The sequence below is a fragment of the Triticum dicoccoides genome, chromosome 6B, assembly GCF_002162155.2.
Source record: "Triticum dicoccoides isolate Atlit2015 ecotype Zavitan chromosome 6B, WEW_v2.0, whole genome shotgun sequence".
In the NCBI taxonomy this organism is placed as follows: domain Eukaryota; kingdom Viridiplantae; phylum Streptophyta; class Magnoliopsida; order Poales; family Poaceae; genus Triticum; species Triticum dicoccoides.
Genome location: NC_041391.1, coordinates 375,933,251 through 376,005,339, shown reverse-complemented (window position 1 = coordinate 376,005,339; position 72,089 = coordinate 375,933,251).

Sequence of the window (72,089 nt, the reverse complement as noted above, 5' to 3'; positions counted from 1 at the left end):
CCTAGGTTAGGGCCGCTGATAAGAGTAAAACCTTACTCCTGCTTTGGTGGATTGGATTGAGGAACACGACGACACGCATTGCTCAAACCCGGCAATAGGTGGCCTCGAGGGAGCTGCTACGCAAGTACAAGTGTGAGAGGGTCTGAATCCTTCTCTAGGTTGCCTTGGACCTCCTTTTATAGCCCAAGGGGTAACCAAAGTGGCAAAACAGACAAACATCATCTTGCGACTAGATAGCCAACGGTGCTATCATACCTTACTTTGGCTCATAGAACAAAATGCCATAAATGCTACCTTAGGTGTCGTGCGGGGCTAGCCAGCTTCTGCTTATCATCTTGTAACACTCTTAGATGGGTGTCAAATGGGTGTGATCTGTCTTCCAGCGGTCCGCCACGTACTTAGTGAGAGCCACTTAGCTGCCTGGGGGTTTGACACCGCATCGATAAGTGACTGGCGTCGTGATGCGGTGGGGCGGTGTGTCGCGGGAAACCATGGGCACCTATGGGGCTGAGAGCCCCATTTGGTTCGGCGGGGGGATGGTCACGTTGCACAAAGAACAGAGAAGCGTCACACAGCGCCCCAGGGATCACACAGGTAATTTTACCGAGGTTCGGGCCACCGTGAGGAGTAAAACCCTACTCCTGTTTGGTAGATTGATGGTGGAAAAGGTGGTGGTTGAGGCAACGCACTTTTCCCGGAAGCTTTGCCTCGGGAGAAGAGGCTACGTGCGTACGGGTACGTGAGGGCCTGAGCTTGGAAACCTCATGGACCCGAACCCTTTTTACGTTTGCCATGGGCCTCCTTTTATAGATCAAGGGGTTACCACAGTGGCAAATCAGTCTTTGTGTACTGATTAGATAGGAAACAGTGCTATCATACCAAACTCTGCAGGCTGATAGGGCACACTAAATGCACTGCTTAGTGTCACATCATAGCGTGCCCGTTAGCCCTTGTCGGGCTAGCTTGCCAGCTTGGCATCTTCTCTCTTAACACGTCCCAGGAAGGGTGTCATATGGAGGTGTTGCTGTAGGAAGTGGCTGCCATGTGGAGAAAGTGGCCACTTAGTCAGCTTGGTTCTTGACACCACACTGACCTATGACTTGTGTTGCTCATGAGGTGGAGCAGTGGTGCACTTGCCTCTACAAGTCTCGGGAGGGCCTGCCAGGACGATCTAGAAGTATGCTTCTCGTGCAAGACTCAACCTCGCTAGGCTGGTTCTTTCCTTAGCATTATCTTGCTTCCTTGGCTCGTCTTTGTCTTCTTGATCTGTACTTGAGTCTTCCAAAGGAGTTGATCCTCCTTGCTTGGACTGACCTTGGTGTTGTAAACTTGCTTTTGAGCCTATGCACAGTCTGGGCAACAAACCCAGGGTTTCTTGCACCGAGAGGAGCCCCCGGGCCCGGCACGAAGGCGTCGCTAGGCGTCATCGGGGTAGGCCATAACCAGTGCACCGGCAGGAGCGTGGAGGGCGGCTCCACTCTTTGGGACCTCCTTTGCTTCTCACTTGACTTGAATTGGGGATCAGTTTCCAGTCTTCCCGCGCGTCCCGTAACGCCAATCTTGGTGGGACCATCATTGTAATGGCCCGTGAATGACTTTAACGCACGGGTGGGTAACCGCCAATTCCCTCTTCCCACCACACCCTTATCCTCAGCCACGTATGCCGCATGCATTGATTGGAGTAGGTAATGGGGGCGCGTGGTGCGGAAGAGCATCAATGCAAGGACCCACCCTTCTGGGATTGGTGGAGGAGGGCGATGATTACACATCGGAGAATCAGCCCCCAGCCCCAACTCGCCTATAAAATGGAGGAGCGGGGAGGAAGGGAGGCATTCATCCCCGCCCCTTTCTTCCTTCATCTTCTACTTTCTCTCTAGGATGCTGAAGTGGAGAGCCTGGGGCTAGGCCCTTGGCCTTAGCTTGGGGTTGACGATGCTAAGTAGCTGTGCTGATTCTTTGGGAGTGAGTCTGGCCCGGGTCCAAGGCATAGGGCTTGGGATCAATAGAAATCCTAGTACAGCCCCTCTCCTTGGAACTGAGGTTGATGTCAATGAGGAGGGCACCTTCCTGCCCGCCAAGGTGGGGAGCGGCGCACTGTGGGAGTATTAGCTGCTGCGGTCCTTCGCCGTATCCCTGGGGGAAGTGCCGGACCGAGAGGTCGGCACTTCCCTGGAGCGGTGTTGATGAAGATGAAGCCAGGGAAGATGGAGAAGGCAGGAGGCAGGCCATCAGGTCGGAGTATGATCGCACTGACCCGTTCGTGTCGTACTGGCATCCTACCACCTCGTCTTTCCGTCTCGCCCTTTCCTCTCCCTGCACCATCATCACCATCCTCCCGGTAGCCGGGGATTGGGTCGCTCTCTTGGTGGCTTTGCCTCCTCCAGTGGTCCTCCAGCCGAGCCCCGACGGTCCTCCTTGTCGGTGCCTGTGTTGGGGCTTCTAACTGGCCCTGAAGGTGGTGACCAGGGCACCGCCGGGCTGCTCCTTCCGCATCCCCTTCTTGGCAGCCTCGCCACTCCCGCTTGGGCACTTCTCCTGTACCCTTCTCTTCCCACCGCAGTACCATGGGTAAGAGGAACAGGGAGAGGAGTTTACGGGGTACTTATCTTTTTTCAATCTTAATCCGGTAGGCATTTGCCAAATTTTAGTTTAAATAATGTAATCTGTCGGTTTGTACTTGTTTGATCTGCATATCAATGAAAAGGATGAACCTTGCTGGGGACTCGTGCATGTGTATGTCCATGCAGAGGTGTGATGCCTCTATATTTTCAGATAAACGAGCTCCCCCGGCAGGCTGTCTTGCCGGCATGCTTTGTTTTGTGGCCGGGTAGTAGGCCTACCGGGCACAAATCATATAGAGGGACCACCCCTCTTCCGTGCCTTATCCATCAAAGGCCACTGAGAGCCTTTTGTTTATCACTTGACAGCCTTGTCTTGTAATTATAAGTAGCTAGTTGTTTTATTTCTGTTTTCTTCTGGCTTATCTCAAGCCTTTTGTAATGCTAGACCTTTTTTCTCCTGAGTAATATAAAAATTGAAGTGGGGCTTTTCCCTACTGTGTATAGTCAAAAAAAATCAAAGGCCACTATGACCACCCTGACCGAAGCAGCGTTCGAGTCGAAGGGCGGGAGCACCTAAGTTTCAAAGGGTAGCAGGGTTTTCTTATGATCAAGCCTTTACTTACAGAACATGTATGGATAAGAGGATGAACTTATCTATTTGGCTTGCCGGAGACCGCAGCGATGGCTTGTCTTCTCATCTCCTCTTGGGGACTAAGTCCACGGCAGGAGCCTGTAGTTTATGCATACGAATATGATGCCAAATGTGATCTTATCTACATGAATATGCAATGCTAATGATATGCTTATGCATGCATGCATTTGTCAGGGGCCCCCAGCGCTTCATTTATTTCTCTGTTCCTTAGGGTCTGCGCCTTGCTTTGTACAAGGGGTTACATACAACTGAGGCAAGGCTTGTACAAAAGGGTGGTTGCTGGGCAGGGCCCGATAGCCGCGCCTTATGGGTAGAACTTGTGGAGATGCTCAATATTCCATGAATTTTGAAATTGAATGGTACCAGTCTCTAGATGGACTGCGCCAGGTCTGGTGACTCGTACTACCCGGTAAGGGCCTTCCCACTATGGTGACAACTTGTTTGCACCTTGGTGGACTGAACGCGCCTAAGGAAAAGGTCACCTTCCTCAAAACACCAGGCATGAACCCTGCGACTATGATAGCGGCGCACGGCTTGCTGGTAGCGTATAGCACGCATAGCAGCCCGGAGACGGTTCTCCTCGAGAAGCACAGCGTCGTCACGCCGATGTTGTTCCTGCGCTACTTCATCATAGGCAAGTACTCGAGGTGACCCGTAAATGAGTTCCATGGGGATAACTGTTCTTCCCCATAGACTAGGGAGAAGGGAGTCTGCCCAGTAGCCCAGTTTGGTATCGTTCTAAGGGACCAAAGGACCACCAGCAGCTCATCGATCCATCACGTGTCGCACTTCAGCAGTTTATCAAATGTTCTTGTCTTGAGGCGCCACAGCACTTCAGCATTCGCCCTCTCAGCTTGTACATTGGTTTTGGGATGTGCAATAGAGGCAAATGAGATCTTGCTTTCGAGTGCATGAACATATTGGATGAAATGTGCAGCTCGTGAATTGGGTGCCATTGTCAGTGATGATCCGAGCAGGAACTCTAAAGCGGCACACCAAATCTTTCAAGAACTTGATAGCTGACTGGGCAGTCACCTTCCTCATGGCAGCTACTTCTGGCCACTTTGTAAACTTGTCGATTGCAACAAACAAGAATTAGAATACCCCGACAGCTCAGGGGAAAGGTCCGACGATATCGAGCCCAGACTGAAAACAACCATGACAAAGGGATTGTCTAAAGTGCTTGGGCTGGCAAATGGATGTTCTTGAATGAAACTGACAGTCTTCACACTTGGTAACTAGCCCAAACGCGTCTTGGAGGGCTGTAGACCAATAGAATCCTTGCCGGAATGCTTTCCCATCTAAAGCCCTTGATCCAATGTGGGAGCTGCACCTGCCTTGGTGTATTTCTACCAGCAGTTCATTTCCCTCTTCCCTCTTCCCTCGGCCTCCTTCTGTGCAGAGTGACATTGACAAACTGGTACATACTGGCCCTCCGGGCTACTCTTTCTGCTTCTTCTTGCTCACCCAGAAGTTCTCCGGTTGGAGGTAATGGATCATGTGCCTTGCCCAAGTGGGAGCCCGATGATCGGCAACAAGGACTAGCGGCACCTCCTCATTCATGGGGGTGCATCCCTCGACCGCGAGGACCAGTGGTCCAGCAGGTGGGTGCAACCAGGCAAGCGAAAGGGAGTTATCTCCAGCAGGGTCCCTGCTAGGAGCCCTGGGAGGCTCTACCGGGAGTAGCTTACCGGAGTACAATTTCCTCCTCTTTAGGGCCATTGTTGTCAGGGATACAGAGGGTTAAGTAAGATGGAGAACAAAAGTTCCTGGTTCCACAGGAGGCTTCTGCGGAGGACATTTCGATAGGTGATCAGCTATGCTGTTTTCCATAGGGGGTACGTGCTCTGTTTGGAACCCATCAAAGTGCTCCTCTAAACTTCTTACTTCCTCAATGTATGCCTCCATCAATGGACTTTGGTAATCCTTGCTGACTTGCCTCACCACAAGCTGGGAGTCTCCTCAAATGATCAGCTTCTTGATTCCCAATTCTGTTGCAATCCTCAGCCCGGCAACGAGCCCTTAATACTCTGCTATATTGTTGGTTGCCTCCTCCCGGAAAGTGCATCTCGACAACGTACCTCAAGTGCTCTCTAGTGGGAGCAACGAGAAGCGCGCCAGCTCCTGCACCTTGCGAGGAGAAGGCACCATCAAAATACATGATCCATTCTTTGGGCGATTCCTTGCCGGGGATAACTGTCTCCAGCACTTCCTCATCAAGGGTTGGCGTCCATTCTGCAATAAACTCTGCTCGTGCCCTGCTCTGAACTATTGATGTGTTCTCAAACCTTTGGCCAAAGCTGGAGAACTCCAATGCCCATTCCACTATTCTGCCGGTAGCCTCTGGGTTCCGGAGTATCCTTTGCAACGGAAAGTGTGTGACAACCGTGATTCCATGGGCTTAGAAGTAGTGGCACAGTTTCCTTGAGGCCATGATGAGGCTAAAAATCAACTTTTGCATGCCAGAATACCTGGATCTAGCCCCCTGTAACAGGGAACTGATGAAGTATACTGGGCACTGCACCACTTTCTTCCTTGCCACGTACTTGGGGTTGTCTCCTCTGCCGTGCTTCTCTTTGTCCTGATCTGTATCTGATCTTGCCGGGCTGTTATCTCTTTCCTCCCATGCCGGGATATCTGCTGAGGTTGTTGTGTCCTCTACTTCCCGCTGTGCCACTAACACGACGGTGATCACTTGATTAGTTGCTGCTAGATATAGTAGCAATGGCTCTTCTGGTTTGGGTGCAACCAACGTGGGAACATAAGATAAGTAGGTCTTCAGTTCTTGTAATGTTGCATATGCTTCGGGGGTCCACTTCATAGGCCCTGCCTTCTTCAAAATTCTGAAGAATGGCAAGGCACGCTCGGCAGACTTGGAGATGAATCTGCTAAGCGCGGCAATGCATCCCATCAAACGCCTCACATCCTTAACCGATAACCATCACTACCTTGATCTTGCGCTTGAGATTGTGCTTTCGGCCTATTTTCTTCGGGGTCAACACGTCATCTTCCTCAGAATCAACCTTGGCTCTAGCCTCCTCCCAGGGAAGTATCCTCCCCTCCTCAACAAGTGCACACTGGTCCATCAAGACGTACAAGTCTTTGATGGTCTTGGCCTGCTCGATATTCAACTCAGCCCGCACCCTGCAGTTGCAAACATTTGCATGGAGTGAAGCGATCACAGTAGCAAGGTGCATATCGGGGATGTTATGGTTCACGGGGCTGAACCTCTGAACATACTTAGAAGGGCGCCATCCTTCTACGGCATCAAGTGGGGGTCATTGGGCTGCCCCATAGGCTCATGGCCCCCGATGTACGGTCCAATGAACACATGACGGTAGCCCGACCAAGAAGAATTAGAGCCCTCCGGCAAGTTCATCCGCGAAGATCTCACGTTGTGCTTGAGCGCCAATGGAAAATAGTTGGCGGGAACATTGTAGTCTCTACCACCAGCAGCTTCACTTTGATGGTATAAATTCCGAGAAACTCGGATAGATTGAGCTTGTCGTCATACTTCTTCGCCATGTCAGGCCTAAAATTCCAGGAAGAGGGCCACTGAACTTGCTGCAGCTCGCGGGTAAACGCTGCGTAGCCCACATTGTAGGGCGGGCACCCAAGGAACCCTGGCATAGGCTCGTTCACAACTGGCCCTTCTCGTGCGTCGGACTAATGGCGTGCGTCCCGACAACGCTCAATGGTAGTTCGAGAATCTTGAACATGCCGGTTGTTGATGACCTAACGTTGATTTCGGTGGCAATTCTGGTGGCCTTGTGGATCAGACAGCACCATAGACATATCATCATGGGCCTCGACCCACTTGCTCTGTTGTACGTGCCAGGGAGGGGACAACATCATTGGTGCACCACCCACGATGCGCTCACCAGCCCCTCATACTGGCGCCGTTTGCTGCAACTGAGAGGGCCCTGCCACCCGCGTCCCATTGTAGTTGGCAAAGCCCACAAGGCTCTAGATGGTGGCACTCCACTCATCCATCTTCTCAAGAGCCGGAGGAAAGTTCAGAAGTAGCTTCCTTGTGCTAGTGCCTCTGCTGGCCATGTGGGCATGAATGGGTGCAAGAACTAAAAAGTGGTCGACTTCTGTACGACCCAGAAGGAGTTCCATCTCTATCTTCTTGCCACAGTCGATGCTCGCCAGCGGTTTGACGCGGCGGCAGGCCATGCACACCATGAGAACGGTGCACATGCTCCTTGCCTGGCAGTTGGCCAGGGTCAACGTCGTTGTGGGAAGCGACTATTGTCCATTTTCCAATGGCCTCGGCACGTGCCCTACAACTCTATTGCTCTTGAACCCCGCATTGTCGTACTTGGTCGTAGCCATGGCAACCCCATGGGCCGCAACACAACCTCTCGACGTACCGACGTGCGGGTCTTGGCTTCCGGTAGAGTGATTAGGACTCTTGTCGCCGGAAGGGTATGGAGAGTGCTCACCGCTGGCCCTGCTACGTCTTGAGCTTGCGTTGGTTTTCCTTGAAGAGGAAAGGGTGATGCATCAATAGTAGCGTAAGTATTTCCCTCAGTTTTTGAGAACCAAGGTATCAATCTAGTAGGAGGCTCCTCAGAAGTCCCACGCACCTACACAAACAAACAAAGAACTCGCAACCAACGCAATAAAGGGGTTGTCAATCCCTTCGCGGCGAAAGTGAGATCTGATAGAGATAGTATGATAAGATAAATATATTTTTGGTATTTTATGATATAGATTGGAAAAGTAAAGATGCAAATAAAAGTATACTGAAAGCTTATATGATAAAAGATAGACCTGGGGGCCATAGGTTTCACTAGTGGCTTCAGCATAAGTATTACGGTGGGTGAACAAATTACTGTCGAGCAATTGATAGAAAAACGAATAATTATGAGATTATCTAGGCATGATCATGTATATAGGCATCACGTCCGTGACAAGTAGACTGACTCCTACCTGCATCTACTACTATTACTCCACACATCGACCGCTATCCAGCATGCATCTAGAGTATTAAGTTCATAAGAACAGAGTGACGCATTAAGAAAGATGACATGATGTAGAGGGATAAACTCATGCAATATGATATAAACCCCATCTTTTTATCCTCGATGGCAACAATACAATACGTGCCTTGCTGCCCCTACTGTCACTGGGAAAGGACACCGCAAGATTGAACCCAAAGCTAAGCACTTCTCCCAGTGCAAGAAAGATTAATCTAGTAGGCCAAACCAAACTGATAATTCGAAGAGACTTGCAAAGATAACTTAATCAGACATAAAAGAATTCAGAGGAGATTCAAATATTTCTCATAGATAAACTTGATCATAAACCCACAATTCTTAGGATCTCGGCAAACACACCGCAAAAAGAGTTACATCGAATAGATCTCCAAGAAGATCGAGGAGAACATGGTATTGAGATCCAAAAAGAGAGAAGAAGCCATCTAGCTAATAACTATGGACTCGAAGGTCTATGGTAAACTACTCACAACTCATCAGAGGGGCTATGGTGTTGATGTAGAAGCCCTCCATGGTCGATTCCCTCTCCGATGGAGCACCGACGAAGGCTCCAAGATGGGATCTCACGGATACAGAAAGTTACTGTGCTGGAAATAGTTTTTCGTGGTCGCCATTGATGTTCTTGGGGTACATGGGTATATATAGGAGGAAGAAGTAGGTCGGTGGACGCCTGAGGGGCCCACGAGATTGGGGGCGCGCCTAGTAGTGGTGGGCGCGCCCTTCACCCTCGTGGACGCCTCGACTGCTTCTTGACTTGCACTCCAAGTCCTCTGGATCACGTTCGTTCCAAAAATCATACTCCCGAAGGTTTCATTCCATTTGGACTCCGTTTGATATTCATTTTCTTCGAAACACTAAAATAGGCAACGATAACAACAATACGGGCTGGGTCTCCGGTTAGTAGCTTAGTCCCAAAAATGATATAAATGTGTAAAGTAAAGCCCATAAACGTCCAAAACGGGTAATATAATAGCATGGAATAATCAAAAATTATAGATACGTTGGAGACGTATCAGGCCCCTCCCGTCAGAGGCGTCTAGGCCGACAGTTTGGAGGCGGACGATGCCCCCACCGCCGCGCTCTTCTTCTTTGGTGCCATGGATGAAGTAGACGGCAAAACTTGCACGAAGACAACTGGAGTAGATCTGCACAAGCGACCCCCCTGCCTGGCGCGCCAAAGATGTCGGGGTACGGTGATCTATGGGGCTAGCGTGGCCCCTTTGCAGTTTGGCTGGGGAGATCGATGAGCACAGAGAGCAAATACAAGAGTACACACGCAAGGCTTTTCCCAGGTTTGGGCCATCGCGGGGGCATAAAATCCTACTCCTGCTTGTTTGGTGGATTGACATGGGGCTCAAGTTAGAAACGCAGCTTGCCAGAAATGATACGAGCAAGGACCAACTACTGTGTAAGAGTTAGCAAAGTGTCGATTCATTCCTAGGTAGCCATGGGCCTCCTTTATATACAAAAAGGGCTCACCGCAGTGGCAATACATCTGAAGAATAGTGGCCTCGATGCTATCCAACCTAATCCTGCCGGACTAGGACAAGGGCATTTAATGCAATGTGAGCTGATAGCAATCCTTTGGCAAAAGACATCTCTCCTTCTATGTTGTCAGCCTGGATGAGCCTATCTTATTGAGACGTCCGCAAGACTTGTGTCAATAATGGTGATCTGTACGTGACGTGCTGACACACGTCCTGATGATTCTCCCCATGTCGCTCACATGTTCGACACCTAATCATGACAAGCCATCAGCTGGTCGATGATGTGGAGCTATCAAGAGGAGGGAAGGGGGAAACTTCCTGACAAGGAGCTTGTTGGGTCATGTCTTGCATGTGCAGAACTTGCCAGCAACTAGAATCCTGACCTTCAGTACTAACTTAGTACTTCTCGATGACCTGCCGGGAGGTCTTCTTCATGGTCTTGTATGTTGCATCTTGAGTCTTGGCTTGAGTTCTCCTCCCGCAAGCCCTTGTCGTCCGGAGGGCTGTAACTGCCTATGCACAAGTCTCCGGGGTACTAAGCGACCCCTAAATTTTGTACATAGAGGCCATCATCGACCCGTACTACAAAGACATGAAGGGTTCCTACAATAAGAACGAGCGTGCCTGGCACTCGGCCTGGATGGAGAAACTCGAGGAAGCTCATGTCATCTACGTGGCCAAGGAGGCGTACACGATCTACAAGATGTATAGGCGGATCGTTGGCATGAAGTGCTTCGTTCTTCCCCAAAATGGCCAGGGATCCGGCCAAAAGTAGAGCAATGGCAAGCGTCATCACCACAAGAAGTAGATGATTAGATGATCGTTTCTCCTAGTTTAGCATGCATGTAACTATTTACTTTGGTGTGTGAAACTGTTGTGTGTGTAGTCACTTATGTAATTGGATGCTTAATTTGGTTGTGCAATCATATTCTTATAAGTATATATGTTGTTGTTCTGTAGACAGAGTGTAGATTTTGTGCGGACAAAGCAAATCACATCGCACACGGACTAAACTAGGGAATCTGTCGGTGATTATTTCATAAATAGCTAACAAATGTATTCCAACAAGTGTTTGCTTGCAACACACACAACTTCTTAGAAGGAATCACGTACATTATTATCGGTCTTCCCACACAATTCTGATTAATGTCCTATTTGCGGTGTATCACACTCATCATGTTAAGTTGAATCATTTATGTTGTTTTGGCTCATCACAATAGTTCACCCGGGTGAACTATATGTCGTCTAACGCACACACCTTGATTTGGCTGGCCGTTTCTGTTGTGTTGGATAATCACAGATAGTTCATCCGAGTGAACTGTATGCCGTATATTGCACATACCTTAATCTGGCCAAACACTTCTGTTGTGTTGGCTAATCGCAAATAGTTCACCCGAGTGAACTGTATGGTGTATATCGCACATACCTTGATCTGGCTGACCATTTTTGTTGTTCTGGATCATCAAAACAGTTCGTGTGGATCAAATATATGCCACGTATCGCACAAACAACTCTAATCTAAATCATGCATGATGTCTCCATGATCGCACAAAGTTTGTCTTATTGGTGACAATTTTATTACGACACTGTCTGAGATACATGCATCGCACACAATTTCATCGAGTGGTCTCTGATTCATGTGTCACATTAGCAGCATCTTGCAGTAATGAAGGTATTGCAATCTGGTTTTTATTGTGCTACTCTCCTCAAAGATGCATGTAAGTTTGTCCTTTCTTGTGATGAATGTCAAACAATTGCTAATATTGGTAGACATCAAGTAATGCCTATGAATCATTCACTTGTTATTGAACCATTTGATGTTTGGGTTTTGATTATATGGGACCTTTTCCTTCCTTTGATGGATACACTCACGTCTTAGTTGTTGTTGATTATGTTACTAAGTGGGTAGAAGCTATTCCAACTAGTAGTGCTGATCATAACAGCTATATTAAAATACTTAAGGAATTTATCTTTTCAATGTTTGGAGTCACTAGATATTTAATGACTGATGGTGGTTCACATTTCCTTCATGGTGCATTCCGTAAAATCCTAGCTAAATATGATGTCAACCATAGAACTGCATCACCTTATCATCCTCAGTCTAGTGGGCAAGTTGAATTGAGTAATAGAGAAATAAAATTAATCTTGCAAACAATTGTTCATAGATCTAGGAAGAATTGATCTAAGAAACTTGATGATCCATTGTGGGCATATAGAATTTCTTATAAGTATCCTATGGGTATGTCCCCATATAAAATGGTTTATGGAAAAGCATGTCATTAACCTCTTGAGTTAGAACATAAAGCTTACTAGGCAATTAAAGAACTCAACTATGATTTCAAACTTGCGGGTGAAAAGAGGTAATTTGATATTAGCTCTTTATATGAGTGGAGAACACCAACTTATCAAAACAAGTTATTAAAAAAGGTTAAAAGATGGCATGATAAAAGAATTCAAAAACAAGAATTTAAAATAAGTTATCAAGTTCCATTGTACAGTTCTCGTTTTAGAACTTTGTAGGAAAACTTCTCTCCAAATGGGAAAGACCATACATCGTCGAAGAAGTTTATCACTTTGGAGCTACCAAGATTAATAATGTCGAGGGAACAAATCCGAAGGTGGTCAAAGGGCAAAGAATTAAAGATTATATTGCAAGTACACTCATTAATGTTGAAACTAATATTGTTCAAACATGTACACTGGATGAACATCTAAAGGAGGCCTTCCGGAAGGCAACAAAATCCTGGAAAAGGAGTAGGTATGCAATATGGTAAGTAAACACTGGTGCAGCGATGTCCTATACAAACATCTTTACTCCCTTTCCGTGACATAGTTTTAAACCGTGGCCTTTACAATGTGTGCGATAGGGGAATCCATCTCACACGACCCAGAAACCGTCGGCGATAGGGAGTAGGAATGCATACGTTTGCAGATCTAAGCATATGTGATGCGCACATCTATCCCAAACGCGAGTCATCACACAACTGTTTGTGATATATCAAATATCCGAAACGCTCCATCCTTGCTACTTGTGTGTGCTGGCATTACCATCACACGTGATATTCTATGGTGCAAAATTGTCGTGGAGGAAACACGATCACCTACGGGCAAGGGTGCCCCTTTGTGGTTTGGTGAGAGGGTGATCACATTGCACAAAGAGCAGAAATGACAGGGTAGCGCCGCGAAGTACAACTCTCTTTTACCCAGGTTCAAGCCACTTTGCAGTGTCAAACCCTACTCCTGCTTTGGTGGATTGATCTAGAGGAACACGAAGACACGGAGCACTCAAGCCCAACAAGGGTTCCTCAGGGAGAGCAACTACATGCGTACAAGTGTTGCCGGATCCAAAGTTCAAACCCTCGGGCCTCCTTTTATATCTTAAGGGGCGACCACAGCAGCAAAACAGTCATTACAACATGATTAGATAGCCAATAGTGCTATCATACCTAACTTTGGTAGTTAGGACAAAGTGCATTAAATGCACTGCTAGGTGTCCTGCGGAGGTTGTACCGTGGCAAGGCTGCCGCGCCGCTTATCCAACTACCTCTTATTTGCATGACATGCCATCAAGACAGGTGTCAATAAAGTTAATCTCTTCTCTAGCAAGTTGCCACGTGCTTGACAGGATCCACCTAGCCACTTGAGAGCTCGACACAACACTGATTAGTGACTAGCGTATGATGATGTGGAGCGGTAGCATTCTGGCAAAGGCTCGCCGGCATGGAGCCTACCGGGCTCTAATCTTGGCGGCCCCGGGAACCTTGTTGGGGCGGCCTGGACTTGGCCCCAGGTGTAGTCTCGACCCTGCTGGGCTCACCTGCTCGACAAGGGAGACCTTCCTGGGGGATTCTTTGGTCACTTTCGTCTTCTTAATGCACTCCTTAATCTCATGAAGAGCGGTTTCTCTAGCTTATCTTGTGTCATGCATTGGTACTTGATGTATGATCGGTCGTACGCCGGTGCATATGTTAGGTCGGCAAACACACATGTTTATTGCACCGACAGGGGCCCTCGGACCTGGTCCATACATGTCGCCGGGCATTGTTGGGGTAGGCCCAACCAATCCATAGGCATACATACTGAGCTTGCAGGGGCCGGCGCTTGTGTTTTTAGATCTTCTTTGCTTCTTCATTAACCTATGGTATCTTCAACACTCAGACGGCGGGCGTCGTTCATGCCGTGAACCAAGGGTACCCGCGCCCACAGGAACCCATTAGTGGTGGTCGTCCGTGAATTGGGGGTAACTAACATCTTACCTTTAACTCACCCACTATCCCTGTTGTTTCTGCCACGCGCGCTGCATGCATTGCACGGAGTTGGTGGTGGATGCGCAGGATGAGGGAACATGTGCCTTGGCAGATTACGCAATGCCTTGGATTGGCGTACTGGGGCGGTCGATGAATCGGGATGCCCTCAAGGACGTAGAGGGCTGGATTGGAGGAGCGGGCGGTTGCTTCGAAGTAGTGGAGAGCCAGCCCCCTCGCTCCTGCTATAAAAGGGGCGTGGGGGAGTGGCGTTACTCATCCACTATTCCTCCCTTCTCCACTCTGTCATAGACTTAGCTTTAGCCTTGCTTGTGGTCTAGTCTTGGTTGTAGCATCATGTTTAAATTTTTCTTAAACTTGATATAGGGATGCTCAAACCCTAGCACCAAATGAGATCGAACTAGGATCAAAATAAAATATTTTCAATGAACCCAAAATGCCCTTCAGAGAAGTTCATCATCTTTGAATTGGTCTAGAACCTCTGCCAAAAATGGTGCACATTTTTCTAGGACACTCTGGATTTTTGAATTAATTCCTAAAGTATTTGAATTTGGGCATTTAAATATTTTAAATATTTTAAATGCCCAAATAATTCTGGAAATGATTGAGGGCTGTTGGGAAATATTTCAAAAGTGCCCAAAAATTGTTTTCAGGATTTTACCAAGTGGATTAGTATTTTTACTAAATCAAAAAAATAGCAAAAAATAGAAAAATAGAAATTAAAGAGAGAGAGAGAGAGATAGAGATAGAGAGAGAGAGAGATAGAGATAGAGAGAGAGAGAGGGAGACTACATGTGTTTACCTGTGGCCCAACTACTGTGCAGCCACCTGGCCTAGCACTGCTGGCCCAACCAACCATGCCCCCCACCGTCTTCAACCTCCTGCTAGTGGGCAGGAGGGGCGTGTGCCCAGATGAGCCACATGTATAGGGGATCAATCATAGACCTTTCGTTAAGTAAGAGTGTCGAACCCAACGAGGACCAGAAGGAAATAACAAGTGGGTTTCAGCAAGGTAATTTATGCAATCATTGAAATTGTCAGTAACAGATAGTTTGATAGCAAGGTAATTTGTAACGAGCAAGTAACGATAACCGTAAGGAAAGTGCAGCAAGGTAGACCAAACATTTTGTAGCAAAGGGCAGGCCAAAACGGTTTGTTATAATAGGCAAAGCATTCTTGAGGGTACACGGGAATTTCATCTAGTCACTTTCATTATGCTGATTCGATTCGTGTTCACTACTTTGATAATTTGATATGTGGGTGGACCAGTGCTTAGGTGATGTTCTTACTTGAACAAACCTCCTACTTATGATTAACCCCCTTGCAAGCATCCGCAACTACGAGAAAAGTATTAAGATAAAATCTAACCATAGCATTAAACTTTTGGATCCAAATCGGTCCCTTACGAAGAGTGCATAAACTAGGGTTTAAGCTTCTGTCACTCTAGCAACCCATCATTTAATAACTAATCCACAATGCATTCCCTTAGGCCCGAATAAGGTGAAGTGCAATGTACTTGACGTTCACATGACACCCCTAAGGGAATAAAAAAAACATATGATCAAAATATTGAACACATATCAAGTTCACATGATTACTTACAATAAGATTTCTCCTGTGACCTCAAGAACAAAAGTAACTACTCACAAATGATAATCATGCTCAAGATTAGAGGGGTATTAAATAGCATAATGTATTTGACCATATAATCTTCTACAAAATAAACCATATAGTAATCAACTACAAGACATAATCAACACTGCTAGTCACCCACAGGTACCAATCTAAAGTTCAGGTACAAAGATTGAACACAAGAGATGAACTAGGGTTTGAGATGAGATGGTGCTGTTAAAGATGTTTATGGAGATTTCCCTCCCAAAGATGAGAGGGTTGTTGGTGATGACGATGACGATGATTTCCCCCTCCGGGAGGGAAGCCCCCCTCGGCAGAATCGCACCGCTGGAGGGCAAAAGTGCTCCTGCCCAAGTTCCGCCTCGAGACAGCGGCGCTCCGTCCTGAAATTCCTCTCCTTAATTTTTTCTAGGTCAAAATGACTTATATACAAGAAGATGGGCACCAGATTTGGGCCGGGGAGGGCACACCTGGGGTGCCTGGCATGCCCAAGTGGGTTATGCCCACCTGGTAGGCCTCCTCCGGTAGTTATTTTCTCCAATATTTTTCCTTTATTTCAAAATAAATCTCCGTAAAGTTTCATCTCATTTGGAGATGTGCAGAAGAGGTAACTCTGAGTAGCTTTTTTAGGTCTAGAATTCCAGCTGCCGGCAATCACCCTCCTTGTGTAAACCTTGCATACTATGAGAGAAAAGCCATAAGAATTACTCCAAAAGGCATTATTATGCATAAAAGTATTATAAATAACAGTGTGAAAACACGATTCAAAATGGATGTATCAACTCCCCCAAGATTATACCTCGCTTGTCCTCAAGTGAAAACCCGATATCGAAAAACATGTCCACATGCTTAGAGAGAGAGGTGTCGATAAAAGAATACATACATAGATGCATCATGTATATTATTATAACAGCAAAAACTTTATCATAGAACTTTTACCACATAACTTTTATCATAAACTTCTCATGAACAAGTAACAATTCATCACAACATCGAAGTATAAAGCATAAACTCTATTGGAAACCAACAAACTATGTTCTCAGTCAACTTTGCAACTACAAATCATCATCTTTTCAGGAAGGGTCCCGTACCAGAGCCTTTTGGCAAGTCCACATACTCAACCATCATATAGTCTACTATGATTGCTAACACTCACTGCATACCCATGAGCAAAAAGTTTCAACTAGACACATAGGAAGATAGGGGCTTATAGTTTCGCCTCCCAACATATTCACCTCAAGGGTGATGTCAACAATAATAACACATGCTCACTCATATCCAACTGGATATAAGTGCCTAGATCTTTCCTCACCACATGATGATTGCAAAATAAAAATAAAAAGGAATAGGGAAGAATACTTTGACTCTTGCATAAAAGTAAATACATAAAAGTAAAAGATAGGTCCTTCGCAGAGGGAGGCAGAGGTTTTCATGCGCTTTTTGGTTTGTATGCTCAATCTCCTAGTGCAAAAGAACGTTAGGTTGTATTGCCCCTTTTGATAGCAACCTTTATTATGCAATCTGTCGCCTTTATTATTTTGCCACCACAAGTTCGTACAACGCTCAATTTTCTCTTACACTAAATGATCCAACACATTTAGAAGCAATTTTTATTTGCTTATTGCACCGAAGACAACTTGCTTGAAAGATCTTACTCAATCCATAGGTAGGTATGGTGGACTCTCAAAACAAGTTTTGAATTAAGGGTTTTTGGATGCACAAGTAGTATCTCTACTTACGGCGGAATTTTTGGCTAGCAAAGATAGGGGACAAGCACCACATGTTAAAGGATCTATGACAACATAACTTCTATGTGAATATGAACAAGCATAAATCATTATGTTGTCTTCCTTGTCTGACGTCAACAATTTTGGCACAAAATATTTTGATGGGGGCTCACAATCGTAAAAGATGTCCAAGATGGTGTGTTTGCATGTGAATCTTCTCTTCCCTTATTAATTATATCATGAATTGCATCATTTTCCAATGCTATGTTTGTCAATCTCCAATAAAATTTACCACTTATACTTTTCCTTATGTGATGTCATTACTTACCATAAGATTAGCATATGATCTTTTTCATTATTCCTTTTCTTTATTTTGATTGAAACAAAGAAAGTAAAGAAAGCAAAACTCGAACTGAACTTTATTATATATCTCACACACGATTATAAACATAGATAGATCACTAAGCAAAACACTCGAAAAGGATCGAACTAAACTTTTTATTCAACTAATTCAAAAGATAACTAAAGATCGAACTAAAATAAATAAGGGGAAAAGTGGTGGTGTGATATGAGACTGGGGCACCTCCCCCAAGCTTGGGACAAGCCAAGGGGAGTGCCCATACCCGATACTCAAGTCTCCTTTGGTGGTGAAGAAGGTGATGGTGGTGGTGATGAGGTAGTAGCTAGCTTATCTTCCGGCTTCCATGGCAGCGACTCACCATCATAAGAGGAAGGGCGAGTCTCACGAGTCCTGCAACTGGCAGCTAAACTCATACCTTTAAATCTCGCCTCATGTTCAAAGACTTGATTTTGGAGATCATAGATTTGGCTTTGAAGAAAATTGACTATCTTGTTGAAGGTGAATAGGATGTCCTTCATGGACCGACCATCAACCTTGAGATCATGGGTAAAATTCGCAATCATAAGGTGGTGGCATTGACTCCGCGTTCCCCATCCCCTTGCACTTTAAGACCTCTTGCTCCATAGCTTCGAGCCTAGCCTCCGTGGTCCCGTCCTCTTGGGCCCTTGGACGTCCCGGATGTGAAGCACCCCCTCACGCATCTCAATGGCTTGATGGTGTTGCATCACCTCCCACAAATATGGGTTGATGACATTGTTGCAGAACTTGTTCTTGCAGGAGCTTGAGGCGGCCATGGCGATCTAGATCTGTCAGAAGAACATCAAGAAAGAAGAAAAGAAGATTTCTCCATGATACGGTGGTCAATAGGTTTTGGGGGTATATGAAGATTTTTTTATCTTGGGAAACAAGCAAGCGAGAGCAATCAGAGTCTGTATGGTACCCGAGGTAGGCACAACCCACCTGGCGCACCAGGCAACCCAGACGCGCCCTGGTGTCTTAGGCCCTCCTCGGTTGCCTTCTGGGTTGTTTATTATTTTCCTAATTTTTGTAATATTCCAAAACAGACAAAAAATATTTTTTTTCGGATTTTTGGAGTCCGTTTACTTATCGTATCACGTACCTCCTTTTATTCATGATTCGAGAGTGTTTCGGAAGGTTTCTTTTATTTTCCTCCGGTTTCATAGTTTGGATATCTTGATTTCAACATTAATAGGTGTACCTGACATATAGTGTTTGATTGTTTTCCCATTGACAACCTTCGGGTTAGTACCTTCGGCATTATTTATTTTGATATCTCCAGAGCGATAAACTCTTTGATAATATATGGTCCTTCCCACTTGGAGAGAAGTTTTCATGTAAAGAATCTGAGACAAGAGTTGTACAAAAGAACATATTCTCCAACTTTGAACTCCCGCTTTTGGATTCTTTTATCATGCGATCTATTAACTTTTTCTTTAAATAGTTTTACATTTTCATAAGCTTGGGTTCTCCATTCATCTAGTGAGCTAATATCAAATGACCTCTTTTCACCAGCAAATTTGAAATCATTGTTGAGTTCTTTAATTTCCCAATATGCTTTATGTTCTAACTCAAGAGGCAAATGACAAGCTTTTCCATAAACCATTTTATAAGGAGACACACTTATAGGATTTTTATATGCTGTTTTGTAAGCCCAAAGTGCATCATCTAACTTATTAGACAAATTCTTTTGGGACCTGTTGACAGTCTTTTGTAATATTAGTTTTATTTCTCTATTGCTAAGTTCAAGTTGACCACTACACTGGGTATGATAGGGTGATGCAATTGTATGGTTAACATCATATTTAGCAAGCATTTTACGGAAGGCGCCATGAATAAAGTGTGAACAACTATCGGTCATTAAATACCTAGGGACTCCATGTGACGCCCCCGATTCAATCGTACACAATCATGCACGCAAATGTGTACGATCAAGATCAGGGACTCACGGTAAGATATCACAACACAAGTCTAAAAGTAAAATAAGTCATACAAGCATAATAATACAAGCCAGGGGCCTCGAGGGCTCAAATACAAGTGCTCGATCATAGACGAGTCAGCGAAAGCAACAATATCTGAGTACAGACATAAGTAACAAGTTGCCATAAGATGGCTAGCACAAACTGGGATACAGATCGAAAGAGGCGCAGGCCTCCTGCCTGGGATCCTCCTAACTACTCCTGGTCATCGTCAGCAGCCTGCACGTAGTAGTAGGCACCTCCAGTGTAGTAGTCGTCGATGACGGTGGCGTCTGGCTCCTGGGCTCCAACGTCTGGTTGCGGCATCCGAGAAGAAGGGGAAAATGGGGGAAAAGAGGGAGCAAAGCAACCGTGAGTACTCACCCAAAGTACTCGCAAGCAAGGATCTACACTACATATGCATGGGTATATGTGTAAAGAGGCAATATCGGTGGACTGAACTGCAGAATGCCAGAATAAGATGGGGATAGCTAGTCCTATCGAAGACTATGCTTCTGGCAGCCTCCGTCTTGCAGCATGTAGAAGAGAGTAGATTGAAGTCCTCCAAGTAGCATCACATAGCATAATCCTACTCGGCGATCCTCCCCTCATCGCCCTGTGGAAAAGCGATCACCGGGTTGTTTGTGGAACTTGTCTGGGTGTATTTTATTAAGTATCCAGTTCTAGTTGTCATAAGGTCAAGGTACAACTCTGGGTCGTCCTTTTACCGAGGGACACGGCTATTCGAATAGATAAACTTCCCTGCAGGGGTGCACCACGTAACCCAACACGCTTGATCTCATTTGGCCGGGCACACTTTCCTGGGTCATGCCTGGCCTCGGAAGATCAACACGTCGTAGCCCCACCTAGGCACAACAGAGAGGTCAGCACACCGGTCTAAATCCTATGCACGCAGGGGTCTGGGCCCATCACCCATTGCACACCTGCACGTTGCGCACGCGGCCGGTGAGCAGACCTAGCAACCTCCATTACAAAGGAAGTTGCATTACGCGGTCCAACCCGGCGCGCGCCACTCAGTCGCTGACGTTAAGAAGGCTTCGGCTGATACCACGACGTCGAGTGCCCATAACTGTTCCCGCATAGTTGGTTAGTGCGTATAGGCCAGTGGCCAGACTCAGATCAAATACCAAGATCTTAAGCTTGTTATTATGAAGTAACCACAAACGCCGACCAAGGCCAGGCCCACCTCTCGCCTAGGTGGTCTCAACCTGCGCTGTTGCTCCACCACATAGTAACAGTCGGGGGCCGTCGGGAACCCAGGCCCACCTCTACCGGGATGGAGCCACCTGCCCTGTCAGCCCCCACATCGGAATCACTTGCGTGTACTCAACGAGCCAACCCGACTTTAGTCACCATCTGTATAGTATGTATATATGTATAGTATATACCCATGATCACCTCCCAAGTGATCACGGCCCGATAGTATAGCAAGGCAGACTGACAAGAATGTAGGGCCAATGATGATAAACTAGCATCCTATACTAAGCATTTAGGATTGTGGGTAAGGTATCAATGATTGTAGCAACAATGACAGGCTATGCAACAGAATAGGAGTAACCGAACAGTAACATGCTACACTACTCTAATGCAAGCAGTATAGAGAAGAATAGGCGATATCTGGTGATTAACGGGGGGCTTGCCTGGTTGCTCTGGCAAGAAGGAGGGGTCGTCATCACCGTAGTCGAACTGGGCAGCAGCAGCGTCGGTCTCGTAGTCTACCGCAGAGAAGAGGGGGAAGAAACAGTAAATACAATGCAAACATAAGCATGACGATGCATGACATGACAATGAGCGGGGTTAGGTGTGCCCTAACGCGGTAGTAGGTGATACCGGCAGAAGGGGGAAACATCCGGGAAAGTATCCCCGGTGTTTCGCATTTTCGGACAGGTGATCCGGAGGGGGGAAAGTTGCGTGTTCGATATGTTAGGGATGTGTGACGGACGAATGGGCTGCGTATCCGGATTCGTCTTGTCGTTCTAAGCAAGTTTCATGTACAAAGTTTTTTCATCCGAGCTACGGTTTATTTTATATTAATTTAAAAAGGATTTAATCGATTTTCGGAATTATCAGAATTAGTTTAGAAAAGGCAATTATGATGTCAGCGGGACTAAAGCTTGACTAGGTCAACCCTGCAGGTGGGTCCCGTTCATCATGGTCACAGGCTAATTAAACGGTTAATTAATTTGACCAAATGATTAGGTTAATTAAACATCATCAATTAAGTTAATTACTTACTTAATTAATTAATTAACTAATTGTTTTAATTATTATATTTTTCCTTTTCTACTCTTTTTTAATAAACATTATGGGGATGGGCCCCTGCTGTCATTGGGCCAGGGCCATAGCGGGCACAGGGGGATGCGGGCGCCCGAGTTACGGGCGGGGCAACGAGCAGCGACGAAGGGGGCGGGCGCGGGGCCTGGCTCCGGTGGCCATGGCCACGGCCGGAGCCGGGCGGCGCGGGCGACGGCAGGTGCGAGCGCTACGGGAAGGAGGCCACGGATCCGGGGCGACAGCGGTTGGCAGTGGCGAGGCAACGGCGGGGCGGTGCCAGGGCGTGGGGCGGAGATGGTCGCGAGTGGGTGAGCGGCACGAACAGTAGGGGCCACAAGTATGCGTCGAGGAGCTCGAGCTCGACGGAAGAGATGCAACAAGCAAAACGAGTGGCGCTAAGTTCTTACAGCGTCTACTCAAAGCCTCCAGCTCTCTGGTTGGCATAGCAGGCCAAGACAGGAACTACAGCGGCGGCGATGGAGCTCCGACAATAGCAACAGCTAGCAACAAGCTCGGATTCAAGCGTAAAAGAGAGGGATTTTGTCGCGGTGCTCACCGGGGAGGCACACATAGGCCCGGTGGAAGCTTTGGAGCAGCAGGGGCGGTGTAGTCGTCGAAGGACACCGGTGATGCAGACGAGGGAATCGGCTCGATCCCGCGAGTTGTGGCATCGCCCGGGTCCGTTTGATCCTCATCATCGATGAAGAAGAGGCGGGTGAAGTTCCTAAACACGGAGAGGCGGCGCGGGGCAGCCGGTTGTCGCGTGGACGGAGCCATGGCGTCGACGGTGATTGGGTGCGGGCGGATCTAGAGGAGAGGGCGAGGCCAAAGGGAGAGAGAGCAGGCGTGGGCCAGAGAGAGGGAGGGGAGAAATATCCCGGGGGGAGGCGAAGTGGCCTCCTTATCACCCCCCGCGGCGCTGTACGGCATGGCCGGCGAGGGGGCTCGGCGGCAACGCGCGGGCACGGGTCGGTTGAACAGGAGAAGGGGAAGATGACACGGGAGGCGGGGTGGGCCGCTGGGCCTTTGCCCAGTTGGGCTGGCCAGCTGGGGCCACAGTTGGCCCAGTGGGGGGGGTAGTTTTTCTTTTGTTTTCTTTTATTTCTTTATTTTTTTTACTGTTTTCTCTAATTTCCAATATACCTTAGTTTTAGTAAAATATCAAAGTTGTACCTAATTTAGTATATGTAAATATGCCACAACCACATTTAACTTGGCACATAAAGTAAAATAGTTTGTGAGGGTTTGTTATTATAAAAGCTTTTAAATAATTGTTTTTGCTGCTGTTTTGTTCATTTTAGAGTATTTAAATATTTTATAAAAGTGTGATTTCTCCACCACAATTACCTATGCATTATTTGGTTCACTCCGAACATTTTAGTTTCAATATCCGAAAACTTTTATTGTTTGCTTGATTTTCGATTTGAATTTGAATCGGTTTCGAACTAACGTGAGATTAGCAACAGTAATCAAAGTGGCGTGGCATCATTAGCAGAGAATTACTGTAGCTTAATTAGCCGGGCGTCACACTCCAAACCTTGGGAAAATAACTTCTTTAAGAATTTTAATAGAGGTGTTGTGGTCAGCACTACTAGTTGGAATAGCTTCTACCCACTTGGTAACATAATCAACATCAACCAAAATATGAGTATACCCATTAGAGGAAGGAAAAGATCCCATATAATCGGAACCCCAAACATCAAATGGTTTAACAACAAGTGATTAATTCATAGGCATTTCCTGACGCTTACCGATATTACCAATTCTTTGGCATTCATGACAAGATAAAACATACTTACGGAAATCCTTGAAGAGAGTAGGCCAGTAAAAACCAGATTGCAATACCTTGTGAGCAGTTCTATGTCCCGCATGATGTCCTCCATAAGCTTCAGAGTGGCATTTCCATAGGATTTGTTCCTGTTCATGGTCAGGTACACAACGTCTAATAATACCATCCACCCCTTCTTTATAGAGGTGTGGGTCATCCCAAAAGTAATGTCTTAATAATATAAGATTTTTTTCTTTTGTTGGTATGCGAAACTAGGTGGTATATATTTAGCAACAATGTAATTAGCATAATCAGCATACCAAAGAGTGTTACGAGAGACATTTATTGCAACTAGTTTTTCATCAAGAAAGCTATCGTCAATAGGTAGTGGGTCATCAAGAACATTTTCTAACCTAGACAAGTTATCAGCTACGGGGTTCTCAGCTCCCTTTCTATCAGTAATATGTAAATCAAATTCTTGTAGCAAGAGAACCCACCTAATGAGTCTAGGTGTAGCATCTTTATTTTCCATAAGATATTTTATAGAAACATGATAGATGTGAATAGTTACTTTACAATCGACGATATAAGATCTGAATTTATCACAAGCAAACACAACTTCTAAAAATTCTTTTTCTATAGTAGCATAATTTCATTGAGCATTGTCTATAGTTTTACTAGCATAATGGATAACATTTAATTTTTTATCAACTCTTTGTCCTAGAACAGCACCAACCGCATAATCACTAGCATCACACATAATTTGAAAAGGCGAGTTCCAATCAGGTGGTTGTACTATATGTGCAGAAGTTAAGGCTTTCTTGAGTGTTTCAAAGGCTTCTACACAATCATCATCAAAACAAATGGAACATCCTTTTGTAAAAGATTTACAAGAGGCCTAGAAATTTTAGAGAAGTCTTTAATAAACCTCCTATAGAAACCAACATCACCAAGGAAACTACGAATACTTTAATATCTTTAGGACATGGCATTTTCTCAATTGCATCAACTTTAGCTTTATCCATGTCAATACCTCGTTCAGAAATCTTATGCCCCAATACAATACGTTCATTAACCATAAAGTGGCACTTTTCCCAACTAAAGACAAGATTAGTTTTCTCACCCCTCTACAAAACTCGATCAAGGTTGCTTAAGAAATCATCAAAAGAAGTTCGATAAAGAGAAAAATCATCCATGAAAAACTCAACAATCTTTTCACAAAAATCAGAGAATATAGCAGTCATACATCTTTGAAAGGTAGCAGGTGCACTACAAAAACCAAAAGGCGTATGTCTATAAGATAAGTTCCAAAAGGGCATGTAAAGGTGGTTTTCTCTTGATCAAGTTGTGAAACAGGTATTTGAGAAAAACCAGAATATCCATCAAGGAAGCAAAAGTGTGTGTGCTTAGATAGTCTTTCTAGCATTTGATCAATAAAAGGCAAAGGGTAATGATCTTTTCTAGTTTCTTTATTTAATTTCCTAAAATCAATTACCATTCTATAGCCAGTAACAATTATTTGTGGAATGAGTTCATTTTTATCGTAAGGAACTACAGTAATACCTCTCTTCTTAGGGACACAATGAACGGGACTTACCATCTACTATTAGCTATGGGATAGATTATAACTACTTCAAGAAGCTTTAATATTTCAGTTCTTACCACTTCTTTCATCTTAGGATTCAAATGTCGTTGATGATCAACAACGGGTTTAGCATCAGGTTCCATATTAATCTTGTGCTGGCATAGAGTGGGACTAATGCCCTTAAGATCATCAAGAGTATACCCAAAAGAGACTTGGTGCTTCTTCAGAATTTTCAATAATCTTTCTTCTTCATGTTCTAAAAGGTTAGCACTAGTAATAACATGATATATCTTTTTCTCATCAAGGTAAGCATATTTCAAAGTGTCTGGCAATTGTTTTAATTCCAACACAGGATCACCCTTAGGCGGAGGAGGATCTCCTAGAGTTTCAATAGGCAAATTGTGTTTGAGCACAGGTCGTTGTTCAAAGAAAAATTTATCTATTTCATTTCTTTCATGCATATGCATATCATTTTCATGGTCTAGCAAATATTGTTCTAATGGATTAGTAGGAGGCACGGCAATAGAAGCAAGACCAACTATTTCATCCTTAGTAGGTAATTCTTTCTTATGATGTTTTCTACTAAACTTAGAAAAATGAATCTCATAAGACTCATCACCAAAACTAACACCGATAGTTTGTTTCTCACAATCTATTTTAGCATTAACGGTGTTCAAGAAAGGTCTAACAAAAATAAGGCGACAGAAGCCATCGTGTGGGGAACCAAGAACTAGAAAGTTAGTAGGGTATTTTACTTTCCCACATAAGACTTCTATATCTCTAACAATCCCAAGTGGTGTGATGGTGTCTCTATTAGCAAGTTTAACAGTAACATCTATGTCTTCTATTTTAATGGGCGTTATATCATCCATAATTTTTTGATATAAGGTAAAACGAATAGCAGTCACACTAGCACCCAAGTCATATAAACCATGATAACACTGATCTCCTATTTTGACTGGGACAACAGGCATGCCAACAACAGGTCATTGTTTATCTTTTTCATTGTGTTTGGCAATTCTAGCAGCTTCATCACAGAAGTAAATAACATGCCGATATTTTCTACCAAGAGATCTTTAACAATAGCAACACTAGGTTCTACTTCGATTTGTTCTGAAGGTCTAGGTGCTTTGATATTACTTTTGTGGACCACAGTTGAAACCTTAGCATGTTCCTTTATCCTAACATGGAAAGGTGTTTTTTTAATATAAGCAGTAGGAACAACTGGATCAACATTGTAAATGATAGTTTCTTCTTTAGCTACTACCGGTTCTTTAATTCTTCTTTAATAGGTGGATGATATTTAAACCACTTCTCCTTAGGGAGATCAATATGAGATGAAAATTATTCACAACAAGAGGCTACTATCTCAGTGTCAAGTCCGTATTTAGTGCTAAATTTGTGAAAAGCATCGGTATTCATAAAATATTTAACACAATCAAACTTACGCTTCATACTTGACTCTTTACCTTCATCGAGTTCCAAATCTTTAGAGTTGAGTTTAATTATTTCTAAAAGATCCCACTTGAATTCAATAGTCTTCATCATAAAAGAACCAACACAAGAAGTATCGAGCATGGATCGATCATCATGAGAAAGCCGAGCATAAAAATTCTGGATAATAATTTCTCTTGAGAGCTCATGATTGGGGCATGAATATAACATTGACTTAAGCCTCCCCCAAGATATAGTGATACTTTCTCCTTCATGAGGCCAAAAATTATATATCTAATTCTGATCATGATGAACCTGCATAGGATAAATTTTTTGGTGAAATTCCAATTTCAATCAAGTCCATTTCCAAGATCCAATGTCATCGCATAGCCAATACCATGCCAATGCTTTTCCCTTCAAAGATAAAGGGAACCTTCTTCTTAACTTAATCTCCGGGTAAACCTGCAAGCTTAAATAATCCAAAATTTTAGCCACATATATAAGTGCATATTAGGATGTTCAGTTCCATCTCCTGCATAAGGATTAGCTAGCAGTTGTTCTATCATACCCGATGTAATTTCATAACCAATATTTACAGTACATAGGTGGAGTAGGTTGAGGGACAACTAATTGTGGTTCCGGTTGAGGTGAATATACCCCGAACAAACCCATCAAAGGATGGTTCTCCGTAGTAATAGGTGACAATAAATTTCAGCATGCAGTAATAATTTTCCCTTACCATTTTCCACTTACCAAGAGCGCTGTACTCCCCGGCAACAACGCCAGAAAAGAGTCTTGCTAACCCACAAGTATAGGGGATCAATCGTAGTCCTTTGGATAAGAAAGAATGTCGAACCCAACGAGGAGCAGAAGGAAATGACAAGTGGTTTTCAGCAAGGTAATTTCTGCAAGCACTGAAATTGTCGGTAATAGATAGTTTGATAGCAAGGTAATCTGTAACGAGAAAGTAACGGTAACGGTAAATAAAGTGCAGCAAGGTAGCCCAAACATTTTGTGTCAAAGGACAGGCCAAAACAGTTTCTTATAATAGGCAAAGCGTTCTTGAGGGTACACGGGAATTTCATCTAGTCACTTTCATCATGTTGATTGGATTCTTGTTCGCTACTTTGATAATTTGATATGTTCGTGGACCGGAGCTTAGGTGTTGTTCTTACTTGAAAAAACCTCCTACTTATGATTAACCCCCTCACAAGCATCCGCAACTACGAGAAAAGTTTTAAGATAAAATCTAACCATAGCATTATACTTTTGGATTCAAATCGGTCCCTTACGAAGTAGTGCATAAACTAGGGTTTAAGCTTCTGTCACTCTAGCAACCCATCATCTAATAACTACTCCACAATGCATTACCTTAGGCCAAAATATGGTGAAGTGCCATGTAGTCGACGTTCACATGACACCACTAAGGGAATCACAACATACATATCATCAAAATATCAAACACATCTCAATTTCACATGATTACTTGCAGCAAGATTTCTACCGTGACCTCAAGAACAAAAGTAACTACTCACAAATGATAATCATGCTCAAGATCAAAGGGGTATTATATAGCATAATGGATCTGAACATATAATCTTCCACCAAATAAACCATATTGTAATTAACTACAAGATGTAATCAACACTACTAGTCACCCACAGGTACCAATCTGAGGTTCCGGTACAGAGATTGAACACGGGAGATGAACTAGGGTTAGAGAGGAGATGGTGATGTTGAAGATGTTGATGGAGATTGCCCTCCCAAAGATGAGAGGGTTGTTGGTGATGATGATGACGATGATTTCCCCCTCTAGGAGGGATGTTCCTCCCGCAGAATTGCTCCGCTGGAGGGCAAAAGTGCTCCTGCCCAAGTTCTGCCTCGAGATGGTAGCGCTCCATCCCGAAAGTCCTCTCCTTATTTTTTTTCTAGGTCACAATGATTATATACCAGAAGAGGGGCATAGGAGGTGGACCGAGGAGGGCACAACCCACCAAGGCGCACCTGGGGTGCCTGGCGCGCCCAGGTGGGTTGTGCCCACCTAGTGGGCCTCCTCAGGTAGTTATTTTCTCTAGTATTTTTCTTTTATTCCAAAACAATACTTCGTAAAGTTTCAGCTCATTTCGAGATGTGCGGAATAGGTAACTCTAACGTAGCCTTTTCAGGTCCAGCATTCCAGCTGCCGGCATTCTCCCTCCTTGTGTAAACCTTGCATATTGTGAGAGAAAGGCATTAGAATTACTCCAAAAAGCATTGTTATGCATGAAAACATTATAAATAATAGTATGAACGATGATGCAAATTGGACATATCATGCCCGCCGTGCACGCACACGTGCGCACCACCTCCTGCTTGGATGGCCCCTCCCCGACTCCTCTGGACGACGCCATGCGCCACCCCGTCCCCTATCGCCTGTCACTCGTCCTCGTCCCCTCCTCTAGCCCCCTCTCTCTCGCAACCGAGCGCCACCCGACCATAGCCGTCGCCGCCGCTCCTTGTTGCCGTAGCCACCGCCTTCCCCTCGCCTCGCCGACTTGCCCACGAGCCCTGCCATAGAGCACCTCGTCTCCAATCCGAAGGAAACGACCTCGGATGCCCTGCATCTCTCCCATCGAGCCATCTCCTACACGCACGGATATCGGATGCCGCTCGTCAATTCGACGACTCCGATGCCTCCCTGAGCCGACTAACATGCACATCGATCCCAAGTGAGCTCTGTCGTTGTTTCCCCCTATTCCCCTGGTCACGCTCGTCCGCTAACTGACCTGGCTGTCCTGCCCACAAGCTCCAGCCGCATTGTTTGTCTCCGCCCGTCGTTATTGTGGGCCAAAGTAACATCTGAGCATGTGGTCGAGCTCCTGCTGCCCCGTAGCTACCGCATGTGCTCTCCGTTTGCTCGAACGAGAGCTGCAGCCCTGGGCCCGCGCTATCATGTGCTCTAGCCCCCGCCAAACCTCGACAACATCGACTGCTCTGGCATCCCCATGACCAGCTAAGACCACAATCCATAGCGCCTCATCACGCTGGTTCCCTAGAGCCCAAGAGCACGAGCTCTCGTGGCTGGAATCGCAGGGCCAGCGAGCACCGCCGTGCTGTGCTTAGCACCAGCATTTAGCCACCGACGTGGACATCATTAGTGTCTAATGACCCACCAATCAACCACTTCAGTAACACCAACAGCTGGCCCCCACCCCTTAATTAAACACAAGTTTATTTCCCTATTTAAATTAAGCTAATGCACGTGGCCCCACCGGTCAGTTTGACCTTGCCACCTCAGCATTGCCCTGGCCCCACTGGTCAGCCTCCGTTGCTGACCCTGTTACATTGATATGTGGGACCCATAGTTCAGTTTGACCTAGACAGCCCCTGTTGCCCGCTGGTGTCACACTGACCCAGTAAATCGTTTCCTGGATTTCAAATAATCCAGAAAATTGTTCTTTAAAAATTCACAAAAATTCAACCGTAACTCCAAAGGAAATAATTTATATATATGAAAAATGATCAGAAAAATCCAATCTATCCAATGGTACTGTTTTCATGCATGTTAAAGTAAGTTATAGCTACTGATCAGGTCAAATCAATTAAATGGCATTTGAAAATAACATATGGAGTTTCAATTTGAACCTTTGTTTCAAACCAACTTCATTTAATCTAGTTGCTAGTTGCATTAGCTCGAGCAACAACATATTGCCATGTCATGATCATGCATCATATGTTGCATTGCATCGATTGTGTCCCTTCTCTGTTGCTGGTATTTGTCCTCTCTCAGTAGATATTGTCCCAACGATGTGATCGATGACACCGATGAAGACACAATACTATCTTCAGAAGTGTCAGGCAAGCAACCCCCTTTGAGCATTCTGATACAATCCCACTCTCTCGATCTTGCTCTCTATTAGTGCATTAGGACAACAACAATTCAACTGTTACATGTTGTGGTGGTTGAACCCATTCCCCTTCATGACCTGTATTTGCCACAGTGAATAGTTGAAACCCACTTGCATGAGTAGGAGTTGTTTAGGCCATGATGTGCCTACTCATTCATGCTTTCTTATTATGCCTGCTGTGCTTAGAGTATGTGGAGTTTGCTATTCCTGAAAATAAGATGAATTGCAATTGTTTGATGACTGAGAATGAAGTTTGCTAGTTTTCAAGAAAGTTTATGGTCTATGCTTTGACATGTGAATTGCTTTTTACTATATTGTGAGAAGTTTTATGAGATGAACTACTGTTATGACATATTATCATGCTAGAAAAGGTCATTGAAATTATCATTGATCAAACTTGTGCACCTTCTAGCATTCACACTTCATAAATTCTTTCTTTTATCATTTACCTACTCGAGGACGAGTAGGAATTAAGCTTGGGGATGCTGATACGTCTCCAACGTATCTATAATTTATGAAGCATTCATGCTATTTTATTATCTGTTTTGAATGACTATGGGCTTTATTCTACAATTTATATTACTTTTGGGATTAACCTAATAACCAGAGGCCCAACCCATATTGCTGTTTTATTGCCTGTTTCAGTATTTCGAAGAAAAGGAATATCAAACGGAGTCCAAACGGAATGAAACCTTTGGCAGCGTGACTTTTCGGAAAGAATATGATCCTGGAGACTTGGAGTTCACGTCAGAAGATCCTCGAGGAGGCCAGGAGATAGGGGGCGCACCCCCTACTGGGCGCACCCCCTGTCTTGTGGGCCCCTCGAGCACCCCCGACCGACTTCTTTCGCCTATATAGTCCATGTACCCTAAAAACATCCACGAAGAAGATAGATTGGGAGTTCCGCCGCCGCAAGCCTCTGTAGCCAACAAAAACCTCTCGGGAGCCCGTTCCGGCACCCTGCCGGAGGGGGAACCCTTCAACGGTGGCCATATTCATCATCCCGGCACTACCCATGACGAGTAGGGAGTAGTTCACCCTCGGGGCTAAGGGTATGTACCAGTAGCTATGTGTTTGATCTCTCTCTCTCTCTCTCTCTCTCTCGTGTTCTCTCTATGGCACAATCTTGATGTATCGCGAGCTTTGCTATTATAGTTGGATCTTATGATGTTTCTCCCCCTCTACTCTCTTGTAATGGATTGAGTTTTCCCTTTGAAGTTATCTTATTGGATTGAGTCTTTAAGGATTTTAGATCACTTGATGTATGTCTTGCCGTGTTTATCAGTGGTGACAATGGGATATCACGTGCCACTTGATGTATGTTTTGGTGACCAACTTGCGGGTTCCACCCATGAACCGATGCATAGGGGTTGGCACACGTTTTCGTCTTGACTTTTTGGTAGAAACTTTGGGGCACTATTTGAAGTACTTTGTGTTGGTTGGATGAATCTGAGATTGTGTGATGCATATCGTATAATCATGCCCACGGATACTTGAGGTGACAATGGAGTATCTAGGTGACATTAGGGTTTTTGTTGATTTGTGTCTTAAGGTTTTATTCTAGTACGAACTCTTGAATAAATAGATCTGAAAAAATAACCTTGAGGTGGTTTCGTACCTTACCATAATCTCTTCGTTTGTTCTCTGCTATTAGTGGCTTTGGAGTGACTCTTTGTTGCATGTTGAGGGATTGTTATATGATCTATATATGTTATTATTGTTGAGAGAACTTGCACTAGTGAAAGTATGAACCCTATGCCTTGTTTCTTATCATTGCAATACCGTTTGTGCTCACTTTTATCATTAGTTACCTTGTTGTTTTTATATATTCAGATTACAAAAACCTATATCTACTATCCATATTGCACTTGTATCACCATCTCTTCGCCGAACTAGTGCACCTATACAATTTGCCATTGTATTGGGTGTGTTGGGACACAAGAGACTCTTTGTTATTTGGTTGCAGGGTTGTTTGAGAGAGACAATCTTCATCCTATGCCTCCCACGGATTGATAAACCTTAGGTCGTCCACTTGATGGAAATTTGCTACTGTCCTACAAACCTGTGCACTTGCAGGCCCAACAACGTCTACAAGAAGAAGTTGTGTAGTAGACATCAAGCTCTTTTCTGGCGCCGTTGCCGGGGAGGTGAGTGCTTGAAGGTATATCTTTAGATCTTGCAATCGAATCTTTTTGTTTGTTGTTTTATCACTAGTTTAGTGTCACATCCCTAGCTTCTGGTGCTGCCTAGTGTTTGCATCATGTTTAAATTTTTGAACTTGAACTGGGGAAATTTGGAAGCCTAAAAAAAAACTTAAATAAAAGAAGGGCAAAAACCCTAAAATGCATTCAATGTTTCCAAAATGGCCTTAACTAATGTTGGTTATATTTTGGCAAGGGTTTTATACCAAACCAAAAATAATGAACATTTTTGAGGAATATTTTGAGAATTGAATTTAAATCATATTCTATTTGAATTTGGAATTATATTCATAATATATAATGTATATATTTTCAAATGACCTGAGATATTTTATGTATATGTGGAGAAGTCCATTAAGTGACTTAAAAGTATCCAGGGGAGTTTTGGCACTGTTTTCAAATTTGTTTGAATTAGAATTCAGTGGCAATTAAATAAAACAAAACAGAAGAAAAATAAAAAAAGAGCAGAAGACCTATCTGTCGCTTACCTGGACCTACCTGGCTGGCTCAGCTCCTGCACGGCCCAACACTGCTGCCCAGCCCACCGCGACCTACTGTCGTCTTCCTCCCCTCGCCCCAAAGCTGCTGCTGTTGCCGTGAGAACGCGCCCGCGCACGCAGGCTCCACCTCCTGCTTCGCGCTGGAGGCTCAACCTCCTCCCTGTCCCCGCGCCTGGAGACGCCTCGACCCCCTCTGTTCTTTCCCCCCCCTCTTTCCTGGCTCTCCCCCTCTCTTGCCCGCAGCCATGGCCGAACGCCACCATCGCCACCGACGCCGTTCGCCGCGGCCACAGCCACCGCCTAGCCTTCCCAACTGTCCAGGAGCTCCACCTCCGTCGTCTACGCCTCCTCAAGGACACACGCGCCGCCGGACGCCCCCGAACGCCCACACCGCCGCCTTCTTCAACCTTCGGCCCCGTCGATCACCGTCGTCGATTCGCCCCCTACAAGACATCTTCGAGCCCACTAACCCTCCCAACGGACTCGCGGTGAGCCCCGTCGTGTTTCCCCTCTCTCCATTCGCTCGCCCCCATGCTGTACCCGCCGTCTCACCGCAACCGGAGCTCGCTGCCGCCGGCCATTTTACCGTCGCGGCCATGGCTTGTTTCGGTCACGTCCGAGCACGGCATTGAGCTCGTGGGGCTCACAGGAAGCCCATGCGCAGCTCAGCTTGTCCAAAACCCCACCAGGGCCTCGCGCCCGTTACCACCCGAACTCCGGCGCCGCCGCGAGCTCCGTTCCGGCGAGCCCCGGCGTTCCCGCAGCTTCCCACCTACCCCATCAGATGCGGGAGAGCCCGGGCTACGCCCCGGTGCCCTCAGCCGCCGCCTCCGTCGCCTTTAGCGCAAGTCCGGCGCGTTGCCGCCGCCATTTTGGTCGCCGGCGTCCAACTCCGGTGGCTGGTGACGTGGCAATGTCATTAAACGCTAATGACGCACTAACTAACCCCCTCTTTCACTAACTACTGGGCCCCACGCCTGAACTAACCGCAGTTTAGTTTATGATTAGTTTTAACTAATAACAGTGGCCCCACAAGTCAAAGTTGACCGTGCTGACGTGTCTGTTGACCGGACCCACCTGTCATTGACCCTAGGCTGCACTGGGTCACTGACCAGTGGGCCCCATTGGTCAAGTTTGACCTGGACCCGCCTAGTTGACCTGCTGACATCAGCATGACCTAGTGCTGACTCAATAAATCATTTTCTGGTTTTAAAATAATCCAGGAAATTCCAAAAATTGTACAAACTTCTAAAATTCATAGAAATTCAACCGTAACTCCAAATGAAATAAATTATATATGAAAAATTATCAGAAAACTTCAAGGAATCCATCTGTACTATTTTCATGCATGTTAGAACAACTTATGACCACTGCTTAGGACAATTCAATTAAATGGCATTTAAATAACCACATGTGGAGTTTGAATTTGAATCTTGGATTCAAACCAACTTCATTTAATCTGGTTTAGTTGCATCAGCACAAATCACATCATATTGCCATGTCACATTCATGCATCATATTGTCGCATTGCATTGATTGTGTTCTTCCTTGTTTGCCGGTAATTGTCCCCTCTCGATAGACGTGTACCGGCGATGTGATCGATGACACCGATGAAGAGCTATATTATCTTCAGAAGTGCCAGGCAAGCAAAACCCCCTTGTTCATTCCGATAAAATCCCACTCTCTCGCTCCTGCTCTCTTTTACTGCATTAGGACAACAATGACATATTTGTTACTTGCTGCGGTAGCTGAACCCCTTATCCTCTGCATGACCTGTCATTGCCACAGTAAATAGATGAAACCCACTAGCATGAGTAGGAGTTGTTTGAGCCCTGTTGTGCCTACTCATTCATGCTTGTTTGTCATGCCTGCTACTGCTTAGAGTTGAGTCAGGTCTGATTCATCGGGGATGAATCAGAGGTGTGTGAACATGCCCTACCGTTGAGAGCTAGGTGTGTGAACACGATTTGGTAAAGGTAGCGGTGAGAGGCCATGTAGGAGTACATGGTGGGTTGTCTCATTGCAGCCGTCCTCAGGAACTGAGTCCTGTGTTTGTGATCCATGACCAGTTACTACCACACATTGGGTTCCGGTAACTCGACCCCTCTCGACTTATTAATCAACATGATCTCTGTCCAGGAGTTGCAACTAGTTTCTGGTGTTTGTAGGTAGTGTTAGTAGTCTACCAAGTGGCACCTGGTACAGGTGGGCTTGGGACAGACTAGGCACAGTGGCCCGGTGTACCAAGTGGCACCCGGATGGTGGGCTTGGGAACCCTGCTCACATCGTTTGGGGCCATGAGCGACACCCCGGCCGGATGTCCTTGCGGATGGAACCCGAATAGGCGATAAACCTGGACGAGAGACTTGTATGGTTAGTCAGGTCGTGGCCGACTCCCTCGCCCGGCTTCCTCTTGAAGGTTGCCGAGGTACATGACGTGTACAGGGCGATAAGTGGCGAGAGCGTGTGTGAAGAAGTACACCCCTGCAGGGTTATCACTATCTATTCGAATAGCCGGATTCCTCGGATATGGAAACTTGGACCCCTTGGATAGTTCATAGACAAGTGAAAGAGGATACTCTAAAATACGCAAGATAAGCGTGAGTGCTATGGATGGCGTTCTCGTAGGGAGACGAGAGGGGATCCATAGTGGTGTATTGTTATGGTGAATATGTGGACTCGTGTGCGCCACCTCAAAAGAGTTACTTGCAGTCCTAGTCCAGGATAGCCACCGAGTCAAAGCTGGCTTGCTGCAGTTAAACTCCACCACCCCCTTTGTTGATAATGATGCATATGTAGTTAGATCTGATGTAAGTCTTGCTGGGTACATTTGTACTCACGTTGCTTAATTTATGTTTTTGCAGAGAGACTTCAGTCTCACTAGTAGTTCCGCGTGGACTTCGACGTTTAGCTTGTTACCTCCGCTACGATCTTGTGCCCTTGGCAGGATCTGGTAGATAGTCAGGCTTCTCAGCCTTTTTCATTTCTAGATGTCTGTACTCAGACATGTTAAGCTTTCGCATGTGCTTTGACTTGTATGCTCTGATTGTTGGGTCATGAGACCCATGTTTGTAATATCTCGCTCCTCGGAGCCTATTGAATAAATACTTGAGTCGTAGAGTCATTTTGTGATGCCATGTTGTATTGCACATATCGAGCATATTGTGTGTACGTTATTGAAATGCTTGGTATGTGTGGGATCTGACTATCTAGTTGTTTATCTTTAGTAGCCTCTCTTACCGGGAAATGTCTCCTAGTGTTTCCATTGAGCCTTGGTAGCTTGCTACTGCTCCGGAACACTTAGGCTGGCCGGCATGTGTCCTTCTTTGTTCCTGTGTCTGTCCCTTCGGGGAAATGTCACGCATTGAGTACCGGAGCCCTGTTAGCCCGCTACAGCCCGGTTTACCGGAGTCCTGCTAGCCCAGTGCTACAGCCCGGACCCACTTGCTGATGACCGACACGTTCGATGCTGGGTCATGGATGCCTGTCCCTGTAAGTCTGCGCCACTTTGGGTTTACGACTAGTCATGTCAGCCCGGGCTCCTTATCATATGGATGCTAGCGACATCATCATATACGTGAGCCAAAAGGCGCAAACGGTCCCGGGCAAAGGTAAGGCGACACCCGTGGGAATACCGTGCGTGAGGCCGCAAAGTGATATGAGGTGTTACAGGCTAGATCGATGTGACATTGAGTCGGGGTCCTGACAGCGTTGGTATCAGAGCTTGACAGCCTGTAGGATTACCAAGCCAAACTGGTCGAAGTTGAGTCTAGAAATTCTTTAGTTATGTAAGGGAATTGATTGTGGGTTGAAACGTAAGGCTCTTTTTACTCCTTATACCTCGTGGCCTTCTGATCTGAGTCAACCTCTTCTCTTCTACGGGGATTAAGAACTAGGGTTCTCATCTATCTACTAGGATGACGAGTTACTATGTTAGAGACTTATAGGATTGATAGTTTCAAGTCTCAATTCAGTTTCTACCTCTGTATGCTAACTATTGATCTCGGAACCTTGATATTGTGCTTCTGAGTGGCTATGCCACCATTTTTGTAGCATGTCTCCAATCTTTTGAGCATTTACAGCCGTTATGCTGTCCGAGTCATCCCAGGTTTCTAAATAGTCGGATGCATTTGCAAATCCCTTCTTCCTGTTTCCGATGTGCCTTTGGTCAGATTAATCACACAAATCAGTGAGTTGAGGTACTTTATTGCCTTGACATATATGTTGGAGCTAGTATTATGACCCTAAGTGCTTAGGGGATCATCTAGTGGTCTAGCCATGATTTGTGTCCCAGTGTGATGATTCTGGCCTTTATTTCCGAAAGCATCCCGTGATGCAATTTAGTTAGTAGGTATTCTACTCCTTGGGTTTTGAACCCGAGATCCACCCTACTTACCTCATGTTGATAGTGTTTGCTAGTTCCTTTACGTTATTAGTAACCTTTGAAATAGTCCTCGAAGTTCGTGGTATTTCCTTTTTCCAAATACTATGAACCGCTTATGGCAGATGTTTATTGGATCAATAGATCACAATTAGAGTACTCTTGAGGAGTTCTCCATTCATAAATCGTGACTCTGCCAGTCCTACCTCTCTGCATGGCTTATCCGGAGGAAAGATGTTGAATTGGTTTGACATACTAATCTATGCATCCACAACTCAGAAAATTATATGTTCCTTTGAGTTGTTCTCTTTAGTTGCATTCTGACCCTCGTCTATCAATTGATAGTCAAGAGTATGCGTGCATTCGTTTATCGAGGCCTATTACTCTTGTGGTCCGTCAAGCCATTCTATTCCGGAATAACTAGGAGAAACAAACTCCAGTACCTCATCCATATCCAGGATCGAGTCAAAGAAGTTGTCTTCCGCAGATCAGATGCAATCCAGCTTTTGATTCTGTTCTACCCTGGAGTATCACCCCCTTTATGTCAGGATTTTCATGAGAATTGCTCCAGCCCTTGTGAATTCTTGACCTAGTGATACTTCTCGCCATCATTTTCATTTCTCGCTTCCGTGTTGTTGTAACCGGAGTGCCGACAAGTGAATCGTGATGTGTGAACTCAATACTCCTAGCAACCCCGTTGCCTGGTAGTTAATGGACAATAATTATCCTTAGCGTGTTGATTATTGAATCCTCACCCTAGGATTATCATGCTACCTAGTCCTTATTTCTGGTGCACTCTTCGATCAATGAGTTAGGATTATCCAATCCCTTGTTTATTTCACCATATCGTCTTGCCCTGAAAAGCAAGATTGCTCTCGAGCTTAGTAACATACCGGTGGTTCGTGATTTTTCGATTATCTTCTCGGAAGTATTACCAGGTTGTCACCTGACCGCTATGTTGAGTTCGTGACCAAGTTGGTTTATTCCTGTAAACCACCCCTTCTCCAAGAGTCTGTGTTGGATACCCCTGAGCTAGACGGTTAAGCTGAACAGCAACTTGGAGAGTTGGAAGATAAAAGCTTGCCTAACTTAGTTCATTGTTCCAAAAGGGATATCTTGTGTTTGTGTGAGTTGAAGAAAGATGATATCTTCAGCGATTGGTCCCTGTGATCAGTTATTGGACCTATTGCCTTATAAAAACTTTGATTTGAGTATGGGTTATCGTCAAATCAAATCAGAACCAACGATGTTCGTAATGTTGTCTTACTCGTGGATTTTCCTCGAGCATACACCATTACATCTTTTGGTCTGACCAATGCTATCACCTTGTTCACCAAGTCGTGGAATTCCATCTTCATGGAAATCTCGATGATTTGTTGTTGAGCCCATCAACATCATTTTATCTTCTCCAAGATCTTGTTGGACAATAAGTTAGTGTTGGAAACTTTTGAAAGCATTTTATTCATGCTAGCTCATGAAGTATTTGTTTGATGAAAGGAGTGACTTCCTCTTATACACGTGCATTTGGTGAAAGTTGCCGCTGTGAATTTGAGAAAGTTAGTTTTGCTTCCTCTAGAATCATCCCAAGTCAGCCATGCACGTGCAAAGTATTCTGTGGTCTGTTAGACTGATCATCTTCGTTCCATAGGAATTCTGTAGCACACCAAGCCACTGACTGATTTGGTCTAGGAGAAGGAGTTCTTTTTAAGAGCTAACCCGGGCTTAATCAAGAACTTTGATATCCTCGATGATGGTTCCCAACCAGAACTTGGTAGTGCTTTATTATAAGACTACCATGTGATCATGCTTGTCTGGGACAACATGTTCACATGTTTGTAGCAGAACCAGCTCATGTTTTGGAGCTTGCTATCGCAGTTCGTCCCTCGAGAATCTCGCAACGTCATCTCGTCGATTTGTGTTGCAAACTTTCATTTTTCTTCCTAGACTCGATGAGTCAGGATTATTCTGACACCAACCAGATCTGAATCTCAGGCAGATATGATGGTTGGAACATTTCCCAAGAACTATAATATTGGTCCCTCGATAACTGGTAAAGTGGATGTCGTGGCCAGCACCACCCAGCCGAAGGACCTATTATTGTAGTATCTTGATTAAAGAAGTTGGCCACCTTCCCATAAGGACTTCGTAGGATTTACTCCCTAGTTGTGCCTTATGATTTTTGTGCTCCTGAAGTCCGACCTTTACTTGATGTCCTAGATATCAACCCAGTTTAATAAATGGGTTGCGCTGGCACATCAAGGAGAACATTAGAAGCGGAGTGCTAAATGTCTCTCGGTCGATCATCCAGATTTTGTTTCCTTGGCCTCGCTAAGGTGAAATCTGAGAAAGTGTTATCTTCCTTTGCATCTGTATCATCCATCATCATTCATCATGGTAGCAAGTTGTGTTGCCAGGATCCTTGACACGGATGTTGGTAAAACCTTGATGAATATGGAGATGCTCAAGTTCTTGAGAGCACGCACAAGCGCTAGGTGTTATCATCGGCACTAACTGGATTGCCTCAGTTTCCTCGATTATGCTATAACTTTTCAAACAGTGGACTCACTCTCTACTGTTGAGCTTCTCCCCAGTTACTAAAATCATTCCTTGTGTTGTTTTCAACAAGGTAATCCACATCATCCATTTTAATCCGGGTATGCCATTCTACCGAACCCCTCCAAATGGCCGCTCGAGAATTGCCTTAGGTTGGTATAAAATATTTTCAATGATCTCTGAATCAAAGGTAATTCTTTTTGCCACTTAAGGGGATATTTCTACAAGTCACCATCCCTAAGGTGCCCCATTATGGTATCATGGCAATTCAATTCCTCGCTATGTTGACAACCGATCACCACATTCTTAAGTCTGGAATTGTTGTCTACTTAGCGAACCCTCGTCATCTGTCTCACTCCATTTCTTCAGATCTATGCTTCGTGTCTCAGCTCGAGAGATGTGTCAATGTCTCATCCCATGAGTTGATCCTGAGTTGTTCGATCTTTGAGAAGATCGATCCTTCTAGAGTTTTCCTTTCCTATTCTTGTCATGATTAGCTGGAGTTCTCAGAGCAAGACGACGGGACAAAGATGCTGATCGAATCAACACTCTTATGGAGTGCACCCTGGATCATGAAGATTATGTTAGTTGGCGTTTTCCCTTCGTCTTACCCTACGCTTGAATCTCGGGACGAGATTCTTGTTTAGTGGGGGCGAGTTGTCACATCCCTAGCTTCTGGTGCTGCCTAGTGTTTGCAACATGTTTAAATTTTTGAACTTGAACTGGGGAAATTTGGAAGCCTAAAAAAAACTTAAATAAAAGAAGGGCAAAAACCCTAAAATGCATTCAATGTTTCCAAAATGGCCTTAACTAATGTTGGTTATATTTTGGCAAGGGTTTTATACCAAACCAAAAATAATGAACATTTTTGAGGAATATTTTGAGCATTGAATTTAAATCATATTCTATTTGAATTTGGAATTATATTCATAATATATAATGAATATATTTTCAAATGACCTGAGATATTTTATGTATATGTGGAGAAGTCCATTAAGTGACTTAAAAATATCCAGGGGAGTTTTGGCACTGTTTTCAAATTTTGTTTGAATTAGAATTCAGTGGCAATTAAATAAAACAAAACAGAAGAAAAATAAAAAAAGAGCAGAAGACCTATCTGTCGCTTACCTGGACCTACCTGGCTGGCTCAGCTCCTGCACGGCCCAACACTGCTGCCCAGCCCACCGCGACCTACTGTCGTCTTCCTCCCCTCGCCCCAAAGCTGTTGCTGTCGCCGTGAGAAAGCGCCCGCGCACACAGGCTCCACCTCCTGCTTCGCGCTGGAGGCTCAACCTCCTCCCTGTCCCCGCGCCTGGAGACGCCTCGACCCCCTCTGTTCTCCCCCCCCTCTTTCCTGGCTCTCCCCCTCTCTTGCCCGCAGCCATGGCCGAATGCCACCATCGCCACCGACGCCGTTCGCCGTGGCCACAGCCACCGCCTAGCCTTCCCAACTGTCCAGGAGCTCCACCTCCGTCGTCTACGCCTCCCCAAGGAAACACGCGCCGCCGGACGCCCCCGAACGCCCACACCGCCGCCTTCTTCAACCTTCGGCCCCGTCGATCGCCGTCGTCGATTCGCCCCCGACAAGACATCTTCGAGCCCACTAACCCTCCCAACGGACTCGCGGTGAGCCCCGTCGTGTTTCCCCTCTCTCCATTCGCTCGCCCCCATGCTGTACCCGCCGTCTCACCGCAACCGGAGCTCGCTGCCACCGGCCATTTTGCCGTCGCGGCCATGGCTTGTTTCGGTCGCGTCCGAGCACGGCTTTGAGCTCGTGGGGCTCACAGGAAGCCCATGCGCAGCTCAGCTTGTCCAAAACCCCACCAGGGCCTCGCGCCCGTTACCACCCGAACTCCGGCGCCGCCGCGAGCTCCGTTCCGACGAGCCCCGGCGTTCCCGCAGCCTGCCACCTACCCCATCAGATGCGGGAGATCCTGGGCTACGCCCCGGTGCCCTCAGCCGCCGCCTTCGTCGCCTTTAGCGCAAGTCCGGCGCGTTGCCGCCGCCATTTTGGTCGCCGGCGTCCAACTCTGGTGGTTGGTGACGTGGCGATGTCATTAAACGCTAATGACGCACTAACTAACCCCCTCTCTCACTAACTACTGGGCCCCACGCCTTAACTAACCGCAGTTTAGTTTATGATTAGTTTTAACTAATCACAATGGCCCCACAAGTCAAAGTTGACCGTGCTGACGTGTCTGTTGACCGGACCCACCTGTCATTGACCCTAGGCTGCACTGGGTCACTGACCAGTGGGCCCCATTGGTCAAGTTTGACCTGGACCCGCCTAGTTGACCTGCTGACATCAGCATGACCTAGTGCTGACGCAATAAATCATTTTCTGGTTTTAAAATAATCCAGGAAATTCCAAAAATTGTACAAACTTCTAAAATTCATAGAAATTCAACCGTAACTCCAAATGAAATAAATTATATATGAAAAATTATCAGAAAAATTCAAGGAATCCATCTGTACTATTTTCATGCATGTTAGAACAACTTATGACCACTGTTTAGGACAATTCAATTAAATGGCATTTAAATAACCACATGTCGAGTTTGAATTTGAATCTTGGATTCAAACCAACTTTATTTAATCTGGTTTAGTTGCATCAGCACAAATCACATCATATTGCCATGTCACATTCATGCATCATATTGTCGCATTGCATTAATTGTGTTCTTCCTTGTTTGCCGGTAATTGTCCCCTCTCGATAGACGTGTACCGGCGATGTGATCGATGACACCGATGAAGAGCTATATTATCTTCAGAAGTGCCGGGCAAGCAAAACCCCCTTGTTCATTCCGATAAAATCCCACTCTCTCGCTCCTGCTCTCTTTTACTGCATTAGGACAACAACGACATATTTGTTACTTGTTGCGGTAGCTGAACCCCTTATCCTCTGCATGACCTGTCATTGCCACAGTAAATAGATGAAACCCACTAGCATGAGTAGGAGTTGTTTGAGCCCTGTTGTGCCTACTCATTCATGCTTGTTTGTCATGCCTGCTACTGCTTAGAGTTGAGTCAGGTCTGATTCATCGGGGATGAATCAGAGGTGTGTGAGCATGCCCTACCGCTGAGAGCTAGGTGTGTGAACACGATTTGGTAAAGGTAGCGGTGAGAGGCCATGTAGGAGTACATGGTGGGTTGTCTCATTGCAGCCGTCCTCAGGAACTGAGTTTTGTGTTTGTGATCCATGACCAGTTACTACCACACATTGGGTTCCGGTAACTCGACCCCTCTCAACTTATTAATAAACATGATCTCTGTCCAGGAGTTGCAACTAGTTTCTGGTGTTTGTAGGTAGTGTTAGTAGTCTACCAAGTGGCACCCGGTACAGGTGGGCTTGGGACAGACTAGGACAGTGGCCCGGTGTACCAAGTGGCACCCGGATGGTGGGCTTGGGAACCCTGCTCACATCGTTTGGGGCCGTGAGCGACACCCCGGCCGGATCTCCTTGCGGATGGAACCCGAATAGGCGATAAACCTGGACGAGAGACTTGTATGGTTAGTCAGGTCGTGGCCGACTCCCTCGCCCGGCTTCCGCTTGAAGGTTGCCGAGGTACATGACGTGTACAGGGCGATAAGTGGCGAGAGCGTGTGTGAAGAAGTACACCCCTGCAGGGTTATCACTATCTATTCGAATAGCCGGATTCCTCGGATATGGAAACTTGGACCCCTTGCATAGTTCATAGACAAGTGAAAGTGGATACTCTAAAATACGCACGATAAGCGTGAGTGCTATGGATGGCGTTCTCATAGGGAGACGAGAGCGGATCCATAGTGGTGTATTGTTATGGTGAATATGTGGACTTGTGTGCGCCACCTCAAAAGAGTTACTTGCAGTCGTAGTCCAGGATAGCCACCGAGTCAAAGCTGGCTTGCTGCAGTTAAACTCCACCACACCCTTTGTTGATAATGATGCATATGTAGTTAGATCTGATGTAAGTCTTGCTGGGTACATTTGTACTCACGTTGCTTAATTTATGTTTTTGCAGAGAGACTTCAGTCTCACTAGTAGTTCCGCGTGGACTTCTACGTTTAGCTTGTTACCTCGGCTACGATCTTGTGCCCTTGGCAGGATCTGGTAGATAGTCAGGCTTCTCAGCCTTTTTAATTTCTAGATGTCTGTACTCAGACATGTTAAGCTTCCGCATGTGCTTTGACTTGTATGCTCTGATTGTTGGGTCATGAGACCCATGTTTGTAATATCTCGCTCCTCGGAGCCTATTGAATAAATACTTGAGTCGTAGAGTCATTTTGTGATGCCATGTTGTATTGCACATATCGAGCATATTGTGTGTATGTTATTGAAATGCTTGGTATGTGTGGGATCTGACTATCTAGTTGTTTATCTTTAGTAGCCTCTCTTACCGGGAAATGTCTCCTAGTGTTTCCATTGAGCCTTGGTAGCTTGCTACTGCTCCGGAACACTTAGGCTGGCCGGCATGTGTCCTTCTTCATTCCTGTGTCTGTCCCTTCGGGGAAATGTCACGCATTGAGTACCGGAGCCCTGTTAGCCCGCTACAGCCCGGTTTACCGGAGTCCTGCTAGCCCAGTGCTACAGCCCGGACCCACTTGCTGATGACCGACACGTTCGATGCTGGGTCATGGATGCCTGTCCCTGTAAGTCTGTGCCACTTTGGGTTTACGACTAGTCATGTCAGCCCGGGCTCCTTATCATATGGATGCTAGCGACATCATCATATACGTGAGCCAAAAGGCGCAAACGGTCCTGGGCAAAGGTAAGGCGACACCCGTGGGAATACCGTGCGTGAGGCCGCAAAGTGATATGAGGTGTTACAGGCTAGATCGATGTGACATTGAGTCGGGGTCCTGACATTTAGTATATAAAAGAAAACTACAAAAATGGAATTGAGTTTACCTCATACGCTTCATCTTTTTAATATCTTTCGTGAGTATGATGAAAAGGAAAATTGTGCTCAAGTGCTAGAAGAAGAAATCTATAGAATGTTTGATACTAAATCTTTGAATGATGAGCATGATTGCAATGTTGTTAGTATGAATTCCTTGAATATCCGTTATTTTAATGATATGGAAAGCCACAAGCTTGGGGAAGCTATGTTTGATGAATATGATATTTTTTGTCCCCCAAGTTTTGATGAGAATATTTATTATGATGAAAGCATGCCTCCTATTTATGATGATTATATTGATGAAAGTGGGTTTGGAAGAGTGTCAACTTTAGGAAGTATTGATCCCACTATTTTGGAGGATGTTGAATCTTATTGTGATGAACATGAAAATGGATTTGGAAGAGTGTCAACTTTATTTAGTGATGATTCCACTATTTCGGAAGAGGTTCCAATTGATTATGAGAACAAAGTTGTTATCTATGATGATTATTGTGATGACTTGTATGCTATTGGGAATAATGATAACCATGAAACTTGTCATCATGATTTTAGTTTTCAATTGGATTATGCCTCACATGATAATTATTTTGTTGAGTTTGCTCCCACTACTATTCCGAATAAGAAGAATTTTGCTTATGTGGAGAGTAGTAAAATTTCTATGCAAGTAGATCATGAAAAGAATGCTTTAGGTGCTGGTTATATTGTTGAATTCATTCATGATGCCACTGAAAATTATTATGAGGGAGGAACATATGCTTGTAGGAATTGCAATAATATCAAGTTTCCTCTCTATGTGTTGAAAATCTTGAAGCTATGCTTGTTTTACCTTCCTATGCTTGTTGATTATTGTTCCCATAAGTTGTTTTCTCACAAAATCCCTATGCATAGGAAGTGGTTTAGACTTAAATGTTCTAGTAATATGCTTCTTGATGCTCCCGTTATGTTTAAATTCTTATCTTTTATGTGAGCATCATTGTCATCATCATGCCTAGCTAGAAAGGCATTAAAGAAAAGCGCTTGTTGGGAGACAACCCAATATTTACCCTTACTGTTTTTGTATGTTCACATGATTATTCTACTGTAGTAATCATGTTTTATAGCTTTTGTTTCAATGAAGTGCCAAGTAAGACCTTTAGGATAGCTTTCGGTGATAGTTGTGTTGATCTTGCTGAAAATCAGAAACTTTTGCATCCAGTAAATTAGTTTTGTTAATTCCCATAAACGTGTTATTGATCTGATTCTTTTTGTTCTGGATTGGTACACGAATTGATTAGGACTTCCTAATTTGGTAGAATTGTTGGAGTTCCATAAGTATACGTTTGATATAGATTAATACAGACTGTTCTGTTTTTGACAGATTCTGTTTTCTATGTGTTGTTTGCTTATTTTGATGAATCTATGAGTAGTATCGGAGGGTATGAACCATAGAGAAGTTGGATACAGTAGATATTACAACAATATGAATTTAGAATGAGTTCATTGCAGTACCTAAGTGGTGGTTTTATTTTCTTATACTAACGGAGCTTACGAGTTTTCTGTTGAGTTTTGTGTTGTGAAGTTCTCAAATTTTGGGTAAGGAGTCGATGGACTATGGAATAAGGAGTTGCAAGAGACTAAGCTTGGGGATTCCCAAGGCACGCCAAGGTAATATTCAAGGACAACCAAGAGCCTAAGCTTGTGGATGCCCCGGATGGCATCCCCTCTTTCGTCTTCGTTCATCGGTAACTTTACTTGGAGCTATATTTTTATTCACCACATGATATGTGTTTTGCTTGGAGCGTCATTTTCTTTTGTTAGTATTTGCTTGCTGTTATTTATAATAATGTTTTGCATCTTTATTTTCAAAAAAAAGTCAAGGATAGCCTTTACCATGCCTATTTTGCTAGTATACATGTTGCTGTTTGAAAACAGAAAGTTTACCGCTGTTGCAAAAATTCCCTAGAAAATTCAGAGAATGGTATAATGTTCAAACTTTGAGCTCTGATAAATTTATTACAGTGGGAATTTCCCTTCATAATTTTTGGAGTTAGGGAAGTATGATGAATCTTGCATTCTTTACAGACTGTACTGTTTTGGCAGATTGCTGTTATGTTTTCATTTTTTTGCACATGTTTGCTTGTTTAATGATTGTATTTGAGGATATGAGTATTAAATATGCAGAGGCATTTAGTATGCAATGTTGAATAATAATTTTAGTTATTTTTTACATTAGAAAATGATAAGGTTTTGCATTGGTTTATACTAACCTATCTCACGAGTTCTTGTTGAGTTTGGTGTGGATGAAGCTTCTGATAAAAAGAGAAACCATGATATGAGAGGAATTAAGGAGACACAAAAGTTCAAGATTGGGTATTCCCAAGGCACCCCAAGATAATATTTCAAGAAGTCTCAAGCGTCTAAGCTTAGGGATGCCCCGTTAGGCATCCCACCTTTCTTATTCAACAACTATCGGTTAGTATCGGTTGAGCCTAAGTTTTTGCTTCTTCACATGAGTTGTGCTATCCTTGCAATGTCATTTTATTTTGTTTTGCTTGCTGTTTGAATACAATACCAAGATCTGAAATTCTTAAATGAGAGAGAGTCTTCGCATAGTTACATAACTATTTAGCTACTCATTGATCTTCACTTATATCTTTTTGGAGTAGTTTTTTATTCACTCGTGTGATTCACTTATATCCTATGAATAAATTGTTGAATGAGTTGATTGTCATAAATCTGAAATTATCTATGTCTAATTTGCTTATCCCATGGGGAGTAATGACTTCACATCTAAGAAGTAGACGTTGTAAATTTATTGATGGTTAGCAAGCATTGTATTGGTCATTTGAAAAATTCATGAAAGAATATTGAAGGAAGAGAGATTTCATATATAAATACACTATCCTAGACATATTTTATAATTGGGAGCACTCATTAAGTATGACATGCTAAAGAGTTGATGTTGGACAAGGAAGACAACGTAATGGGTTATGTTTTTCCAACATCTCAGTTAAAGTATATTGTCGTGTATCATTAAAACATGCTGAGCTTGCCTTTCCCCCTCATGCTTGCCAAAATTACTTGCACCAAGTAGAGATACTACTTGTGCTTCCAAATATTCTTAAACCCAGTTTTGCCATGAGAGTCCACCATACCTACCTATGGATTGAGTAAGATCCTTAAAGTAAGTTGTCATCGGTGCAAGCAATAAAATTTGCTCTCTAAATATGTATAATCTTTTGGTGTGAAGAAAATAGCTTTATACGATCTTGTTATGGAAGCAATAAAAGTGACAGACTGCATAATAAAGGTCCATATACAAGTGGCAATATAAAGTGACATTCATTCGCATTAAGATTTTGTGCATCCAACCCTAAAACCGCATGACAACCTCTGCTTCCCTCTGTGAGGGGCCTATATTTTATTTTTTGTCTGTTACTTTATGCAAGAGTCAAGGTGATCTTCACCTTTCCCTTTTTTCATTGTATCCTTTGGCAAGCACCTCGTGTTGGAAAGATCCTGATATATATATCCAATTGGATGTAAGTTAGCATGAACTATTATTGTTGACATCACCCAAAGGTGAATACGTTGGGAGGCAACACTATAAGCCCCTATCTTTTTCACTGTCCGATTGAAACTCCATAACCATTAGTATTGTGTGAGTGTTAGAGATTTTAGAAGACTATATGATAGTTGAGTATGTGGAGTTTGCTATTCCTAAAAATAAGATGAGTTGCAATTGTTTGATGACTGAGAATGAAGTTTGCTAGTTTTCAAGAAAGTTTATGGTCTATGCTTTGACATGTGAATTGCTTGTTACTTTATCGTAAGAAGTTTTATGAGATGAACTACTGTTATGACATATTATCATGCTAGAAAAGGTCATTGAAATTATCATTGATCAAACTTGTGCACCTTCTAGCATTCACACTTCATAAATTCTTTCTTTTATCATTTACCTACTCAAGGACGAGTAGGAATTAAGCTTGGGGATGCTGATACGTCTCCAACGTATCTATAATTTATGAAGCATTCATGCTATTTTATTATCTGTTTTGAATGATTATGGGCTTTATTAAACACTTTTATATTACTTTTGGGACTAACCTACTAACCGGAGGCCCAACCCATATTGCTGTTTTATTGCCTGTTTTAGTATTTCGAAGAAAAGGAATATCAAACGGAGTCCAAACGGAATGAAACCTTCGGCAGCGTGATTTTTTGGAAGAATATGACCCTAGAGACTTGGAGTTCACGTCAGAAGATCCTTGAGGAGGCCAGGAGATAGGGGGTGCGCCCCCCCTACTGGGTGCGCCCCCCTGTCTCGTGGTCCCCTCGAGCACCCCCCGACCGACTTCTTTCGCCTATATAGTCCCACGTACCCTAAAAACATCCACGAAGAAGATAGATCGGGAGTTCCACCGCCGCAAGCCTCTGTAGCCACCAACAACCTCTCGGGAGCATGTTCCGGCACCCTGCTGGAGGGGAAACCCATCACCGGTGGCCATCTTCATCATCCTGGCGCTATCCATGACGAGGAGAGAGTAGTTCACCCTCGGGGCTGAGGGTATGTACCATCAGCTATGTGTTTGATCTCTCTCTCTCGTGTTCTCTCTATGGCACGATCTTGATGTATTGCGAGCTTTGCTATTATAGTTGGATCTTATGATGTTTCTCCCCCTCTACTCTCTTGCAATGGATTGAGTTTTCCCTTTGAAGTTATCTTATTGGATTGACTCTTTAAGGATTTGAGAACACTTGATGTATTTCTTGCCGTGTTTATCTGTGGTGACAATGGGATATCACGTGCCACTTGATGTATGTTTTGGTGACCAACTTGCGGGTTCCGCCCATGAACCTATGCATAGGGGTTGGCACACGTTTTCGTCTTGACTTTCTTGTAGAAACTTTGGGGCACTCTTTGAAGTACTTTGTGTTGGTTGGATGAATCTGAGATTGTGTGATGCGTATCGTATAATCATGCCCACGGATACTTGAGGTGACAATGGAGTATCTAGGTGACATTAGGGTTTTGGTTGATTTGTGTCTTAAGGTGTTATTCTAGTACGAACTCTTGAATAGATTGATCCGAAAGAATAACTTTGAGGTGGTTTCGTATCCTACCATAATCTCTTCGTTTGTTCTCCGCCATTAGTGGCTTTGGAGTGACTCTTTGTTGCATGTTGAGGGATTGTTATATGATCTATCTATGTTATTATTGTGGAGAGAACTTGCACTAGTGAAAGTATGAACCCTATGCCTTGTTTCTTATCATTGCAATACCGTTTGTGCTCACTTTTATCATTAGTTACCTTGCTGTTTTTATATTTTCAGATTACAAAAACCTATATCTACTATCCATATTGCACTTGTATCACCATCTCTTCGCCGAACTAGTGCACCTATACAATTTGCCATTGTATTGGGTGTGTTGGGGACACAAGAGATTCTTTGTTATTTGGTTGTAGGGTTGTTTGAGAGAGACCATCTTCATCCTACGCCTCCCACGGATTGATAAACCATAGGTCATCCACTTGAGGGAAATTTGCTACTGTCCTACAAACCTGTGCACTTGCAGGCCCAACAACGTCTACAAGAAGAAGGTTGTGTAGTACTCCCTCTGTAAACTAATATAAGAGCGTTTAGATCACTATTTTAGTATTCTAAACGCTCTTATATTAGTTTACGGAGGGAGTAGACATCAAGAGGCCATGTAGGAGTACATGGTGGGTTGTCTCATTGAAATCATCCTCAGGAACTTAGTTATGTGTATGTTATCCAAGAACATATACTACCACACATTGGGCCTGAAACCCATGGACCCTCTCGCTTATTAACCGCCTTGATCTCCGTCCAGGAGTTGCAATGCTTGTAGGTCGTGCTAGTAGTCTACCAAGTTTCACCCGGTACAAGTGGGCTTGGGACAGACTAGGCACCATGGCCCGGTGTACCAAGAGTAGAACCATCTGTCGAGGTGGACTTGGGAACCTTGCACACAATCGTTTGGGGCCATGATGGAAACTTCGCCTGGACTTCACTTGCGAGTTCAACCTCAGATAGGCGATAAACCTGGACTAGAGTCTTGCGTGGTTAGTCAGGTTGTGGCCGACACCCTCGCCAGGCTTCCACTTGAAGGTTGCCAAGATACATGACGTATATATGGTGGTAAGTCATGAGAGCGTGTGTGAAGAAGTACACCCCTACAGGGTAATACAATCTATTCGAATAGCCGCACCTTGGATATGGACTACTTGAAAAGCTTATATGGTTCATAGATAACTAGAAGTGGTACTCTAAAATGCGCAATATAAGCATGAGTGTTGTGGATGGCCTTCTCGTTGGGATACGGGAGCGGATCCATAGTGGTGTATTGATATGGTGAATATGTGGACTCGTGTGTGCCACCTCAAAGAAATTACTTACTTTCGTAGTTCAAGATAGCCACTGAGTCAAAGTTGGCTTGCTGCAGTCAAACTCCACAACCCCCTTTTGTTGATACTAATGCATATGTAGCTAGTTCTGATGTAAGTCTTGCTAGGTACATTTGTACTCACGTTTGCTTAATTTATGTTTTTGCAGAGAGACTTCAGTCTCACTAGTAGTTCTACGTGGGCATCGACAATTAGCTTGGGAATCCCAAACAGAGGTCTGGTTCCAATGGAGGGTCTTGTAGATCGAGAGGCTTCCTATCCTTCTTTCTTCTCAACTGTATGTACTCAGACAGGATTAGCTTCCGCATGTGCTTGTTGCTTGTATGACTTTGTATGTTGGGCCATGAGACCCATGTTTGTAATACCATGCTATGTATGGCTCCTCAGAGCCTTTTAATTAAATACTTGAGTCGTAGAGTTATGTTGTGATGTGATACGTCTCCGTCATATCTATAATTTTTGATTGTTCCATGCCAATATTATTCAACTTTCATATACTTTTGGCAACTTTTTATACTATTTTTCGGGACTAACATATTGATCCAGTGCCCAGTGCCAGTTCTTGTCTGTTGCATGTTTTATGTTTCGCAGAAAACCAATATCAAACAGAGTCCAAATGGGATAAAAACGGACGGAGAATTATTTTGGAATATTTGTGATTTTTGGGAAGTAAAATCAATGCCCGAGGGGGCCAGGAGATAGGGGCGCGCCCCAAGGAGGCAGGCACGCCCTGGACTCTCCTTGGCCCCCGTAAGGCGGTTGACGCTCTTCTTTTGCTGCAAGAAAGCTAATTATACGAGAAACTTCTAGGCGAAAGATTCACCCCAATCGGAGTTACAGATCTACGGATATAAAAGAAATGGTGAAGGGGAAGGATCTGGGAGCGCAGAAACAAAGAGAGACACAGAGATAGATGCAATCTCGAAGGGGCTCTCGCCCCACCCACGCCATGGGAGCCAAGGACCACAGGGGAAACCCTTCTCCCATCTAGGGAGAAGGTCAAGGAAGAAGAAGAAGAAGATGGGGGGCTCTCAGCCCCTTGTTTCCGGTGGCGCTGGAACGCCACCGGGGGCCATCATCATCACCGCGATCTTCACCAACAACTTCACCGCCTTCATCACCAACTCTTCCCCCCTCTATGCAGCGGTGTGACCTCTCTCTTACCCGCTGTAATCTCTACTTAAACATGGTGCTCAACACTATATATTTTTTTCCCAATGATGTATGGCTATCTTATGATGTCTGAGTAGATCCATTTTGTCCTATGGGTTAATTGATGATCGTGATTGGTTTGAGTTGCATGTATTATTATTGGTGTTGTCCTATGGTGCTCTCCATGTGTTGCAAGTGTGAGGGATCCCGGCTGTAGGGTTTGCAATATGTTCATGATTTGCTTATGGTGGGTGGCGTGAGTGAACATAAGCACATACCCGAGTAAGTAGGTTATTTGCATATGGGATAAAGGGGACTTGATGCTTTAATGCTATGGTTGGGTTTTACCTTAATGAATCTTTAGTAGTTGTGGATGCTTTCTAGAGTTCCAATCATAAGTGCATATGATCCAAGAAGAGAAAGTATGTTAGCTTATGCCTCTCCCTCAAATAGAATTGCAATAGTGATTACCGGTCTAAGTTATTGATTGCCTAGGGACAAATAACTTTCTCGTGACAAAAAGCTCTCTACTAATATTTACTTCATTGCATCTTTATCTAAACAGCCCCTACCTTTTATTTACGTGCTCTTTATTATCTTGAAAACCTATGCTATCACACCTACAAAGTCCTTTTAGTTTCATACTTGTTCTAGGTAAAGCGAACATGAAGCGTGCGTAGAGTGGTATCAGTGGTCGATAGAACTTGAGGGAATATTTGTTCTACCTTTAGCTCCTCGTTGGGTTCGACATTCCTACTTATCGAAAACTATTGCGATCCCCTTCACTTGTGGGTTATCAAGACATTTTTCTGGCGCCATTGCCGGGGAGTCATGGCGTGGGGTGAAGATTCTTGTGTGTGCTTGTTTGCTTTATCACTAAGTAATTTTTATTTGCTATTTTAAGTTGTTCTCTATCTTTAGCTGTGGATATGGAACACAAAAATACCAAAAAAGTTAGGTGTACTTGCTACTCATGGAGATGGGGAACCTCCTAAAAACCTCAATGCTCGTTATGTGACAGAAATTATGTATTACTTTGATAATCCTGAGAAAACCCCATTCAACTTTGTTATGGGAGACATGTTGGATCAACGTGAATACTTTAGGGATTATCGCTTGACACAAAAAGGGAAACTATTATGGGATCAAATTTCTATGTTGCATTGGTATGCTCGTCAACTATGCTTGATACATGATTATACTTGTTGCTCTAGGATGAAGGCTCCACACCTTCGCTTTTCATGCAAATTCAATGATAATAAAACCTTAGCTTCTTATGCTAATGGTGTATATGATTACTATGATGTGGAACAAATAGAAGAATCTGTTGTTTTTATGGGTGCTTATGACAATGAATCTATGTTTAAAGAGTTTGATGATTTTGATGATTCAGTTTATAGACCTGAAAAGTTTGCTATACTTAGACATTGCTATAAAAATTATGAATACAATTACAATATTGATGCATTTATTGAGAAAGTCTCAGCTGCCCAAGAAGAGACTAAAATTTGCAGGAAGCTATGGAAGAAGAAATGGATGAAACTGTGAGCTCATTGGATGAAAAATATGATGAGGAGAGCGAAGAACAAAAGGAGGAAGAGCGGATTAGCTACCCGTGCCCACCTTCTAATGAGAGTAACTCTTCAACTCATACATTGTTTAATTCCCCTTCGTGCTTACCAAAGGATGATAGCTATGATAATTGTTATGACCCCGTCGATTCTCTTGAAATATCCATTTTTGATGATGCTTGCTATGCTTGTGGCCAAGATGCCAATATGAATTATGCTTATGGAGATGAACTTGCTATAGTTCCTTATGTTAAACATGAAATTGTTGCTATTGCACCCACACATGATAGTTCTATTATCTTTTTGAATTCTCCCAACTACACTATATCGGAGAAGTTTGTGCTTACTAAGGATTATATTGATGGGTTGCCTTTTACTACTACACATGATGATTTTGATAGATATAATATGCATATGCTTGCTGCTCCTACTTGCAATTATTATGAGAGAGGAACTATATCTCCACCTCTCTATGTTTCCAATACGATAGAATTGCAAGAAACTGCTTATACTATGCATTGTGTGCATGAATTGTTCTTTTATGACATGTCGATGCATAGGAAGAGAGTTAGACTTCGTTGCTGCATGATATATGTTACTTTGTGCTCACTACTAAATTACAAATCATTTTTAATTAAAATTGGCTTTGATATACCTTGGGATCTGGGTGGATTCATTACTTGCACTATATGCCTAGCTTAAGGGATTTAAAGAAACTGCTGCCAGGGAGACAACCCGGAAGTTTTAGAGAGTCATTTATTTCTGTTGAGTGCTTTTATATAGTTTAAAAACAAAAAAATAAAGAGGGGAACCTAAAAACTTTTCGAAAAGGAAAGTGAAAGTGAGAAAGACAAGCATTGTTGAAGTGGGAGCTAGCCTTGAACTTTGTTCAGGCTCACGGAAACTTTGTGAATCTTGATTACAGAAAAATTTCATCAAAAATAATTATCCCCTTGTACAATTCCATTGTTTTATAAAAATAATGTGCTAAGGTTTGCCTTTAGGATGTTTACAATGCTTGTTGGTTTGTGCGGTGCAGCACAAAAACTTTGGCTGTAGTGCAAAATTTTACATTTTTAACTGGAAAGTCAAATGGTTCTGATTCTTTTTGAACTGTGCTGATGTATAAATTTTTTATTTTTCATAATTTTGGTATAATTTTTGGGGTACCAGAAGTATGGTGGATATTCAGATTGCTACACACTGTTCTGTTTTTGACAGATTCTGTTTTTGGTGCATAGTTTTCTTGTTTTGATGAATCTATCAATTTATATTAGTGGATTAAGCCATGAAAAAGTTATATTACAGTAGACACAATGCAAAAACAAAATATGAATTGGTTTGCAACAGTACTTAGAGTAGTGATTTGCTTTATTATACTAACGGAACTTACCGAGTTTTCTATCGAAGTTTTGTGTGGATGAAGTGTTTGATCGAGGAGGTTTCGACATGAGGAAAAGGAAGAGAGGCAAGAGCTCAATCTTGGGGATGCCCAAGTCACCCCAAGTAAATATTCAAGGATACTCAAGCGTCTAAGCTTGGGGATGCCCCGGAAGGCATCCCCTCTTTCTTCAACAAGTATCGGTATGTTTTCGTATTTGTTTCATTCATGCAATATGTGCAAGTCTTGGAGCATCTTTTGCATTTGGTTTTCACTTTCATTTTATGCACCATGCTGGTATGAGATAGTCCTTGGTTGATTTATAGAATGCTCATTTCACTTCACTTAAATCTTTTGAGTATGGATTTATAGAATGCTTCATGTGCTTCACTTATATCATTTGAAGTTTGCATTGCCTGTTTCTCTTCACATAGAAAAACCACCATTTGTAGAATGCTCTTTTGCTTCACTTATATTTGTTAGAGTGTGGACATATCTTTTGTAGAAAGAATTAAACTCTCTTGCTTCACTTATATCTATTTAGAGAGATGACAGGAATTGGTCATTCACATGGTTAGTCATAAAATCGTACATAAACTTGTAGATCGTTGAATATGATATGCTTGATTCCTTGCAATAGTTTTGCGATATAAAGGTGGTGATATTAGATTTATGCTAGTGGGTGACTATGGATTAGTAGAAACACTTGTGTTGAGGTTTGTGATTCCCGTAGCATGCACGTATGGTGAACCGCTTTGTGATGAAGTTGGAGCAAAATTTTATTTATTGATTGTCTTCCTTAAGAGTGGCGGTCAGGGATGAGCGATGGTCTTTTCCTACCAATCTATCCCCCTAGGAGCGTGCGCATAGTACTTTGTTTTCAATTGCTTGTAGATATTTGCAATAAGTATATGAGTTCTTTATGACTAATGTTGAGCCCATGGATTATACGCACTCTCACCCTTCCACCATTGCTAGCCTCTCTTGTGTCGTGCAACGTTCGCCGGTACCATACACCCACCATATACCTTTTTCAAAACAGCCACCATACCTACCTATCATGGAATTTCCATAGCCATTCTGAGATATATTGCCATGCAACCTCCATCATCATCATATATATGACTTGAGCATTCATTGTCATATTCCTTTGCATGATTGTAAGATAGCTAGCATGATGTTTTCATGGCTTGTCCATTTTTTTGATGTCATTGCTATGCTAGATCATTGCACAACCCGGTACACCGCCGGAGGCATTAATATAGAGTCATATCTTTGTTCTAGTATCAAGTTGTAATATTGAGTTGTAAGCAAATAAAAGTGTGATGATCATCATTATTAGAGCATTCCCCTAGTGAGGAAAGGATGATGGAGACTATGATTCCCCCACAAGTCAGGATGAGACTCCGGACTTAATAAAAAAAAGAGAGAGGCCAACGAAGCCTAAATAAAGAAAAGGGAGAGGCCAAAGAAGCCTATTCAAAAAAAGAGAGAAAATAAAAAAAATGAGAGAAAAAGAGAGAAGGGGCAATGCTACTATCCTTTTATCACACTTGTGCTTCAAAGTAGCACCATGTTCTTCACAGAGAGAGTCTCCTATGCTTTCACTTTCATAGACTAGTGAGAATTTTCATTATATAACTTGGCTTGTATATTACGATGATGGGCTTCCTCAAATGCCCAAGGTCTTCATGAGCAAGCAAGTTGGATGCACACCCACTTAGTTTCTTTTGTTGAGCTTTAATACACTTATAGCTCTAGTGCATTCGTTGCATGGCAATCCCTACTCCTCGCATTGACATCAATTGATGGGCATCTCCATAGCCCGTTGATTAGCCGCGTCGATGTGAGGCTTTCTCCCTTTTTTTCTTCTACACATAACCTCCACCATCATATTCTATTCCACCCATAGTGCTATATCCATGGCTCACGCTCATGTATTGCGTGAAATTTGAAAAAGTTGGAGATTACTAAAGTATGAAACAATTGCTTGGCTTCTCATCGGGGTTGTGCATGATTAAATACTTTGTTTGATGAAGATAGAGCAACAGCCAGACCATATGATTTTGTAGGGATAACTTTCTTTGGCCATGTTGTTTTGAAAATACATGACTGCTTTACTGGTACACTCGAAGTATTATTTTTTTTATGTCAAATGATAGAATATTTCTTTGAATCACTCGTGTCTTAACATTCATGCCCTGATTAGATATATGATCAAGATTATGCTAGATAGCATTCCACATTAAAAATTATCTTTTTTGTCATTTACCTACTCGAGGACGAGCAGGAATTAAGCTTGGGGATGCTGATACGTCTCCATCGTATCTATAATTTTTGATTGTTCCATGCCAATATTATTCAACTTTCATATACTTTTGGAAAGTTTTTATACTATTTTTTGGGACTAACATATTGATCCAGTGCCCAGTGTCAGTTCCTGTCTGTTGCATGTTTTATGTTTCACAGAAACCCAGTATCAAACGGAGTCCAAACGGGATAAAAACGGATGGAGAATTATTTTGGAATATTTGTGATTTTTGGGAAGTAAAATCAACACGAGATGGTGCCCGAGGGGGCCAGGAGATAGGGGGGCGCCCCAGGGAGGCAGGCGCGCCCTGGACTCTCCTGGGCCCCCTGTAAGGCAGCTGACGCTCTTATTTTGCTGCAAGAAAGCTAATTTTATGAGAAAAATCTGGGAGAAAGATTCACCCCAATCGAAGTTACGGATCTCTAGATATAAAAGAAACGGTGAAGGGGAAGGATCTGGGAGCGCAGAAACAGAGAGAGACAGATAGATAGATCCAATCTCGGAGGGGCTCTCGCCCCTCCCACGACATGGGAGCCAAGGACCAGAGGGGAAACCCTTCTCCCATCTAGGGAGAAGGTCAAGGAAGAAGAAGAAGAAGAAGGGGGCTCTCTCCCCCTTGCTTCCGGTGGCGCTGGAACGCTGCCGGGGGCCATCATCATCACCGCGATCTTCACCAACAACTTCACCGCCTTCATCATGAACTCTTCCCCCCTCTATGCAGCGGTGTAACCTCTCTCTTATCCTCTGTAATCTCTACTTAAACATGGTGCTCAACGCTATATATTTTTTCCCAATGATGTATGGCTATCTTATGATGTTTGAGTAGATCCGTTTTGTCCTATGGGTTAATTGATGATCGTGATTGGTTTGAGTTGCATGTTTTATTATTGGTGCTGTCCTATGGTGCTCTCCATGTCGCGCAAGCGTGAGGGATCCCCGTTGTAGGGTTTGAAATATGTTCATGATTTGCTTATGGTGGGTGGCGTGAGTGAACAGAAGCGTAGACCCGAGTAAGTAGGTTGTTTGTGTATGGGATAAAGGGGACTTGATGCTTTAATGCTATGGTTGGGTTTTACCTTAATGAATCTTTAGTAGTTGCGGATGCTTGCTAGAGTTTCAATCATAAGTGCATATGATCCAAGAAGAGAAAGTATGTTAGCTTATGCCTCTCCCTCAAATAGAATTGCAATAGTGATTACCGGTCTAAGTTATCGATTGCCTAGTGACAAATAACTTTCTCATGACAAAAAGCTCTCTACTAATATTTACTTTATTGCATCTTTATCTAAACAGCCCCTACCTTTTATTTACGTGCTATTTATTATCTTGCAAACCTATCCTATCACACCTACAAAGTCCTTTTAGTTTCATACTTGTTTGAGGTAAAACGAACGTCAAGCATGCGTAGAGTTGTATCGGTGGTCGATAGAACTTGAGGGAATATTTGTTCTACCTTTAGCTCCTCGTTGGGTTCGACACTCTTACTTATCAAAAACTGTTGCAGTCCACTACACTTGTGGGTTATCATGATGCCATGTTGTATCTGCACATATCGAGCATATTGTGTGTATGTTATTGAAATGCTTTGGTATGTGTGGGATCCGACACCTAGTTGTTTATTCTTGGTAGACTTCCTTATGGGGAAATGTCTCCTAGTGCTTCCACCAGAACACATGGATTGATCGGCATGTGTCCTTCTTTGCTCCTGTGTCTGTCCCTGCGAGGAAATGCCATGCGGTGTTTACCAGAGTCCTGATAGCTTGCTACAGCCCACTTACACTTGCTGCTGACTGACACGTGCATTGCTGGGTCATGTATGCATGTCCATGTAAGTTTGTGCCACCTTGGATTTACGACTAGTCATGTCGGCCCGGGTTCTCTGTCATATGGATGCTAGTGACACAATCATATACGTGAGCCAAAAGGCACAAATGGTCCCGACCAAGGTAAGGTTGCAGCCGTGGGAATACCTTACGTGAGGTTGCAAAGTGATATTATGTGTTGCATGCTAAATTGGTGTGACTTAGGATCGGGGTCCAGACACACTCTTTATTGCTTCTTCCACCATGGCGAGAGGAAGAGGCCACGCCCGTGCTCCGGCCGTGGCAACGAGAGCTTCTCTTCGACCCATTGATCCTGCCTCCACTGTAGTTGCAGAGGCCGGATCGAGTGCATGAGGTGGAGCCGCGGTGCCCAGATGGGGTCCATGCAGCACCCGTGGCAGAGGTGGAGGGAGTGGTGTGCTCGATGTTCCTCCTCCAACATTGATGGGAGGCCATGCGGCGGACCGGCGCTGGAGTTCATTGTCAAGCTGCGCGATCCTCCGCGCAGCCTCATGCGGCTCCCTCAGCCCTTCGCCAGGGTGATGTAGGTCCACCATCCGCTCGGGCTTCGGCTGTGCATGAGCGGTTGCTGTAATGGTGCCATGTGGATGAACATTGAGTTCCCCGCGCCTCACGTAATTCTTCTCAGTTGGTGGAAGGGCCCGTCCTCTACTTCAAGTTGGTGGAGTCCGACATGCTCTCCATCAAGGTCTTCGGGCCCTTAGGTGCTCGCCTAGGGTGCTGCACGGAAAGCTCGAGCAACAACGAAATTTCCTCCTTGAGAGACAGTGATGCGGCGGACACCGACGGTGAAGACGGCGACAAGGAGCCCCCGGTCGTCAAGCATGAAGACAACGACTTAGACTCTAGCTGATACCACACACAGTCACCATCATCTAGGCGCCGACAGCATCATCATCTGCAGCTGAACCCTGGAAAACCGATTTGCCGGGGGTGCTTGGCCTGGACATCACCGCCACCTCCAGCTAGACCCCGGCAGGCTCGTGGACTCCAGCTTCGTCTTCCCTGCCGGTGTCCCTACAAAGCCGCGTCCCTCTGGTCCTGGTGGGGGTGACTAGGGCATCGCCTAGTCGCTCCCTCCATCTCTGGCATCTTCTTCTTTGCCGGGGAGGCGCCCTCCCGATCTCGTCAGGCTGCGTCCCGTTGGTCCTGATGGGATCAGGCTGGGCTTCTGCTCACGTGCTCCTTTTGCCCTCTTTCCTTATCAATGTAATTCCTAGGAGGAGAGGGATAAGAAAGGCATTATAGATCACTTTTCTTTTGAAATCAAAAAATGTTGGCACATGACAAATTTGAATCAAATTTATGTAATCCTTCATCCATGTTGATACTCGTCTGATTTGTACTTGTTTGTCCACGTAATTTTGAAAAAAAGAGCTTGTCTGATACTTGTACATGTACATCAGACATACTGAAGGACGAGCCTTCAATACTCTTCTGTAAGCAAAGTTCCCGGCGAAGCCTTTTGTCGGCCTTTAACACAGATTCTATCAAACCTCGTTTAGTGAGCTCATAAACGGGTTAGGAGCGCGACCAAAGGCCGGTCCCTTACTAATCTCCCCAAACGCGGCTACAACCAACCTTGTCAAGTGGACTCTGGTCAAGGACATGAGCATGAATGATAGATGCAGCGAAGTTTCCTCACGTGCAAGTTCCTCATACATAGGTATAACATGGAAGGATAGGATGTAAGATAGTGAGCTTATCTCTCTTTGTAGTTCTTCTTATCATCTTATATAAGAGAGGGTTGCCGGGAACCAAATGCCCACACTTGCTTGCTTCTATCCTCCTCCCGGGAAAATTGCTTGTGAGGAAATCCTTCTACTTTCATGAAAAGAAAATAGAGAAAGGTGATAGAACATGGCCCTTTACAGCATGAAAGAAACTAGTTGATGTAGTGTAGAACCCTAGATTCCCGATCTTTCACGATTGGAGGGAATCCTACAAAGAACACGAAGAACACGAGGGGAGATCACGAGAGGAAACACAAGAGAATCACTCAAACCAACAAGATCCGGTCATACATATGCTAAATCCTCAAAACACAAAGAGTGATACACGATCCAAAGTCAACAAAGGACGATACAAAGGTCTTCTCCGTGAGGAGGTCTTGAAGGGTCTTCCGTGATGGGGTCTTGAATCCGCTTGGGGGATCTTCTCCGAAGAGGTCGTGAACTCCGATGGAGAAGTACCAAAGTGGATGAGCAAAGCTCTCACACAAATATGAGCTAATACTTTGCTAACCCTAACTAGAAGGAGGAGGAGGTCTATTTATAGTCTAAGTGCAAAGGGGGCGAAATGAAAGGGTACATGGGCCTCGGGCCCGAAGCTGCGCACACACAGGCAGCAGACTTTCGGTCCCTACCGGTCGTCTGAGGGCTCGCGAGGGCCCGGAAGTCCGGTAGGCTCGGACTTTCGCTAATTACGTTCTCTAACAGTGGTACCGGACGTCCGGGATGGCCGGTCGTCCGGCCGCCGGTGGTCCAGTCGCGTCGGATTTCTGCAGAAACAATATGAGTGTGGAACTGCCGATGGTCCAGTGGGGGCCAGACGTCCGCTCGGTCGGAAGTGTTGCCGGACGTCTGGTCCTGGGCGGACGTCCGCTCGCTGTAGCTAGCATCGGCTAGGACGTGGGTCAACTGGGCCTTCAGGCATCGGACGTCCGGTCCTGGTCAGACATCTGCTGGCTGGAGCGTGAGGCGCCAGACGTCCGGTCCTGGTCGGACGTCCGGTGGCTGGAGCTTCTTCGGTAGGTCTTCTTCTTGTCCTTCGTACTTGGTTTCCTCGCCATCCTGTCCATTGGATGTAGCTGTTCCATGGCCTTCCTCCAAGTACCTGATCACACATAGTGTTTCCGCTTGAGGTATTAGCCATGTCTCAATTGTAGAGAGTGGGAGATCGGAGAGGAGCGAGTTCACCTTATCTTCGATAGCCTTTGCTCGAGCTCTTGTCATTGGTCCAAGTGGTGTCGTGGGAGATGTAGATACGTCCATGGGGATGATTGTGGGATGCTCCGCATCATCTCCCGCCCTTGGGAAAGATCCGACCTCAGATCGAAAGCTTCACCACCAAGGAATGGCGACAGGTCTTTGACATTGAAGATGTCGCTCATGTTGTACTTGTCGCTCGGGAGGTCGATCTTGTAAGCGTTGTTGTTGTAGCATGCTAGCACCTTGAAGGGTCCATCGGCTCGGGGTAGAAGTTTGGACTTGTGTTCTTTGGGGAAGCATTCCTTGCGAAGGTGTAGCCACACAAGATGTGCGATGTTGAATATCATGGGTTGCTTGTTTATGTTGAGCTTGGTCGCGAGTCGTTGTACTTGGCGCTCGATGGTGTGCCTTGTATCTTCATACATTTTCTTAAGGTAGCTTGCTCTTGCACTTGCATCCATGTTGGTGCGCTCTTGTAGTGGAAGAGGAAGAATGTCCAATGGGGACAACAGGTTGAAACCGTAGACGACCTCGAAGGGGGACTTGCTGGTTGTGGAGTGTCTTGCACGGTTGTAGGCGTACTCGGCGATGGGTAGGCACTCCTCCCACTCCTTGATATTCCTCTTGATCAACACACATAGCAGGGTGGAGAGTGTTCGGTTCGTCACCTCCGTTTGGCTATCACTTTGAGGATGGTATGCCGAAGAGAACAAGAGCTTGATTCTGAGCTTGGCGCATAGAGTCTTCCAAAAGTAACTCAAGAACTTGACGTCATGGTCCGAGACAATCGTCTTTGGCCCTCCATGGAGGCGCAAGATTTACCTATAAAAAAGATTTGCAATATGTGAAGCATCATCTATCTTGTTGCATGGGATAAAATGAGCCATCTTAGAGAATTGGTCCACAACAACACACATAATCCTTTCCATTTTGAGTTCTAGGCAAACCAAGTACAAAGTCCGTGCTAATGTCTTCCCAAGGTTGATATGGAATAGGAAGTTGCGTGTAAAGACCATGGGATTGAGCTTTTTACTTAGCTTTGTGACATGTCGAACATCGCTTGGTGAAGCGTGAGACGTCGTGTAACATCTTGGGCCGAAAATAGTTCTTAAAGAGCATAGGGAATGTCTTGTCGCGTCCAAAGTGTCCCATGAGTCCTCCATGAGATTCTTGCAAAAGTAACAAATGAAGAGAACACTCGGGGATGCAAAGTTTGTTAGCTCTCATAAGCTAACCATCCTTGATGTAATAGTGTTCCCAAGATGTATGCATCAAACACTTGGCATAAGGAATTGCAAAAGTAGGGTCATGCGCATACAAGTCTTTTATGTGCTCAAAACCAATGACATTTAATTCAAGTTTAGTAACAAGCATGCATATACGGGAAAGAGCATCCGCCACAACATGTTCCTTACCATTGATGTACTTGATGACATAAGGAAATGACCTAGTGAATTCACTCCACTTAGCATGATGCTTGTTCAACTTAGTTTGACCCGTTAGGTACTTGAGCGTTTCATGATTGGTATGGATGATAAATTCATGAGGGCGAAGATAATGTTCCCATTCACGCAAAACTCACAGTAAAGCATATAACTCTTTGTCATAGATGGGATAATTGAGTTGTGCTCCGGAAAGTTTTTGACTAAAATATGCTATGGGGCACTTTTCTTGCGTTAACACACCTCCTATGCCATTACCACTATCATCGCAATGAATTTCAAAAGGTTTGTCAAAGTTGGGTAATGCAAGCACGGGAGCATGCGTAAGCAAATTCTTAAGCTCATTAAATGCAGTATCTTGGGATGGTCCCCAAACAAATGGCGCATTTTTCTTACTCAAAGCATGCAAAGGTGAAGCAATGGTGCTAAACTTCTTCCCAAATCTACGATAGAAACCGGCTAAACCAACAAAACTACGCACTTGTTGCAAGTTGGCTGGTTGGGGCCAAGTTTTAATAGCATTGATCTTAGACTCATCTACATGAACACCCTTATAAGACACAACGAAACCCAAGAAAACAAGCTTATCAACACCAAAAAGGCATTTTTCCATATTAGCATAAAGGTGCTCTTTCCTAAGGGTTTGCAACATGGTTCTAAGATGGGTGACATGATATTTGAGAGATTTGCTAAAGACAAGAATATCATAAAAATAGACCACCACAAATACACCAATATAGGGTCGAAGAACAAAATGCATGACTCGCATGAAAGTACTGGGTGCTTCAGATAAACCCATTGGCATAACTAGCCATTCGTATCAGCCGAATTTGGTCTTAAATGTGGTTTTCCATTCATCACCTTCTTGGATGCATACTTGATAGTAGCCAATCTTAAGATCAATCTTAGAGAAGATTGTGGCTCCGCTAAGCTCATCAAGCATATCATCTAGGCGTGGAATAGGGTAACGATATCTAATGGTGATATCATTCATGGGACAACAATCAAAACACATGCAATAGGTGCCATATTTCTTTGGAACAAGGACTACCGATATGGCATAAGGGCTCAAGCTTTCACGTACATGACCATTGTCGATGAGTTGTTTTACTTGCCATTGGATCTCCCTAGTTTCTTCGGGGTTGACGCTGTAGGGAGCCTTGTTAGGTAGAGGTGCTCCGGGGATGATGTCGATTCGGTTTTCAATGCCTCATACAGGAGGTAGACTCGGAGGTAGCTCGTCAAGGAAAACATCTTGTAATTCCTGCAAAAGAGAAGACAACACTAAAGGTAGATTGTGAGAAGTGTTAGCTTTTACTGCCTTGTCCTTGCACAAAAGGACATAGTGCATAAAACTTGATGGGTTCTCACACACTTCTCTCATCTAACTTTTGGTGGCAAATAGAACTAAGTTCTTCTTGTCGCTTATCGTGGAGGCACTCGATTTTGTCTTGTGGCGCTCACTCTCTTTGTGGTGGTTCACTCTCTCACTATTCACTCAATGATGGGTGGCTTGCTTGTCGGCAATTACTTGAGTTGGAGACATAGGCCGTAGCACGTACTCCTTTCCTTTCATCTTGAAGCTATAGTGATTGGTACGCCCATTGTGGATGACGCCTCGGTCAAATTGCCATGGTCGACCAAGAAGGAGGTGGCAAGTCGACATCGAGATGACATCACACTCCAAAGTGTCTTCATATGATCCTATCTTGAAGGAAACTTGTACCATATGCTCGACTTCGATTGTGCCAGAATCACTTAGCCATCGATCCTTGTAGGGGTGCGGGTGCTTCATCTTGACCAATTGGAGCTTGGAGCATAGTTCTTCACTTGCCAAGTTATGGCAACTACATCCATCGATGATGACCTTGACAGACCTTCCATGGATGCCGGCCTGGGTGTGGAAGATATGGCATCTTTGGTCTTCATCTTGTTGATGTTGAAGAGTCAAGACCTTGGAGACAACCAGAGCAGGGCTCGAATCCTCATCACAAAAGACTTTATCATCTTCATCTTTGTTCACGCGCTGGTGCATGGCCGCTTGCTCAAGGGCTTCAATCTCCTCTTCACTCATGGAGTCATATGTTCCGTCGTCGTTGAGGATCATGGTGCTCTTGTTGGTACACTCAACGGACTTGTGGCCTCGGCCGCCGCATGTGAAACACTTGATGGAACTTCTCTTGACGGTCCCATCGGTTGGAGTAGATGATGAAGCTCTCGGCTTGACGTTTCCTGTAGTAGGAGGACGACCTTAGGTTGTTGAAGTTTTTTTGTAACTTTACTTGTCGCCGTTGCCTGTAGGTGGCTTGGTTGAGGTGGAATATGTTGGAGTCGTTGAAGCTTGGTTGTTGGAGAAGCCATAGCTCTGGGAAGAGTACTTGGAGTACTTGAAGTCATCTTGCACTTGACGTTCCGCTTTGGTTGATTGATGCACTAGCTCAATGAGGTTGGATTAGGGTTGGAAGTCGGAAATCTTCTTGATGGGATGATTGAGGCCATTCAAGAAACGCACCATAGTTTGCTCATCATCTTCCGTGACATTGGCTCTAATCATGGCAATATCCATTTCCTTGTAGTATTCTTCAACGCTCTTTGTTCATTTCTTGAGGAGTTGGAGTTTCTTGAAGAGGTCGCAGTTGTAGTATGTTGGCACGAAGCATGCTCGCATGACATCCTTCATTTGATCCCATGTGGTGATTGGTGGTTCACCTCTTGCTTCTCGGTGCTCAAGGACTTGTTCCCACCATATGAGCAGATAGTCGTGGAACTCAAGGGATGCCATAGAGATCTTCTTCTCTTCCTCATAGTTGTGCAAATGAAAGATCTTCTCGACCTTCAATGCGCATGAAAGGTACTCTTCGGGATCATTGCTTCCTGTGAACTTGGGCATGTCAACTTGAGCTTGCCGTAGCGTTGCTCTTCATTGTGTTAGGGTCGAGGGTGATGATGAAGCCCATGACGTGGATGATTGTCAACCTCATATTGCTCTTGGCGTGGAGGATTTCCATAGTCATCATGCTCTTGGTGAAATGGAGGTTGTCGAGGAGCTTGTCGGGCTTGTGGAGGAGCTTGAGGAACTCGATGATGAACTCTTGCTTGGTAGTTTTGCTCTTGAATTTCTTCGTGAAGTGCTTCTTCTTGATTGCACGTATCTCGGTTGCGGTTGGCGACGACTCAACTTGACTCTCAAAGGGCATGTTGCGCCTCAAGTGCTTGTGCTTCACGTTGTTTTTGTTGAAGACGTTGAGCCTCGACATCTTGTTCGTGTGTTGGCGCGCTCGCTCTTCCTCTTGGTGATGTTTATGTTGCCATTCCTGCGCTTGTGCAAGAGTAGCTTGGTTTTGGCAACGACGATGTGCTTGCTCGTCGAATTTCTCTTGTGGATGATTTCCGTGTAGAGGATTGCGATTTGCTTGATGGTCTTGGTGCGCGGCTCGACATAGAGTGTTCGATGTCGGTGTAATTGAGCCGGAGAGGGCGTCGTCGGAGTGTCGACTCGAGCGGTTCCATCTTGAGTAGGACGGTGTGGGAGAAGAGCGGTTTACCAACAAGGCATGAATCTCATTCATTCTTGCATCGTTCTCTTATTTGTGTGCGTGGAGCTTGTTGTCAAAGTAGTCTCTTGTTCATTGCTTGGAGAGTCGCCAGTCGGTGGCGAGATTGTCGATGCGGTCGCTCATTGCTTGTTGTTCTTGATGCAAAGCTCTTTGTGCACCAAAGAGGTGGCTCTTGGTGAGATAGGATGACATGTCGTTGTCTTTCTCGATGAAGAGTGGGTTGGTAGAAGAAGTTGGCCTATCCATCATTCCGAGCAAATATGCGAGTGGGAGAAAGAGAAGAACTTATACCAGATGTACCTTGACTGATGTTGAAGATGGATCAATGATCACTCAAGTGTCGAACGAGGAAATAGCACAATTGGTACCATTTCTTGTCGGTTCTCACACCTACACTAGTAAAAGCTTATGGTGGAGTTCGTTTAGGATGGTGGCACAAATTTTTTATGCAATTGTTAGTAAGCCGCAATAATGTTGGAAAAGATTCACAAATTTGCAAATGCAACAAGTAGACCAATAGCAAGATATGGTACACGGAAACACACACGCAAATAGGTAAGTGGGGTTGTGCAACCAAGGAATGGGCCAAAATGTGGAAACCACGAAATATCTCTTGTTGCACAACAAAAGAGAGACGCTAGCACGATTGCACAATAGGCGGATACGAAACTTGTGCACAACCTACTAAGCAAAAATGCAATGACTTCTATCATAAGTATGCTATATGTATGGTATTCCTATGGTATGATCCGAGATGATCCAGTATGGCAATCTTAATGTAGTATGATGATATGGTTCTTGCTTATAAGCTTTTTGCTTATCTTTCCCTCTTGCTTAAAAGCTTGTTTGGCTCTTTTTCTTTTGAGCTCTTTTCTCATGCAAACTTCACGAACCATGATAGAAATTGTGTATATGCAATGACAACTTTTTGACACAAGAGATAATACCAAGATATGCACCACGATGGTATGGTATGTATGCTATGGGAAGTATGATCACTAATGTGCACAAGTCACGTTGCCGGCAATACTCAAAGGCTAGTCTCGATGGGTAAGCGATGCGAAGGTATGGCTATGTGGTTATCAATGCAATGGCAAGGAGTAGACAAAGATGTCGTCAAGGTTACCGTCGAGGTAGTCATTTGTAAGCAAGGACGGTTGTTGGCGATGACGAGTCCTTGGCGAAGATGAGCGGTGGTGATGCTGATGTCGAACTGTACCTATATAGCCGAAACAGAATAGGACACGAGAACCACAACTCAAATTCTCAAAGACCAAAACGTGTCAAAATTGTCAGAGTTGATAGTGGGTAAGCGATGATGGTGCTTGCGGAAAGCGGTGGTGGTATTGGAGTGCGTATGCGGAGGTGAAGGTGGAGAGGTGGTGGTGGCCGAAGTGAACTTTTTCAGTTTCGTCAGGGAACAGTGGACCTCCGGTGGTCGAGCGGTCGTCCGATTGTCGGACGTCCGGTAGCTAGTGGCCGTCCGGTGCCAGGGCAATTTCGGGCATGGGATGAACAGCTAGGGTTTGTGGTAGAGGTGGCAAAATTTGTCAAATCCAAGCAATTTTGTTGATGGAAATGGTGGAGATGATGGGGGAAAGCTAGATCCACACGTGGCAAAGCAAATCCATGGATCAAATCCAACAAAACTTCATCACACCAACAAATCACAAAAAAAATTGGGGCTATTTTTGGTGGAGATTTTCGAAATTGGGAAGTACACAACAAAATCAAGATAGAAAACAAGGGGTAGGGGCTCCAAATACGTGATCAACATGGCTCATGATACCAAGATGATGTAGGGTAGAACCCTAGATGCCCGATCTTTCACGATTGGAGGGAATACTACAAGAACACGAAGAACACGAGGGGAGATCACGAGGGGAAACACGAGAGTATCACTCAAACCAACAAGATCCGGTCACACATATGCTAAATCCTCGAAACAGAAAGAGTGATACACGATCCAAAGTCACCAAAGGATGATATAAATGTCTTCTCCATGAGGAGGTCTTGAAGGGTCTTCCCGTGATGGGGTCTTGAATCCGCTTGGTGGATCTTCTCCGAAGAGGTCATGAACTCCGATGGAGAACTAACCAAGTGGATGAGCAAAGATCTCACACAAATATGAGCTATTCTTTTGCTCACCCTAACTAGGAGGAGGAGGAGGTCTAATTATAGTCTAAGTGCAAAGGGGGCAAAATGAAAGGGTACATGGGCCTCGGTCCCGAAGCTGCACACACATAGGCAGCAGACGTCCGGTCCATACCGGTGTCCAGTGGCTCGTGAGGGCCTGGACGTTCGGTAGGCTCGGAATTCTGATAATTAAGTTCAGTAACAGTGGTGCCGGACGTCCGGAGATGGCCGGTCATCCAGTCGCGTCAGATTTTCACTGAATCTGTACGGGTGTGGAACTGCCGGCCGTCTGGTGGGGGTCGGACATCCGCTCGCTGGGAAGTGTTGCAGGACGTCCGGTCCTGGGTGGACGTTCGCTCGCTATAGCTGGCGTCTGCTGGGACGTGGGTCAGCTGGTCCTTCAGGCGCCGGACGTCCGTTGTCTAGAGCGTTATGCACCGGACGTCCGGTCCTGGTCGGACGTCCAGTGGCTGGAGCTTCTTCAATAGCTCTTCTTCTTGTCCTTCGTACTCGGTGTCCTCGCCGTCTTGTCCCTTGGATGTAGTTGTTCCATGGCCTTCCTTCAAGTACGTGATGACATATAGTGTTTCTGCTTGAGGTAGTAGCCATGTGTCTTGTGTAGAGAGTGGGAGTTCGGAGAGGAACGAGTTCACCTTATCTTCGATAGCCTTTGCTCGAGCTCTTGTCATTGGTCCAAGTGGTGTCATGGGAGATGTAGATACGTCCATGGGGATGATCGTGAGATGCTCCGCATCACTAGTGTAATCACAATAATATTATACTTAAGTAAACAAGAAATCATGCATGCGAGTTATGTGAAAACACTTTGCTTATTCAGCTAGGCTCAGGGCCTGCGCCTGGCTTTGTACAAAGGGTTACAAATCCCGGAGACTATGCTTGTACAAAACAGGTTGCTGGGGCAAGGCCCAACAACCGCGCCTTAAGGGTAGAACTTGCGAGGATTCTAAATATTCCATGAGTTTTGCGTTGGGATGCCATCCTCAGTCTCCAGATGGACTGCGTCGAGTATGGTGACACGTACTCTTCGGTAAGGGCCTTCCACTTTGACTCAACTTGTTTGCACCCTTGGCGGACTGAACGCGCCTAAAAACAAGGTCGCCTTCCTCAAGGCTCTAGGCATGAACCTTGCAACTGTGATAGCGGCACATGGCATGCTGGTATCGTGCATCACATACAGCTACCTGGAGACGATCTTCCTGGAGGAGTGCGACATCGTCATGCCGTAGCTACTCCTGCGGTACTTCATCATAGGCAAGTACTCGAGGCGGCCCATATGTGAGTTCCGTGGGGAGTACTGCTTCTGCACCATATACTAGGGAGAAGGGAGTCTGGCCGGTAGCTCGATTTAGTGTCGTTCTAATTGACCAAACAACAACCGGTAACTCATCAAGCCAGCGACTGCCGCATTTTTGCAACTTATCAAAAGTTCTTGTCTTGAGCCTACACAACACTTCACCATTCATCCTTTCAACATGTCCATTGCTTCTAGGATGGGCAACGGAGACCTTGCTTCCAAGGCTCTGGATGTACTGTGTTCGGGATATAACTTTTGGGTATGACCCGCCCAGGAGGGGCCGGGTCATACCACTGGCGGTTCATAACAAGAGGGCCCATGAAGATGTTGAAGATGGCGGTTCACAAAGTAAGCTCACTGAAGGCCCTAGACCCAAAGGCAACTTGAGGCCCACGGGCGTAAACCGCCATATGTTAACTTATATGTTAAGGAAAGTGTAGATTCTGTCACCGAGCCGGACATGTTGTCTATGAGCCGGCCGGGACTCTGTAAGCCACCAGGCATCAGCTTGTGTATATAAAAAGGGGTGACCCGGCGGTGATTTAGGGCAAGAAAGAAGAGATCGAGAACTAGGTCAAGCATATTCGCTCCCTGGTAACCGAAGCCCAAGCAATACAACCCTAAACGGGAGTAGGCCTTAACCTCCACCACGAGGGGCTAAACTAGTATAAACTCTCTGTGTCTCTTGTCCCGTTTAACCCCTTCAAGCACTACAAAAAAAATACACTTCCGTGATGATACATGTTTATCATAGTAGGTCGCGTTTTTTTCATGCATGTACATCCATGACAAATTAATGATAGAATCAAGATAGTCATAGCAGTGCTATCGTAGAAGTGTTCCATGACATTACCAAAATTATCATCACAGAAGTGTCCACTTCCATGAC